A 72,089-nucleotide genomic window follows, 5' to 3' on the forward strand; every position below is an offset into this window, starting at 1 on the left:
ATGCTTAAGTGTCCGGGACTGGGCTCCGCCCGGCTGGTATTTTAGAGTTTAGGTTCTAGCCAAGACCCGGGACTAAAGGTCCTCCTATATAAAACGACACTTCGAAGTTTCCAACCCCTCTTATATAGTTTGTTAGTTTATTAGTTAATCAAATGTCCGTTTTTTGCAGAACTATGGATCCACATATCAGGAACCTCGAAGAGGAAGAACTTCTCGAAGATATAATCAAAGACGGCCCCGACGTTGAACCAGCTAAATCTCCGACGTCATATCTAAACGACTCCGGATATGGAATGGAGGTCGAGCGACACGAAGATGAAGCCGATGGGGCGAGCGACACGTTGACCCGTCCCCGGGCGTCTCCCTTTGCCCTAGCTGCGTGACGGCGGCTGTCGAGGGGAGAGGACATGGAGATTGATCCGGGGTTTGATGCAACTGGAGCTCCTTGCAATCCCGATCATGACAAGTTGGAGCCACCGCGTGGGGAATCAACTAAGGTACGCCTCTCCCTGCCCCAGCAATGCAAAATCCCCATCCCGTTCCTGCATTCTGAAAATTAGTGTTGTGCACGTAAACTGAAAATTCAGAAATGATAGACATTTCTTAGTTGGTGTGCGTACGTCAAGTCAGTGTAGAGCAGCCGTATGTTGGTGTGGATGTGGAGCTGATGCAGCAGTAGCACAAGTAGGTAAAGTGGATTGATCCAGCCAGCCAGCCAGCAAGAGTTTTGGCTGCTTGTCTGATACAGTGACACGGTAGGAGATTTTGCTTGCTTGTTGCCGAGTCGAGTCCCCAAAGCCAAGGAATCATTCACACACCAAGACGCCAACGCTGGCCGCGTGAGCTAGCTCTAGGAGTATGCTTTGCTTTCTCGTGGCAGCCGTGTCTGGTGTTGCACGTGTGCTTCTCCTTGCCTATCTGCTGACCTGCACACCCCACCCGCTTAACTTGGCTTATAAACTGAAGACCCTATGACCAAACTTGCTACTCTAGGTAGGTTTTCTTGACAATCTAAACCACTAGGATTGAGAGCTTGATTAGAGATCATTGAACAACGACTGAATTACCTGAATGTGTGAACACGCATAACAAAACTGAAAAAACGTTTGAGAAACAGAACTGCAGATAAATGAGCTGGGATTTTGAATGAAAATAGAGCACTAAACAAACATATGCCCAAATCCGGACTAGGAAGGCAAAACTGAAAGACTGGACAATCACAAATATTGCAGAATGAGTGATTTTAAAATTTAATGACAAAATACAGAAATCTGAAACAAAAAAACAGAGGACACATATACTGACCATCAAAGAACAAAGAGCGCTAACTAGTTGGCCTGGAGGAAAAAAACACCTTCCTAAAACTGACAACAAGATTCCAAAACATGAATACAGGGTGTTGATATACAAAATCTGGAATACAAAGCCTCAGTGATTCAAAATGTTTTAACCCAAACTTCTGTTTTCTGAAAGGAAGAAACTGTAGACCAACCGAATGGTTCGGCACGACACTATGTTTATTTTAGGAGATAAGGTTTTGCTATTCATATGGTTTGGCATTAAAAAGAACAAACTTCAGGAAATGGGGATGCTTTCTCTAATTTTTTTAACTGATCAACACACATACCTAAACTAGACTAATGATGGATCAAAGATTGACCTACTGAAACTAAAACAGAGAGAAATAAAAAAAACTGAAGCTAACTACAACATGACTGAACATAGGCAGATAAAAATACAAGACTGATAACTGACACTAAAATTAAAGCTACAACGATAGAAAAAATTACATGAAGACTGAATGCCCGACGAGTGAGACTGAGCAGAACTGAATATCAACACCCTGTATTCGAAAACTAACTGAAAACTAAAAATAATACAACACATAACTGAACCAAAAATGACATATAGTGACATATACAGAAATGTAAATAATGTATGATGGACTGAAATAGTAAATAATGAGGCTGAACAAAAAAAAATCTGATGAAAAGGTACTGCTGAAAAGTGACTCAACAACACTAAAAAATGAATCCTGAAAATAAAATGGTGACAAACAAAACACTGAAAAACTGAAATAAATGACACCTAAACTGAAAAAAAGGCAAAACTTAAAATAATGACATCTAACACATTAAAGTACTGACGAAAACAATTAAATGATAAATAATAAGGCTGAATACTCAAGCGCTAAAGACTTATTGACGAGACGGAGAAAACACTGATGAGTAGCGACAAATATACTGAAAACTTAAAATAATAAAACACATAACTGAACCAAAAGTGACATATACTGAAATGTAAATACTATATGATGGACTGGAATAATAAAATCAGTTGAAACTAAATTTTTTTGATAAATAATGAGGCTGAATACTCAAGTGCTAAAGACTAAATGACGAGACGGAGAAAACACTGATGAGTAGTGACAAATATACTAAAAACTTAAAATAATAAAACACATAACTGAGCCAAAAGTGACATATACTGAATAAATAATGAGGCTGAACAAAATGCACTGATGAAAAGAAACTGATGAAAAGTGACTGAACAACACTAAAATATGAATGCTGACAATAAAATGATGACAAACGAAACACTGAAAAACTGAAATAACTGAATAATGAAGGAAAGTAATGAAATAATGAGATACAAATAACACTGATGATAACTACAATACTGATAACTGAATAAACTATGGACATGAAAACTTACTTGCATTATTCTTATTTTCAGGGACATGGTTCTGGGGATAATTACATCCCACATAACTGCCTTGGAAGCCAAGAAAGGTTATTCATGCAGGTAACTGATAAAGAATTACTCCTTTTTATGTATTGATTCTTGATAAAAACTTACTGATGACAGAAGAAAAAATTTTGGTGCATAAAAAATACAGCCAAACTTCTTTTACGTTGCGCTGCTGCGTGTATATCTTGATATGACCAACAGACAACATCTGTTGGATCACACGGTAAGCTGGTTGTGAAAAAAAGGAAAATAGTTTTGATTACAGGAAAGGAGAAAAAAGGAGGAACCAAAATGAAAATTTATATACAAACGGGTAATTGCTATTAACTATGTTCAAAATATATGCAGGACCATGAGCTATGTGTTACTTCAGGTGAACACACAAAATCAAATGTTGATGCTGATTATGAGAATGGAAGACAACAATGCATCAACCAGCGCTGCAGGATATCAGGTACGTCAAATGAATAAACAAACGTTGATAACAAAAGGGGAAAGACACTCACCCCAACCCTTGCTTGTCTAGCCCTGCATACGTACACGTAGGTAGTAACTATCTTAAGCAATTCATTACTCTAAGTAAATTACCAGTGAAAACCGAGCTCAGTGAAACAAAACAATGGCAGGCTCCGTAGATATGGTGGATGAGACTACAAGTACACAACCCATAAGCACTATGTATGTCACACATCATATCACTTGGCGACAAAGTGCCTACCAACCTGATATTGCCCTAGATATTTTTCACATGCGGGAACCGGGTGTAAAGTGTCACGTGCAATGGTTGGCATTGCCTTGAAACTGACACTTAGATTCCTTCCGATAACACTCCCACTCCTTCCAACACCCACGAAGAGGGCATTGCCCCCGAATCTTGTTAGAGGAACACATCTTCCTTGGATAAGTTCCACTATATTGTAGACTATCATGCGCTTGAAGAACACATAATTGCCACATTATACTAAATCGAAATGCTCGTTGATCATGCATGTCAGACATATGGAAATCACCTTGGGTGCCAGAAACGAAGATGAACATGTGGCTTGGGTTTGAACATGTAAAGTTTTCCTACTGATGATATGGTGCTCTTATTTGGGGAGAATTATCCAGGCCGATAATCTACATTGATTGTCCTTGCTGGTGGCAAAGAGCACACATGAGATATCTAGAAGCACGACCGTGATCATGGCGACCCCTTAAGCGTTAACGGTCAAGGAGCCGGTCACCCCGCTCGGCAATAAGTAAGCAGATCCGTTGTAAGAATTCAAGTGGGACCTTGAGCTGCAATGGCGGTTCCAGTTGAGACATCGGCGATTAATGCAGTTAGCCGAGAAGCACATATCTGCAAGGAGGAGGACCCATTGGGTAAGCGGAAGCAGAGCTCGCCAACTGCGTGTGAGTAGTCTAGAAGGTGAATCAAGGGTTCGTGTGCGTGGGTGGACTAAGAGGTTTGTAAAATTGCAAATTGAAATTAGACATCTGTTAATACAGATTTCTGATTTGTACATTGCTAATATTTAATCCGCCTATACATGTACGTAAAAGAAAAATCAGTCTGTGAACACAAGTGATCTGCACTACAAAGTATTATAGTATATTGTGAAATATTCGAAAATTCATATGTTAAATGCTCAGACTTTGTACTGTTCTTCATTGTGATATTAGTGACAGCTCGTATTTTTAAATTCTACGAGGATTTCCTGTTTCTGTAAATGGTTGAGTTATATCATTTTGTATTAGATGGATATGAGTATTAGTACCGTGAAACAAGCACAACTGGCTAATGGTTGATTCAACTGAATTAAAACTCAATTCAGTTTTCCAGTTGCAGATACTTTTCAATGATTATATGACCAAAAAAATATCTGTGGGTTAGGGTCAGTTCAGCAGCTCCTGGAAGCCTGGAAGAACACCTTGTCCTTCAAGAGTGACTCTCTGGAGAAAGCTATTAGGAGTTTTGCAGACAATCCGATTGATAATGTCACGTTGTAGCAAAAAAATTGATGTGATGTATTTTTCTGAGTAACGTATTTTTCATTGACCTGGTCGTTTCTGTATAATATTGGACGCCTGAAATGTTCTGGATTTTAATTGAGCGAGCTTTTTTCAGCATTTCAATTGAGCGAGTTAATCATGAGTAGGTTATTTTGAGAAAATGAATAGGTTCGTTTCCCGACAGAGCAAACAGCCTGGAATGTTAGCGGACGTCTAGATCTACGAGGAAAAGTACCTTTGCATATATAGGAAAACTAGACGTATAATTGTCAAATGATGTAATAATAATCAAGTGTCTTCACATGTAAAGAAAGCAAATCTATGCAAAACAAGTAGCATCACACTTGGTTTTCTAGTCCTGCATACGGGTACATATGTAGTAATTAACTTCAACAGCTAGGAGCGAGAACCTAGCTCATCAGCTAATAAAACAATGGCAGGCTCCGTACATGTGGTCGATGAGACTGCAAGTACAGCACCCATAAACACTATATATGTCACATACCATATCTCTTAGCGACCAAGTGCCGCTACCAATGTGATATTGTCCAAGATATTTTCCATGTATGGGATCCTGGCATACAATCATGTCAGCTCCAATGGTTGGCATGGCCTTCAAACTGACACTCAGATTCCTTCCAATAACACTTCCACTCGTGCTAACACCAACCAAGAGAGCCTTGTCCCCGATGCTTGTTAGAGGAGTAACTCTTCCTTGGATAAGATCTGATATTCTGTAGACTGCCATGCGCTTGGTCAAGATGTATTCGCTGGAATCGATGAGTAGGATCTCCGAGTCGCATTCTACTAATTCAAAAAGGGCGTTGCGCGTACCCGTGGGAAATATGGCAATCACCTTCGGTGCTGGAAACAAAGACGAACTGGATCCATAAATATTCTCGGGCCGAGGTGGGTCGATCTGTAAAATACGTTGTTCGACGCTAGACCTAGGCTTGGGTTGAAACATGTAAATTTTTCCTTGTGAAGATATGTTGCTCTCCTTTGGGGAGAATCTCCAGGCTGATAATCTCCATTGCTTGTCCTTGGTGGTGGCAAACAGCACGCGTGCCGCATCTTGAAGCACGATGGTGATCATAGCGACCCCTTCGTCAGCGTTAACGGTCAAGGAGGCGGTCACCTTGCCCGGCAATAAGTAAGCATATCCGTTGTTGGAATACAAGTGGGATGTTGAACCAAACAAGTTCACCACCATGGGATAAGTGATTGGAGGGAACTTTGCGACGTCTCCCGTGAAGGGGTGAAGGAGGCTTATCTGGGCGTCTTGGTCGCAATGTTGACGCTGCATGAGGAGGAGGCCATCGACCGAGCAGAGGACGCAGTGGTCGTCGAGGAGAGGAACTTGTGGACGGACGAACACTCCGGTGTCGAGGTTGAGGAAACGTTTCCTGCCATCTTCAAGGTGGAGTCTGTGGCCGGCCGGCAGCATCATCCACCGACGCGGGTGAAAGCGTGAGTCGGTGATGGCGAGGCCGCGTGGGTTGATTGTGCTGGACCTGGAGTGCGCGCAGACTGCACGGAAGCGCATGTAGTCGAGCAGGTCTCCGGCCAGCACCCGCCAGCCGATGAGCTCAAGCAAATCTGCCGGCATGGACGCCAGCGGAAACATGTCGCCGGAGCAGGTGGCGGAGGCAGCAGTGATGGGCGCAGGAGGGCGCTCGCATTTCCCTGCCGGCGATGACATCAACCGATCGATCCCAGATCGCCGGTTAATCAGATCGAACGGAGATTTTTCTTGACCTAGCCTAACACATGGTGGCAAGACGTTTTTTAAGCAGATCGCTCGGTGGCGAACTATTCGGGATGGCGTTAAGATGCTAATGTATCGGCTCCGGTGTTGGGCCTAAACCATCGTATCCACTCCCCTTGGTGTTGGGCCTAAGCCATCGTATCCACTCCCCTTTGTGGGGCTAACAGCCAGCCCATCTTTCTCTAGTACGTGCGTGCGATTGCTGAATAAAAATAAATTAGTTTACCTATTTTGTTTTTTTTTTTGTTTTTAAAAAGGGCAACGTCTTTATCTTTACGTCATTTTTTTTCATACTAAAGCGGATATTGTTTATGTCCGAAAACCGGTCACGTCATTTTTGCAAAAAAAGTTCCTTCTGTTTGAAAGAATCAACCCGCAATCCATTGTTTAGTTGAAAAACTTTTGTTTTTACAAAATCCCCACTCCCCGCGGTCAGCGTCTTCTTACCTTATGCAGAGATCACATACGCCCACCGCTGGTAGCTCAGCTCGGGCACGAGGAGGCGGGGTCGAGGAGGGGGCGCGCGGTCGTGAAGAGGCGGGGTCGAGGATGTGCAGGATGAGCCGGCCGCCGGCCGCCGGCGAGGAGGCGAGCGAGCTCGGAGAGCTCCGGCTCAGCCTTGTCGCCGGTGACGCGAGGCCGAGGGGGCAGGGTCAAGAGGACGTTGGCGGCCGGCTTCCGGCGAGGAGGCGAGGGAGATCAGCCTTGTCGCCGACGACGCGAGGCCGAGAGGGTGGCGTGCGTGTGCGAGGAGCCGGGGCCGGGGAGGCGCAGGAGGATGTCGCGGGTGGCCGAGGGTGGCGCAGGTGGTTCCGAGGCGGTGGTGTCCTTCCTCTTAGCCAGACCCAGACGCCACGAGCAGGTCCTCGAGCTTTCCTCCAGCGCCGTAGCCGCCGTCCTATTCTCCTTCTCCTCCCCACCCGACCCGAACTCCGTGACACCGCCCCAACCTTTTACTATCGCGAGCTTCACCCTCTTTACCCCAGCCACCCTACATGCCACCACCGGCCGGCACGGATCCACGTCGCCCGATCGACAACCTGCTACCAGCAACGCGCACGCCGGATCGAGCTACCCTGGGTTCCCACCCTGTCGCCTTTGGTGGTCGTCGGATCTGTGCGCCAAAATCAGTTTGTGCGGTGCTCCTTTCGGTCTTTGAGTTGTATGCCCGATTATTTGAGGAAGTGATAGTCACTGGGAAGACGGATCGACAGACTAGACAGCAGACCAAGGCCATGGATTGTTTGATTCAACAACGAAGGTTCTATCATCCCCGTAACTTTTTGTTCCTCTCTTTATTCTGCAGAAACTGCTAATTGTTACTGTAGCTTTCATGCCTACCAGACAAAATCAAAGGCAGGTGCTTTGCTTCTCATCTGAAGTAAATGAAAGTGTTATAGTGAAAGGATTATCCTAACGTAAGAGCCTTATTTGTTTCATACTTCCTCTGTCTCAAAATAAGTGACTCAAAAATGACTCAATTTTATACTAACTTTAGTACAAAGTAGAATCACTTTTGAGTCACTTATTTTGAAACAGAGGGAGTACAAAATATGTATAGTTCGTTCAGGCAATGCTTAGATTGATGTTGTTAGTTTGATTTGAGTTTCTACACCATGCCAAGAGCTTTATTATTAAAAGGCGCAATCTCATTTTATAAGGAGCACTCCAAGTGTCAGTATTAAAGACAGATCATGCTATTTTCTGAAACGAGTAATGAGAAATTAATCTGTATGGTTCTCCAATTTGAGGGTACTAAATTTCGATATATCAGAGGTACTGTTATGTTAGCTGCAATTAGGTGACAGGAGCATGCCACGGTATAGGTACATGATCTATAAGCTTTTAGATGTTGCTCTTCTCTATTCTCGGACACATCTTCTAAAAACAAAGATTAGCCAACACCACTTTATCATATCTTATAATTGTCCACATCATTGCAGAAAAACTCAACCTTTTTTCCAATGCCTAAAGTTATGTGGGAAGATTTATCTATCTTCTTTCAATGTACTCATGGCACTTAAGTCCTGAGAAGTTCTCAGAAAACAACAATATATTTTTTCTTCACCAGATGCGGAAACTAAAAGGCGTGTACCACGGGAACATGAAGTATATAAAGCAAAGGAGGAGCTGTACTGTAACAGCCCAAGACCAAGACCTGTACTATTTTGAGATTTGTTCATGCTATGTGTGATGTTGGTTCCATTTCATTGTTGCATCATGCCATCATCTTGCATATATTGTGATAAATGTTTTTTTTCTTATTATGTTTGCAACTTCCCCTTCTTATTTGATCATTCCTTACATCTCATGCATCTTCCATCAAGCTTCACCCATGTCTCAATTCCAATTAGCAACTCCATTCTTTTCTCTATCCATTTAGTTTTGTTTTGAGTTGGATTTTTTACTTCTTCTTTTCTTGCCCAAAACCTTGCCCATAATTCATTTGAATTATGTTCAGCCACCCTCTCGATTTCACCCCCTTCCATAGTTCGTTAAAGGGAGTCAAATTTAAATATAATGAATTTAATTCATTTTGTTTTATTTTTTTTACTTCCTCTATAAATGTTCCTCTTGCGCAAATCATAATTATTATGTAGGGTGACCTCCAAAATCTCATTCCATTTGGAATTGTTTTGGTTGAATTTAATTCAAACTTGCCTAAATTTTCTTTCTCTAAAATTGCGAGAACTATTTTATTAAAGTGGGCATATTTCAAGGTTTACAGGTTTATTATTATTTCTCTTCAATCCCCTCCTTAAGACCCTTTTCTTTTCTTCCCAAATCCGTGTTTTTATTTAAACAAAGAGAAAAGGGAAAAGAAAAGAAGAGTAGTGACATGTAGTAGCAGCCCAGCCGAGCCCACCTAAGCTCTTACCTACTCCGCGTTCCCTGCTTCTTCTTCAACACGGCCTCGAACTCCTCCACCTCGCCTCCTCGCCCCGTCCCCAGCCTCCTCGTCGCATCCCCGCCTCCTCGTCTAGTCCCATGGGACCATGGTGAGCCTCTGATACTCCCCATCTTCGTTTCCCCCGTGTTCTTGCCATGTTAGCATCGTTTAGGACCGCCCCGGGCTCATCCGCCATGGATGTCCTCGAGTTCGAGCACGCGCACCGGCACATCTTGTTGGAAATATGCCCTAGAGGCAATGATAAATAGTTATTATTATATTTCCTGTTGAAAGATAATCGTTTATTATCGATGCTATAATTGTATTGAATAAAAACATAGATACATGTGTGGATACATAGACAAAATTATGTCCCTAGCAAGCCTCTAGTTGGCTAGCCAGTTGATCAATGATAGTCAAGGTTTTCTGGCTATGTGCAAGTGTTGTCACTTGATAACTGGATCACATCATTAGGAGAATCATGTGATGGACTAGACCCAAACTATGAATGCAACATATTGATCGTGTCGTTTTAATGCTATTGTTTTCTGCGTGTCAAGTATTTGTTCCTATGACCATGAGATCATGTAACTCACTGGCACCGAAGGAATACCTTGTGTGCATCAAACATCACAGCGTAACTGGGGGACTCTAAAGGTGTTCTACAGGTATCTCCGAAGGTGTCCGTTGAGTTAGTATGGATCAAGACTGGGATTTGTCACTCCGTGTGACGGAGAGGTATCTCGGGGCCCACTCGGTAATACAACATCACACACAAGCCTTGCAAGCAATGTGACTAAGTGTAAGTCACGGGATCTTGTAATACAGAACGAGTAAAGAGACTTGCCGGTAACGAGATTGAAATAGGTATGCGGATACTGACGATCGAATCTCGGGCAAGTAAACCGAAGGACAAAGGGAATGACATACGAGATTGTATGAATCCTTGACACTTAGGTTCAACCGATAAGATCTTCGGAGAATATGTAGGATCCAATATGGGCATCCAGGTCCCGCTATTGGATATTGACCGAGGAGTGCATCAGGGCATGTCTACATAGTTCTCGAACCCGCAGGGTCTGCACACTTAAGGTCGATGATGTTTTAGTATAGTTGAGTTATATGTGTGGTTACCGAATGTTGTTTGGAGTCCCGGATGAGATCACAGACGTCACGAGGGTTTCCGGAATGGTCCGGAAACGTAGATTTATATATAGGATGGTTTCATTTGGTTACCGGAAGTGACGAATGGGTTCCGGAAGTTCACCGGGAGGGAGGGGGGGCAACCCACCCGGGGGAAGCCCAATGGCCTTAGGGGTGGCGCACCAGCCCTTAGTGGGCTGGTGGGACAGCCCAAAAGTGCCATGGCGGCAAGAGAAGAAAACAAAAAAAGGGACGTGGGAATGAAGAGAAGGACTCCACTTTCCAATCCTAATTGGAGTAGGATTCCTCCTCTCCTCCCTGGCCGGCGCACCCTTGAGGGCTTGGCCCTCAAGGCAAGCATCCTCCCCCTCCCTCCTATATATAGTGGTGATTTAGGGTTGATTTGAGACAACTTTTGCCACGTGCAACTCAGATCTAGACACCGTAGTTCTTCCTCTAGATCGTATTTCTGCGGAGCTCGGGCGGAGCCCTGTTGGAGTAGATTGTCACCACCATCGGAGCGCCGTCACGCTGCCGGAGAACTTATCTACTTCTCCTTCTTGCGTGCTGGATCAAGAAGGCCGAGATCATCGTCGAGCTGTACGTGTGCTGAACGCGGATGTGCCGTCCGTTCGGCATTAGATCCGAACGGATCGTGGGACGGATCGCGGGACGGTTCGTGGGACGGTTCGTGGGGCAGATCGAGGAACGTGAGGACGTTCCACTACATCAACCGCGTTTCTTAACGCTTCCTGCTGTGCGATCTACAAGGATACATAGATCCAAGTCTCCTCTCATAGATGGACATCACCATCATAGGTCTTCGTGTGCGTAGAATATTTTTTGTTTCCCATGCACCGTTCCCCAACACATCTTGCCGCCGCCCCCGCTGCACCCTTGCACACCTCTCAAAACACTGACTCTATCCGCACACTACGCAGTCGCGGAACACGCAGGCGTTGCTTCGTCCCCCTCGTGCACCCTCGTGCCTCGTGCCGGGCACCAAGCTGAAGCCACCAGCCCTGAGCTCGCTACGAACCCGAAAACCGCACCCATTTCAAACCCGCACGCCTGTTGGGGAACGTCGCATGGGAAACAAAAAATTTCCTACGCGCACGAAGACCTATCATGGTGATGTCCATCTACGAGAGGGGATGTGTGATCTACGTACCCTTGTAGACCGTACAGCAAAAGCGTTAGTGAACACGGTTGATGTAGTGGGACGTCCTCACGTCCCTCGATCCGCCCTGCAAACCGTCCCGCGATCAGTCCCACGATCTAGTGCCGAACGGACGGCACCTCCGCGTTCAGCACACGTACAACTCGACGATGATCTCGGCCTTCTTGATCCAGCAAGAGAGACGGAGAGGTAGAAGAGTTCTCCGGTAGCGTGACGGCACTCCGGAGGTTGGTGATGATCTTGTCTCAGCAGGGCTTCGCCCGAGCTCCGTAGAAACGCGATCTAGAGGAAAAACCGTGGAGGTATGTGGTCGGGCTGCCGTGGTAAAGTCGTCTCAAATCAGCCCTAAAACCTCCGTATATATAGGGGGAAGAGGGGGAGCCTTGCCTTGGGGCTCAAGGAGCCCCAAGGGGGTCGGCCGAGCCAAGGGGGGAAGGTCTCCCCCCCCCCAAACCGAGTCCAACTTGGTTTGGTGGGTGGAGTCCTTCTTTCCTTTCCCACCTCCTCCTTTTTTTTTCTTTTCTATTTGATTTTCTTCCTATGGCGCATAGGGCCTTCTTGGGCTGTCCCACCAGCCCACTAAGGGCTGGTGTGCCACCCCCAAGGCCTATGGGCTTCCCCGGGGTGGGTTGCCCCCCCCCCCCTGGTGAACTCCCGGAACCCATTCGTCATTCCCGGTACATTCCCGGTAACTCCGAAAACCTTCCGGTAATCAAATGAGGTCATCCTATATATCAATCTTCGTTTCCGGACCATTCCGGAAAACCTCGTAACGTCTGTGATCTCATCCGGGACTCCGAACAACATTCGGTAACCAACCATATAACTCAAATATGCATAAAACAACGTCGAACCTTAAGTGTGCAGACCCTGCGGGTTCGAGAACTATGTTGACATGACTCGAGAGACTCCTCGGTCAATATCCAATAGCGGGACCTGGATGCCCATATTGGATCCTACATATTCCACGAAGATCTTATCGTTTGAACCTCAGTGCCAAGGATTCATATAATCCTGTATGTCATTCCCTTTGTCCTTCGGTATGTTACTTGCCCGAGATTCGATCGTCAGTATCCGCATACCTATTTTAATCTCGTTTACCGGCAAGTCTCTTTACTCGTTCCGTAATACAAGATCCCGCAACTTACACTAAGTCACATTGCTTGCAAGGCTTGTGTGTGATGTTGTATTACCGAGTGGGCCCCGAGATACCTCTCAGTCACACGGAGGGACAAATCCCAGTCTTGATCCCTACTAACTCAACGAACACCTTCGGAGATACCTGTAGAGCATCTTTATAGTCACCGAGTTACGTTGCGACGTTTGATACACACAAAGTATTCCTCCGATGTTAGTGAGTTATATGATCTCATGGTCATAGGAACAAATACTTGACACGTAGAAAAACAGTAGCAACAAAATGACACGATCAACATGCTACGTCTATTAGTTTGGGTCTAGTCCATCACGTGATTCTCCTAATCACGTGATCCAGTTATCAAGCAACAACACCTTGTTCATAATCAGAAGACACTGACTATCTTTGATCAACTGGCTAGCCAACTAGAGGCTTGCTAGGGACAGTGTTTTGTCTATGTATCCACACATGTAAATGAGTCTTCATTCAAGACAATTATAGCATGCATAATAAACGATTATCTTGATACAGGAATTATAATAATAACTATATTTATTATTGCCTCTAGGGCATAATTCCAACAACGCCTGCCGCCGTATTTTAGTTGCTTCTGTTGCCATTTCACTCGCCTACCCTGCCGACAAGCATTGTCGGTCTTCCACAGCCAAAGCTCCTCCCCGTTCGTTCCCTATTTAAGTAGGTCAGCCCCCCTCATTTTGACGAACTCGAAGCTTGCCCGACTGGTCAACCAAGTGCTCCAACAGCCAGAGCTCTTTTGTTCGAGTCCCCGCTGGAGTCATGTCGCCCGAATTGTTGCGTCTCTGTTTCATTATTTTTCTGGGTTCGAGTCCACTACAATCCTATTATCTTCTCCATATTTTGTGCATGACATGCACTCGCTCTCAATTCGTTGGCACCGGTATTTCATCAATTTATCGGGACCGGAATGTTGTCATGGCATCATTTCCGTTTTGCCGCCATGGTTCCCTTTCATTCGCCATGACGACACATGCTTCATATCCTTCTAGCTAGTGTTTTCATAAAATTGCATGCATGTTGCATTCATGGCATATTACCTGGTGTTGCACGTATCTTTTAATTGTAGCTCCATTCAAATGTTTCATGTGTTAACCGACTAGAATGACATGTAGAATCATATGCTCCACCTCTTGTCATGTTTAAACAACATTTAATATTACGTGTACCTAAATAGGAGTAAACTAAATAATTCGTATGTCGAGTTTCGTTAATATCCAACTCGTTGCATATCAAGCTTCACTTGATGTGTAGTGTTTGATTGTTGTGAATTGTCATGCCATGCCTTGCATAATTGAAATGGACATACATCACATTAGGTCGTGCATCATATCATGCATGCACCATGGTGAATATCGTGTGTTTATTCTTGTTTCCAGTTTGCTTCTTCTCGTTAGAGTTCCGCAAGCGTGTCGGAATATGAGGATCCGTTCGACTACGTCGGTTCGTCTGCTTCACGGATTCGTTCTTCTTCCAAGCGGGATCTCAGGCAAGATGACCATTTTCCTAGATACCATTACTATCAATGTCATATGCTAGTTGTCTCATTTCTTTCGTTATGTCTCGTTGCCTACCACCTATTAAATGTCCCTCTCAATATTGCCATGAAACCTTCAACCTTTCTACAACCTAGCAAATCACTGATCGGCTATGTTACCGCTTGCTTAACCATGTGTTAGCGTTGCTAGTTGCAGTCGTAGTTGCTTCCATGTGATAACATGGGTTCCTTGTTATATCACCATATTAATGCTATTTGAATTAATGCACCTATATACTTGATAAATACTGGAAGGCTCGGGTTTCTAGCCTGGTGTTTTGTTTCATCTTTGTCACCCTAGTTTCGGCTACCGGTGTTATATTCCATAATTGAGCGCTCCTAACACGATCGGCGTTGTTATCGGGACCCCCTTGATAATTCTTTTAGATTAAGACTGGTCTGGCAAGGCCCAACTTTGGTACTACATTTGCCTGATAACCTAATAAATTGCATATGGACTTTCCGGACCCCGTGGATAATTAATCAACAACCCGGGCCAGTGCTCCGCATGAGTGTTGGTCCAAAACAGAGCCAATTGCGGGGTCACCCGGGGAAACTCGGGGGATGTCTATCCGGCCACCGTACGTAGTGCTTATCCGATCGTGTCCTGAGAACGAGATACGTGGCTCCTATCGGGTTCGTCGACACGTCGGGAGGCCTTGCTGGATTAGTTTTACCTTTTACGAAATATCTTGTGCATCGAGATTCCTGTGATGCTTTGTGTTATCTCAGAGTTGAGGTTTTCCACTAAGGAATCCGAGGAGATCACGAGTTTCGTGATCAAGGTTTTCTATGCGGCTTATGGTAATTTGTGATGGAATAGTTGGAGCATCCCTGTAGGGTTAAATCTTTCGGAAAGACGTGGCTGCGGTTATGTGGTAAACTTGAAAACTTTGTTTGACAACCGGTTCTAGATAATTCGAAGTAAGCCTAATTAAAACATGCCAACTATGTGCGTAACCATGACTGTCTCTTCTCGTGAGTTCTGTATCCGGAAGAGGACACGATGGGGTTATGTTTGTCGTAAGTAGGTGTTCAAGATCATTCATTTGATCATCATTAATTCACGTCCGTTATGCGTAGATCATCCCCCTCTTTTATTTTTGTACTCGTAAGTTAACCACCTCAAATAAAAGCTTAGTCGCTTGCTGCAGCCTCACCACTTAAGCATACCTCACCTATTAAGTTTTGTTAGTCTTGATACCTTTGGAAATGAGATTGCTGAGTCCCTCTGGCTCACAGATTACTACGACATCAGTTGCAGGTATAGGTAAAGCGATACTCTGACGTGAGCGCGATGATTATTATATTTGGAGTTTCTTCTTTTCTTCTTCATCGATCTAGGATGGGTTCTAGACCGACAGCCTCGGATAGCAAGGATGGACGTCGTTCTTTTATCGTTTGTTTTCATCCATAGTCGGACCTTGCTCTTCTTCATGATGATTGATTATGTTGTTGTACTGATGTGGACTTGATGTAACTTGTGGCGAGTGTAAGCCAATTCCATATATTCATCTCTACAGTACATGTACATGTACATGTAACGATATCTATTCTTGCAAAATGATGAGATGCGCTTCTATCTCTATTGAGGCCCTCGTGTCAAAATAAGGATAGGATCACATCTTGAGCGTTACATGTACCATGTCCCAAATTCAGTAAAAATGTTGTACTTCGTTCTGTTTCATGGGGTATTTACTGAGATCGTGTTCGAAGTTCATGCAAGGATGGAGATGATGGAACCTGAGTTTAGCACAAAAGGAAGTTCATAGATGGATCTCCTATTCGAAATGAGGTTTATTTTAATATTCTGATGAAAGCCTCTATTGTTTTAGTGGTCTCCCTGTTGTTAAAGTAGAATAATCAAGTGGTGATTGTCTTTTACTACTTCACATGGCTCTAGGCTCGCTAAACATGTTTAAATGATCAATGATGTTGTGGTTTTCTTCAAGTTGACGTACAAAAACTTACGGTTTTAGGTAGTACATTTGTATTGCAGTGGATCTCTACATGTAATTTTTTTGATATGCTCTTGCTGTTCATGCGCTTGCTCGACTGGCAACGGTGACACCATGTTATGCATGCGTTGACCACAACATGCTCTCCTTCCATTCCATCTGGGATGGCAACGTGCACGACAAAAAAAAACATAGCGCAACAGAAGACAGATTGAATGCAAAGGAGCTCTGTGTCAAAGGTTGGCTCAGTGAAGGAGCTCGAAGGGCATATGCAACAAAGGCAGAGAGAGAAGCATGTGGAAGAGATATTGATGGCGTACTAGGAGGAGCAGATGGTGATGGATGGAAAAAAGTGGACGCCCGACACGCATGTGAGAACTATGTGTTGTTGTTCATGAAGCAGCACAGGGGGAGTGAGAGGCAAAGGATATGCTCGAGGTAAGGGTGTCACATGGATGGTGTTGTTGGGTCGGGAGAGCAGCGGCGTTAACATTGGGAGAGAGAGTTGATTTGGTGCATGTGGGTAGGAGTATATTATCGAATTAGGTGTGTGTGATATTTTTCTTCCCGTTGCAATGCACATGCATTGTTCACTAGTATTAATAGCATGAAGATGCAAATTACATCCCGTCCAACAAGATATCTCAAAGACATCTAGGATGCACACATAATGAAAAAAAGGATAAAAAAGAAAGGTCTCGTCACAGTGATCAACTCCTCTCAAAAGCAACACATTATATATATCATAAACTCACATCTATGAACTATTCTACATTCAAAAATGAAATATAAAAAAGTGTTAATTGTATTTTCTTATGTTTGACAATTGCTTGGGCTTATTATTAGGGACGATGAGGCGTAAAATCTGCAAGGTCAGACAAAATTCAAGTATGGACAGTCTTGGAACTGCAGTGCCGTTCGGGGTATTTTTGAGAAAGGGGTTTAAAAAAACAGTGGTAATAGTCTTTAAATTGATTTTGTATTAAATTCTGATCATTTGTTTAACTATTTTACTAACTTTATTGTTGATTATTAACTGCTGCATAGTATGTTCCATGCAACATAAGGGAGAACTTCAACAATTGATATGGTAACGTGTTGTATTTTCAGGATGATGAGGAGCGCGAATTCGAATTGGATCTTCGCAAAGGAAGAATAAATCCATCGTATATGGTGATGGATGGGAGCATTACATTGCAGTGAATAATCTTAAAGGAGGACAACTCGTAGCTTTTACCTTAATAGGGGAGGTGAATAGGTTAAGGACATTATATGTCCAAAGCGATGATGATGACGATGACCAAGATGACATCGTCAGCCAAGATGACCAAGATGACCAAGATGACATCGATAGCCAAGATGAAGATGAGGAGATCCAAGATGAAGATGAGGACAACCAAGATGAAGAGGAGGACATCGAAGATGAAGATGATGGTCCTATCCTTTCTGCAATTTTATCTCAAGGGATGAAGAAGCTTACTCGGGATGATATATAGAGCTAGTGTGAAACAAATGTTACCATCCTCTTCGGCATTCTTGGGGAAGCCCTTTGTGCACCGTCTAACAAAAAAAACATGGTCAAAAAAGTTATGGTGAGATGTTTTATATTATTTCATCTCTTTTTGGTCATAACCAAGTATGGTGAGATGTCTAACATTCTGTGCTCTCTATTTTTTCTTAATGATGGGGTCTTCAGAAGTTACCTTTGAAGATGTTTTCCGGAGTGGACAGCCCCGCCGTCGGCACTGTTGGAGTAATCCATGGACCAAGAGGTCCTGCCACGAACGTCCAAGATAAGACAGAAGATGTCGGGCGCATATTATTCCACAAGGCAGGCTGGCAGGAGTGTAAGGTTCTTTCATTGCTATATTTATCATGACACTGTTGTGTAATGGTTCTTTCATTGCTATATGTAGTAGCTAGCATCGAATTGAATGAAAATCGTAAAATAAAAATAGTAAACACAAAAATAAAAGGGGGAAACACAATATGGAAACCCCTAAGCCCTTCCTTTAAAAAAAATCAGAGCCTCGCAGCTGCTGACGCGTGGCTGCCTTTTAGTCCCGGACGCTGTTACCAACCGGGACTAAAGGTCCTCCTGCCAGGCGTCCCACAACGGCCACGTGGAGCTCCTTTAGTCCCGCGTCGTAAGCCAACCGGGACTAAAAAGTGATCGGCATTAGTCCCGATCGTTTTGTTTCGGTTGCAGAACGAGGACTAAAGGCCATCTGGAAACGGGACTGATGCCCTGTTTTCTACTAGTGTATTGCTACAAGTGTTGATGTCTTGGTGACGGTAGGTCTTGCAAGTAATTGAAACACATGTTGAGTAGAGGATAATCAGAGATATAAAGTTCTACCTCAGATCTTGGGGTATGTGAAAGTGAACTCGGTGGTTTCGGGTAATTTTAAGAGCATATATCTCATCTACCAGGTATCCTTTTTTGAGTAATGATAAGGGGATACATCTGATCTATCGGGAATTAATCATTTTTTTCTCATTATTTACCTTGTTCTGTAAATGTCTAAATAGGTAATGATTATTGATACCTGATGACATGAGGGAGAGGGGGACAATCACGTTTAGCTACTGCAATAAGGTTGTGCATACAAATGTGCTACTCATATTCCACTGTTAGACGAGGTAGCCGTGAGAAGCAGGTTCAAAATTCAGCTTCATTTGATATACATTTAGATCATCTTTCTGCAACACTATCTCGATATAAAACAACATCTTTTAGTAATAATATATAGTTTTTCTTTGGTTTGTTTATTCTATTATACCATAGATATCGTGAGAAACTGTTAATCGCTTATCTGTTCACTCAAAATCGAGTGCCTAATGGTTTGATTAGTTTATGTATGTGAAAATTTCTTTTAATAATTATAGTTGCAATTCCCTGTGAGGGCATGTATTCTTTTATACTTTTATAGTGAGTTTACAATAGATTGAATAAACCATTTATATTTCCTTTCCTCACCGTCGTCCTCTTATGTGGTAAGGGGAGCCAGAAAGGTGAGGGAGGCGACCACAACGGCAGTGGCCTTGGGGTGCCGAAAAAGAGTGCACTGGGGGATGGAAAGGGGCTCATATACGACGGCTGGGAGAGGTAACCTAGGATTTCGTGGTGCCCTACTCTATAGCTCATGCTCGGATGATTGTACTATCTGTTTTGACTGATCAATTGAGTTTAATTCTGTATGAGCTGGGTAGCAACTTGAGCTCAAAAGGTTCTCTACTCTATCCAAATATTCTGCTAGATTTGATTAGAACTTGTGTTGATTAAAACATGCAACGAGAGGATCTAGGCCAAACAATGGCATTCTTTCCGTAGAGTGTAGACAAATTATGCAGCTACGCCTAAACACCCAATAGAACCATCTGTCACAGTACCAAGAAATATTTCATAATTTATCATGAGAGCAATCTTAATAATTTGTGAACAGTCCTTACGTATGAATGCTTGGGGCTGATGTTCTATGGTTGATTTGGGGATGTGTAAGAGCAGGGAAACAGCCACTACATGATACTCTCTTCATTGGGATGAGATTAGCTTTTGAAGAAAAATGATAAAATAAGAATCGTGATTTATGTTGCTATCATGACATGCTTTTTTGCTATTCTTTGCTGCCACTATTTGATGTATTAATTATGTGTTGTGTGAACCATCTGGTTGGGTCGAGCTCAAGTGATTCAGATAGGATAGAATGGATGTCGAGCTCAGGTGATTGAGATAGGATAGAATAGGCGTCGGAAATGGCCCATGACATTCTAGATGAATTCTAGCCGTTGCTAGCAAGGCCTTCGGTAATTTCATTCAAAAGTTATCCAACATCAGTTTTCTCTATTATACATTGACTAACTCTATCCTAAACAGATGCAGTGTGAGAAAAAAACAATTTAATTGGACCTGAACAAATGTTTTTGTGTTTGGATCAGGGGAAGATCAGAATGGTGTTTATGTTCCAGCAAAGAAAGGGGCACACTGCCATCTAACCGCACGTACTTGATTCCCGTTGCGTTTTTCCTCGTTGTAATAATAAAAAGTAGTGCAATCTTTTCCTATACTTTTGCATGTATAGAAAAACTAGACGTATGATTGTCAAATGATGTAATAATAATCAAGTGTCTTCACATGTAAAGAAAGCAAATCTACGCAAAACAAGTAGCATCACACTTGGTTTTCCAGTCCTGCATACCGATACAAATGTAGTAATCGACTTCAACAGTTCGTCACTCTAAGTAAATTAGGAACGAGAACCTAGCTCATCAGCCAATAAAGCAATGGCAGACTCCGTACATGTGGTCGATGAGACTGCAAGTACAGCACCCATAAGCACTATATATGTCACATATCTTATCTCTTAGCGACCAAGTGCCGCTAGCAATGTGATATTGTCCAAGATATTTTCCACGTATGGGATCCTGGCATACAATCATGTCAGCTGCAATGGTTGGCATGGCCTTCAAACTGACACTTAGATTCCTTCCAGGAACACTTCCACTCGTCCTAACACCAACCAAGAAAGCCTTGTCCCCGATGGTTGTTAGAGGAGTAACTCTTCCTCGGATAAGATGTGATATTCTGTAGACTTGCATGCGCTTGGTGAAGATGTATTCGCTTGAATCGATGAGTAGGATCTCTGAGTCGGATTCTATTAGTTCGAAAACGGTGTTGAGTGTGCCCGTGGGACATATGGCAATCACCTTCGGTGCCGGAAACAAAGACGAACTGGATCCATAAATATTCTCGGGACGAGGTAGGTCGATCTGTAAAATACGTTGTTCGACGCTAGACCTAGGCTTGGGTTGTAACATGTAAATTTTTCCTTGTGAAGATATGTTGCTCTCGTTTGGGGAGAAGCTCCAGGCTGATAATCTCCATTGCTTGTCCTTGGTGGTGGCAAACAGCACGCGTGCCGCATCTTGAAGCACAACCGTCATCATGGCGACCCCTTGGTCAGCGTTAACGGTCAAGGAGGCGGTCACCCTGCCCTGCCACAAGTAAGCATATCCGTTGTTGGAATACAAGTCGGATGTTGATCCAAACAAGCTCATCACCACGGAATAAGAGATTGGAGGGAACTTTGCAACGTCTCCCGTGAAGGGATGAAGGAGGCTTATAGGGGCGTCTTGGTCGCCATGTTGCCGCTGCATGAGGAGGAGGCCATCGACCGAGCAGAGGACGCCGTGGCGGGAGAGGAGAGGGACTCGTGGACGGACGAACACTCCGGTGTCGAGGTTGAGGAAACGTTTCCTGCCATCTTCAAGGTGGAGTCTGTGGCCGGCCGGCAGCATCATCCACCGACGCGGGTGAAAGCGCGAGTCGGTGATGCCGTGGCCGCGGGGTTGGATAGTGCTGGACCTGGAGTGCGTGCTGACTGCACGGAAGCGGATGTAGTCGAGCAGGTCTCCGGCCAGCACCCGCCAGCCGATGAGCTCAAGCAAATCCGCCGGCATGGACGCCAGGGGAGACATGTTGCCGGAGCAGGTGGCGGCGGCAGACGTGATGGGCTCTGGAGGGCGCTCGCAGTTCCCTGCCGGCGACGACATCAATCGATCGATCCCAGATCGCCGGTTAATCAGATCGAACGGAGAATTTTCTTGACCTAGCACGGTGGCAAGACGTTTTTTAAGGAGATCGCTCGGTGGCGAAACTATTCGGGATGTATCGGCTCCGGTGTTGGGCCTAAGCCATCGTATCCACTCCCCTTTGTGGGGCTAACATCCAGCCCATCTTTCTGTAGGACGTGCGTGCGATTGCTGAATAAAAATAAATTATTTATCCTATTTTGTATTCTTTTGGTTTTGAAAAAAGAAATATATATTAATATAATGAAGATACAAATTACACCACGTCTCACTTAAACCATCATCATAGACAAAATAAAATAAAATAAAAAAGGCTTCGTCACAGTGATCAACTCCTCTCAGAAGCAACACTTAAACCATCATCATAGACAACACCAAGAAAACATTAAAAGGTCTCCAAAAGCGACACCTTCGATAACGAAACAGTATACAAACGTCATTATTGTCCGGTCCAAGATCTTAGGGTTTCATCTAGAAGAAAGTCTAAACTCTTAAAACAATACCTTTAGCAATACAATTGCCACGCACAACCAATGAAAATCAGACCTTAGATTTTTCAGCCTGCAAGTCATGACGCGACACCCGAGGAACACAACCAAAAAATATATATCCTCCAGCACTACTAGGAAAAACCCTAACAGTAGCGCGAGTTAGAAGCATATTAGTAGCGCGGGCGGCCGCACTACTGCTACGACGCTACATCTAATTTTTAGGAGTAGTGTCGGCTACCCAGCGCTACAGCTAACTGGATTAGCAGTAGCACGCTATCGCAACAAGGGCTACTACTATCCTGCAATAGCACTATCGAACTCTTAGAAGTCGTGCCACTACTAAACGGACGTATTTCTTCTTTTATATTTGTATTGTATTTACACACTGTTATACTAATTAATTACTATACTAATTATTAATTGTGCAAAAAATAACATTTAGATTAAAATGGATGGATGCAAGTGATCAATTTGGGTTAGAGGGAAACTATGATGTTGCGAATGGCGACATCATATTTTCCTCTAATTCAACTTGATCACTGGTATCAATCCACTTTAATCTAATATCTGTCATATAACTTATCTTCATCTTAATCATCTAACAAATCATCATCCTCTTAATCATCTAAGAACTCATCATCCTTTCAATCATCTAACAATCAATCATCATCTTAATCATCTAACAATTTATCATCATCTTGATCATCTAATCATTAGTTAATAATCACTAGTAGAAAACAGGGCTTTCGTCCTGAGCCCGATTGAGCAATATTTTCGATTGCTTTACGAACCAGAACTAATTCGAACATTTAGGAGTGGATGGGTTGGTGTGGGACCTTTAATCCCGGTTGGTGTCACCAATTGGGATTAAAGGGGTTGCGGCAGGAGCGACTGTAGGGGAACGTCGTATGGGAAACATTTTTTTCCCATGCAGCTTGCAAGAATCGTTATAATAAATACATAATGAATTATGTTTTCCAGTATATTATTCAGAGGATTAAAAAGGGATTAAGTCTATGTTCTCAGTTTATAAGCTATGATGGAAGGCTGCTATTTGTCAATGATGTTTTATCATCAGACACAACCTTTGTTATGAGTTGTTCACTTCTGTACAAGGTACCAAAATGCTACCTGCAAATGTTTAGGAAAAAAGATTAAAATTTTGACATGTGCAAAGAAAAAAAACAAGTCAAACACCAAATGTCACCCCAATTTCCTCTTTTTCACAGACGAAAAACCGCCGCTCCGTTTCACCTGAAAATTTTCAAGCATGCTTGCCACACTAGCACAGACATTTACAAAACAAATCAGATCTTTTTAAAACATTTAGCATATTGATTTGATTTACTATTGATCCGAGAACAAAGGCTCCCATGAGCCAAAACACGTGCCCTGTAGTCATTGATCTACTAGACAAGTATAGAAGGCATTGTTTTCGGAGATAGAAAGATCTCAAGAAAAAAATCCTACTCCTCTGGCTGCTACTGATCTCTAGACCCAAAGACAAAGAGGGAACGGGCATTCTCAATCTACAAACTTAGAATACATATATCCTATTCAAAATGATGCATAAGTTTATTAACTACATGGATTTACCTGGGTTAATCATGTTTTGATTTTATTACCCCAATTGTTTGATCACCCTACAACCATCGAAGTGCTCATTCTGGTGGAGAGACTGTTTGAAGTTAATGCCAATCTACAGGGAAATTGCTACCTATGCCAAGGGATGGAAATTCAATTGTTTTCTGGAATGATACTTGGGACAATGTGCCAAAAGCTCATTTTTGCCTCATTTCCCCTCATTTCTTTCGATCTAACGGGTATTTTTAATTTGTACACCAAAAGGACTGTCACAAAGTACCATCATTAGCACTAGTGGAAAACGGGCCTTTGGCCGGGACCCTTTAGTCCCGGCCTGACTAAAGGCCCGGCCACGTCGCCCCAATTCTCAATGCCTCCCTCGAGGCTTTAGTCCCGGCCCGTAAGGAGCCTTTAGTCCCGGTTCGTGCCTCAAACCGGGACTAAAGGGCCACGCGGTGGGCAGCCCGCATGTGCGCGACCTTTAGTCCCGGTTTGTGTCTCAAACCGGGACTAAAGTCCTGTGCCTATATATAGCACAGCCCCCCTCTCCCCTCTTCCTTGCATTTTTCTTGGATGGAGGATTGTGGGTGGGTGCTAGCTCTCCACTTTTTTTGATGCACTAGAGGTGTTTGTTGAAATGTGTGTTAGAGCGATGCCGCTTTAGTTCTACTTATTCTAAAAGGTTAGCAACTATATGAGATGCAACTACGATATGAGATGCCTGAGCCACGCTTAAACCTCTTCCTCTTTATTTCTACTTATTCTAAAAGGTTAGCAACTATATTTCCTCGTTTAGACCGTGCGGTACTAATTTTTAGGATCGTGATTGTATTTGATAAACTTTCGTATAACACAGATGAGCCATCCATGGATGTACGATGATCGACGCACAGCCGCTTACAGAGAAGGCGTGCATTCTTTTCGAGACGCAGACGATGCGAACAAGCATGGTGGTGGCTATATGTTTTGTCCATGTGTTGAACGTCGGAATGAGAAGGATTACACTTCCTCAAGAGTCATTCAAAGCCACCTGCTTCGGTCCGGTTTTATGTCGGGCTATAATGTTTGGACCAAGCACGGAGAAAGAGGGGTTATGATGGCAGACGACGATGATGACAACTATCGATCTATGTTCCCTGAGTATGCTGATACCACAATGGAAGACAGTGAAGAAGAAGATCAGGATGAAGAACGGGAACCAGATGGGCCCGCTGATGATCTTGGTCGGGTCATTTCTGATGCACAGCGAGGTTGCAACACAAAAAAGGAGAGGTTGCAGTTCGAGCAGATGTTACAGGACCACAACAAATTGTTGTACCCAACTTGTGAAGATGGCCAGAAGAAGCTGGGCAGCACACTGGAATTGCTGAAGTGGAAGGTAGAGACCGGTGTGACTGACTTGTCATTCGAAAAGTTGCTGGTACTGATGAAGAAGATGCTTCCAAGAAAGAACGAATTGCCCGCCAGCACGTACGAAGCAAAGAAGCTTGTCTGCCCTCTAGGATTAGACGTGCAGAAGATACATGCATGCCCTAATGACTGCATCCTCTACCGCGGTGAGAAGTACGAGAATATGGATAAATGCCCGGTATGCACTGCATTGCGGTATAAGATCAGACAAGATGACCCTGGTGATATTGAGGGCGAGCCACCCAGGAAGAGGGTTCCTGCCAAGGTGATGTGGTATGCTCCTATAATACCATGGTGGAAACGTCTGTTCAGAAATAAAGATCATGTGAAGTTGTTGCGATGGCACATGGAAGATCGTATGAAAGACGATAAGTTGAGGCACACCGCTGATGGTCGGCAGTGGAGAAAAATCGAGAGAGAGTTCCCGAGATTTGCAGCTGACGCAAGGAACTTATGGTTAGGTCTGAGTACAGATGGCATGAATCCTTTTGGGGAGCAGAGTTGCAGTCACAGCACCTGGCCCGTTAATCTATGTATCTACAACCTTCCTCCTTGGTTGTGCATGAAGCGGAAGTTCATTATGATGCCAGTGCTTATCCAAGGTCCAAAGCAACCCGGCAACGATATTGATGTGTACCTAAGGCCATTAGTTGATGAACTTTTACAGCTGTGGGCCGAACCAGGTGTACGTGTGTGCTACGAGCACAAACAAGAGGAATTTGACCTTTGAGCGTTGCTTTTCGTAACCATCTATGATTGGCCTGCTCTTAGTAACATTTCAGGACAGTCAAACAAGGGATACAATGCATGCACACACTGTTTGGATCAGACAGAAAGTATATATCTGGACAAATGTAGGAAGAATGTGTATCCGTACAATCGTCGTTTTCTTCCACCCAAGCATCCCTTAAAGAAAAAAGGCAAGCATTTCAATGGCAAGGCAGAACCCCGGGGGAAGCCTGTCATCCGTACTGGTGCTGAAGTATTTGATATGGTCAAAGATTTAAAAGTAATCTTTGGAAAGGGTCCTGGCAGCCTACCTGTTCCTAACGGCCCTGATAAGCGCGTACCCATGTGGAAGAAGAAATCTATATTTTAGGAGCTACCCTACTGGGAAGTCCATGAGGTCCGCTCGGCAATCGACGTGATGCACCTGACGAAGAATCTCTGCGTGAATATTCTAGGCTTCCTGGGCTTGTATGGGAAGTCAAAAGATACACCGGAAGCACGGGAGGACCAGGAACGTCATAAAGGAAGAGATGGCATGCATCCAGGGCAGTTTCAAGGGCGTGCCAGCTATGCTCTTACTAAGGAAGAGAAGGAAATCTTCTTTGAAGTCCTTTTCAGTATCAAGGTCCCGACTGGCTTCTCGTCGAATATAAAGGGAATCATAAATATGAAAGGCAAAAAATTCCAAAACCTAAAGTCTCATGACTGCCACGTGCTTATGACGCAATTGCTTCCGGTTGCATTGAGGGGAATTCTACCGGAAAATGTTCGCCTGGCAATTGTGAAGGTATGTGCATTCCTCAATGCAATTTCTCAGAAGGTAATCGATCGAGAAAGTATATTAGGGTTACAGATTGATGTGGTCCAATGTATGGTCAGCTTTGAGTTGTTGTTCCCGCCATCCTTCTTGAATATAATGACACACCTCCTAGTTCACCTAGTAGAAGAGATTAGAACACACAATATGTTCCCCTTCGAGAGGTTCATGGGAGTCTTAAAGAAATATGTTCGTAACCGTGCTAGGCCAGAAGGAAGCATCTCCAAGGGCTATGGAACAGAGGAGGTCATTGAGTTTTGTGTGGACTTTCTTCCTGACCTTAAGCTGATTGGTGTTCCTGAATCTCGGTATGAGGGTAGGCTGACAGGAAAAGGCACACTAGGAAGGAAAGCAAAAGTATGTATGGACGGGCATTCTTTCTCTCAAGCACACTACACAGTTCTAAACAATTCCACCGTGGTGGCTCCGTATATCGTGAGACACAAGAATATTCTACGCTCCGAAAACCCGGGGAAGGCTGACTCTTGGATTAAAGGGGAACACAAGAAGACTTTCGGCAGTTGGTTGCAGACACATCTCATGAATGACGAAACCGTTGGAGATGAGCTGTACTGTTTGGCTAGGCCACCATCTTCAACTATATGTACTTTCCAAGGGTATGAGATAAATGGGAATACATTTTACACGGTTGCCCAAGATAAAAAGAGCACCAACCAAAATAGTGGTGTCCGCTTTGATGCAACAGACGAGAATGGGCACTGTTTGGAAACATATTACGGGTACATAGAGGAGATATGGGAACTTGACTATGGACCTACTTTTAAGATCCCTTTGTTTCGGTGCAAATGTGTGAAGCTGACAGGAGGCGGGGTAGTTGTAGACCAAAAGTACAACATGACAACAGTGGATCTCAACAATCTTGCGTACATGGACGAACCATTTGTCCTAGCCAATGATGTTGCTCAGGTTTTCTATGTGAAGGACATGTCTACAAAAACGAGAAAAAGAAATCAGCAAAAGAAGATATCGTCCGATGAGCCAAAACGCCACATAGTTCTTTTAGGGAAAAGAAACATCGTGGGAGTAGATAACAAGACAGACATGTCAGAAGATTATAATAAGTTTCATGAAATTCCGCCCTTCAAAGTGAAAATTGACCCAAGCATCCTACTGAATGATGAAGATTCTCCATGGCTACGACCCAGAAGAAAACAGAAATAATAGATAGGAATATTGGTGCAATAATGTAATAATGTATTAAACCTTTTATGTAATGCATGCATGGAATGTACTAAATTTCAAACACTTTTCATTTTCATAGTATCCATGTAAGAGATGAGTTCTCGTTCGAAACGTTGATACTTCGAGAGAGATTGTCCGTTTTGTACACGAAGTGCATCCAGTTTTTGTCATAGCCCTCTCAACTTTTTAACACATGCTATGTGGGTGAAATGATGATAGCATGCCAACTCTCAACATTTTCAAAGTTCATTTGTAGTGCTTTTCAATTTCAGGGTCAACTAGCTCAAAAAAAAAAATAAGTAAATGCACGAAATATACCAAATGAAGTCATAAATTTTTGAAATTTTGTGATGTGCCTTTGAATGGTGCATTTTGAACACAAAAAAAGTATGGAGTTCAAATAAGTTCAAAAAAATGAAATCCCTTTGTAAGAGATGAGTTCTCGTTCGAAACCCTGATACTTCGAGAGAGATTGTTCGTTTTGTACACGAAGTGTATCCAGTTTTTGTCGTATCCCTCTCAACTTTTTAACACATGCTATGTGGGTGAAATGATGATAGCATGCCAACTTTCAACATTTTCAGAGTTCATTTGTAGTGCTTTTCAATTTCAGGGTCAACTAGCTCAAAAAAAATAAGTAAATGCACGAAATATACCAAATGAAGTCAGAAATTGTTGAAATTTTGTGATTTGCCTTTGAATGGTGCATTTTGAACACACAAAAAGTATGGAGTTCAAATAAGTTCAAAAAAATGAAATCCCTTTGTAAGAGATGAGTTCTCGTTCGAAACCCTGATACTTCGAGAGAGATTGTTCGTTTTGTACACGAAGTGTATCCAGTTTTTGTCGTAGCCCTCTGAACTTTTTAACACATGCTATGTGGGTGAAATGATGATAGCATGCCAACTTTCAACATTTCCAGAGTTCATTTGTAGTGCTTTTCAATTTCAGGGTCAACTAGCTCAAAGAAATAAGTAAATGCACGAAATATACCAAATGAAGTCAGAAATTATTGAAATTTTGCGATGTGCCTTTGAATGGTGCATTTTGAACACATAAAAAGTATGGAGTTCAAATAAGTTCAAAAAAATGAAATCCCTTTGTAAGAGATGAGTTCTCGTTCGAAACCCTGATACTTCGAGAGAGATTGTCCGTTTTGTACACGAAGTGCATCCAGTTTTTGTCGTATCCCTCTCAACTTTTTAACACATGCTATGTGGGTGAAATGATGATAGCATGCCAACTCTCAACATTTTCAGAGTTCATTTGTAGTGCTTTTCAATTTCAGGGTCAACTAGCTCAAAGAAATAAGTAAATGCACGAAATATACCAAATGAAGTCAGAAATTATTGAAATTTTGCGATGTGCCTTTGAATGGTGCATTTTGAACACATAAAAAGTATGGAGTTCAAATAAGTTCAAAAAAATGAAATCCCTTTGTAAGAGATGAGTTCTCGTTCGAAACCCTGATACTTCGAGAGAGATTGTCCGTTTTGTACACGAAGTGCATCCAGTTTTTGTCGTATCCCTCTCAACTTTTTAACACATGCTATGTGGGTGAAATGATGATAGCATGCCAACTCTCAACATTTTCAGAGTTCATTTGTAGTGCTTTTCAATTTCAGGGTCAACTAGCTCAAAAAACCATTGCAGAACATATGACCAAATTAATACAAGTTCATCATCACATTAAAGCCAAAGAACAGTAGTGATCAAATGTTATTATTGTAAAAAATAAATACATAAAGTTCTCTCATAAAACAACATACAACTATGTAAAACATTTAAATGCAACAACAAACGCGATCAAAATCGCAACTAAGGTAACAATTGACCCAACACCATAATGATACCAAGCCTCTTTATCAATGGCATATTTTCTAATATTCCTAATCTTCAACCGCATTTCATCCATCTTCAAGCGCATTTCATCCATCTTCAACCGCATCGCATCGATCTTCATCTTGCGATCATCGATGACATCGGCGACATGCAACTCCAGTTCCATATTCTTATCCTCAATTATTTTTAATTTTTTCTTCAAGTATTTGTTTTATTTTTCAACCAAATTTAACTTCTCGACGAGAATTTTTATGTGGGTTGGAATTTCCGGTTCACATACCTCCTAGATTAAAAATATATATGTCACGTTGGTCGTCATAATTGTCATAAACACTAAATAAAACAAATAGTTATAAAAGATAATATATACCACATCCGAATCATAGACAGGACGAGGGCCGACGGAGGCGGATACCAAAACCATCGCACTATATAATAACAAAAAATAATGAAAGTGAATAATTTATACAAGTATGTATCTAAATCATACAAGTAAGATTTTTTTTCTTTTAAAAAGAAGGTAAGGACGAGATCGGCACGGGGCGATCGCCAATGGTGAGGACGGGCACGGGACGACACCCTACGCATGTGCAGACTCTAAGAAGTTAATTTGAGCATTTGAAATGAGCTACACTAGCAGTGACAAATGAAAGGATGAAGTAACTAACCTTTTAAAACACTTGTGCAGTTGGTGCATGGCCAAACCTAGACAAATATTAAGGAAAATGGAGCTTTGAGGTCAAGCTTGGAGAGGAGAAAGCTTAAGTAGAGTGGCTCGGGCATTTCATCGAACACGTCATGTGCATGAACTAGCGTGGCAAGAGCATGGCATGGTCACACTTCAACAACCAAAAAACAAGGGATATGGTGGGCAGGGGCGAGGGTTTATATAGGCAACACTTTAGTCCCGGTTCTTTCCACGCCCCGGGACTAAAGGCCCCTGCTTCCCGCCTTCTGGTCTGCCGAAAAAGGGCCTTTAGTCCCGGGTTGTGGCTCCACTCGGGACTAAATACACCCTTTAGTCCCGGTTCTTGCCACGCACCGGTACTAAAGGCCCCTGCTTCCCGCCTTTTGGTCTGCCGAAAAAGGGCCTTTAGTCCCGGATCGTGGCTCCACCCGGGACTAAAGGGGTCTTTAGTCCCGGATCGAGCCCCGAACCGGGACTAAAGATCCACCTGTATAAGCGGGAGTTAGAAAATTTCGAACCCAAATCGTCCATTTCTCTTCTTCTTCCTCTCGTTCTCCTGCCCGGCGCGGCACAGCTAGCGGAGAACTCGACGACGCCGTCAGGCTGCCCGCCGTCCTGCTCGCCGCCGCCTGCCGTCCTCCTCGCCGTCGCCGTTGTCCTGCTCGCCGCCGCTGTCCTCCTCGCAGCGCACCGCCCACCTCGCCGCGCGCCGCCGTCCTCCTCACCGCGCGCCGTCGACACCTCCGGCCGGTAAGCCCCACGCCCCCTCATCCCCAACACTCCGGCCAACACAAGCAAAGAAGAAAAAGGAGAAGAAAAGAAGAAAAAGGAGAAGAAAGGAAGAAAAAGGAGAAGAAAAGAAGAAAAAGGAGAAGAAAGGAAGAAAAAGGAGAAGAAAGTAAGAAAAAGGAGAAGAAAGGAAGAAAAAGGGAAGGAGAGAAGAAAATAAGAAAAAGGAGAAGAAAAGAAGAAAAATGAGAAGAAAAGAAGAAAAAGGGAAGAAAGGAAGAAAAAGGAGAAGAAAGGAAGAAAAAGGAGAAGAAAAGAAGAAAAAGATTTTTTTGTCATATAATTCCTATTGTTATTAGGTTTGTGCTAGATTATTAGGGTTAGTAATATGTAGAATTAGGAAAAAGGAAAATAAGAAGAGGAGGAGAAGAAAAGAAGAAAAAGGAGAATAAGAAGAGGAGGAGAGGAGAAGAAGAGGAAAAATATAAGAAGAGGAGAGGAGAAGTAGTAGAAGAAGAGGAGAAGTAGAAGTAGAAGAAGAGGAGAAATAGAAGAAGATGAAAAATTAGTGTAGGGTTACAAGAAGAATAAATATTTTTTTTGTCATTTAATTTTGCTATTGTATAGTGTATATGCTTAAGTGTTAATGGTGTTTCTTAGATTATTGCTTAATTTTGCTATTGTATATGCTTAAGTGTTAATAGTTTAATTTTGCTATTGTATATGCTTAAGTGTTAATAGTTTATTTTTAGCAAGAAAATTAATAGAACTAGTTTAATTTTGCTATTGTATATGCTTAAGTGTCCGGGACTGGGCTCCGCCCGGCTGGTATTTTAGAGTTTAGGTTCTAGCCAAGACCCGGGACTAAAGGTCCTCCTATATAAAACGACACTTCGAAGTTTCCAACCCCTCTTATATAGTTTGTTAGTTTATTAGTTAATCAAATGTCCGTTTTTTGCAGAACTATGGATCCACATATCAGGAACCTCGAAGAGGAAGAACTTCTCGAAGATATAATCAAAGACGGCCCCGACGTTGAACCAGCTAAATCTCCGACGTCATATCTAAACGACTCCGGATATGGAATGGAGGTCGAGCGACACGAAGATGAAGCCGATGGGGCAGGAGATAGGTCCAATGACGGAGAAGGTGATAGCTCCATTGATGGAGAAGCCGGTGGAGAAGCCGGTGAAGAAATAATAAAGTCCGGCGAGGTATACATATGAAGTTCGACAATCACTTGTAATATGTGAAAAATATTGGAGATAGCTCTATATTGTATACATATACATTCATTTGACGAATGTTTCTCCCTCTTAGGCCTCCACATCGAGCAAATCTACGAAACGAGGCCCGACTAGAAAGTTGGATGCACGGATGCATTACACCTTTGAGGTGATAATGCCTACGGGCGAACCCAAGCTTCCTAAGAATGTTGCTGACACATTCAAGAAGCAATGCGGAGTTCTCGTTAGGGATCACGTCCCGATCAGTGTTCGGGAGTGGATCAAGCGCAAAGGGGCAGCCGATAGTGACTATGTCGCCGAAAGGTACAAAGATAATCTTTGGAATGATCTCATGTCACATTTCAACCTGCCAGAATGTGAGAATGAAGACGCCGCAGACAAACCGAGGGCCAAAGTCAAGCAGTGGACTCTAAAGAAGATGGCCGAACTGTTCCGTAGCTGGAAGAAGAAGCTATGGAAAAACTATCTAAAGACAAAGAAAGTGTCAGTATTCGAGGGGTATCTAGCCAAGCAGGCGAATCACTGGAAGGAATTTCAAGAGTACAAGGAGTCAGAAGATGCCCAGGCATTATCAGAAAAGAACAAGATAAATGCTGACAAGAAGAAATATTACCACAAGCTGGGGCCAGGGGGCTATGAGACTGCCATCCCAAAGTGGGATAAGAAAGAGCAAGATCTGATAGATAAAGGCATCGTACCTGAACCACTCCGTGATGAGTGGAAATTGAGAGCAAGAAATTGGTTCTTTGCGCATGGTGGGTCGTACGACGAAACAACAGGGGACCTCATCTGCAATGACGATCTTAGGATACCCAGGGAGAATTGGAAAAGGATAGTGAAAGAAATTAAGGAGGGACAAAGAAAGTTCACTGCAGATAGAGATAAAGATTTGCTCACACTGGTCCTCGGCAATGACGAACATGGAGGACGAACACGAGACTTCGGTCCTTCTTACCCGTGGTGGCTTGGGTTTGTGAGAGACCAAGACACTTACGGAAGCCGAGAGAGAGCAAAGAAGCGGCAGCAGGATGAGGAGAATGACAAGTTCAACCAGTTGCTTGCCAGGATTAACGAGCAACAGAAGCAGATTGATGAGCTTAGAGGAGTACCGCGCCAGGACGATCCTGCACTTGATATTACCGGCGCCCCATCTAAGCGGAAAAGAAGCGTGGCTGAATCTGAGGCCCCGCCCGACGATGAACGAAGAATGATAGAGGGCGGTCCCGGCTACCCCGTGGATGGAATCAAGGAGTCAACATCATGTGAACTCCATCAGAAATTCAAGAACATATCCATGAAGGTGGCCGTCGGACAAGCTTTACCTTTTGGCCCTGATGCACGCTGGCATGGCCGTGAGATTCCAGCTGGCTTTGCTAAAGTCGGGGTGGCTGAAATCATGACGGGGTTTAATGATATGGAGCTGGACATAGCTGGACCCGAAGATGAGAGGACACTCGGAGAAGTACTCGGTGGAGTCATCCTATGGGACAAGAACTACATCAAGCTTCCAGGCTCGGCCCCAAGGACAACACCTCCTTCGAGTCGTCACAGGTCACCTACACCTCCATTACCTCCAAGCCCTCACATGACGTCGGCCAGCACAACACGAGTCCATCTCGATCACCGCCGCCGGACTTGGGTCGTCCGTCTCCGCCGCCGCCCGCTCCAGATACAAAGCGGGAGCGTGCCACCAAGAACGCTCCGCCGACGATTCCTAAGCCACAGAGCACCCCAAAGCGCAAACGGTTTGTGACAGCCCGATGCCGACGTTCCAGAAGATTCCCCCTTCTTTCCGTTTTTGTCGTGTGTCTATTTTATTTTGTCGCATCATCATCGCATCATTCGCATCATCTGCATTGCATCGGCATCTCCGTTGCCGCCAGTTTTCAAACTTGCATCCGTTGTTAGTTGTCGGTTCACGTCGCTGTCCGTTCCGAGTCCGACCGCACACGCACGCGCCCGCGGCATCGTCGAAACTCTGTTTTAAAAGTGTGCGTAAAACTTTCTCTGATCGAGGTGAAACTTGACATGCGGTCGTAATTAGTTATAGCTAAGCCGCCTGTCTAATTTCGTCGCGATCGGAGTTTGTTTCATACTCGAACAGTTAAACCTATAGCGGCACTATAGCCGGTCAAACGTGATGCGTTTCGGTATTTTAAACTCTGTCACCGGGTTGCCTGTTTTGCCGTGTCATCTCCGCCTAGCGCCTCTGCACAGTGCACCGTCCCTATGCGCGGCCTAGTCCGAAAACCTCCCAGAACCTGAATCATATAGTCGTCACCGTTGGGTCCGGATCCACCCCGTTTTACCGCAGACAGTCATCGGTTTGTCCATTGGACTCCCTAGCCTATTCATTCTCGACTGTACGATTTATATCAGAGTGTCTAGATCAGCCCTACCCAAACCACCTACCTATTTAATCTTATCAAACCCTAGAACCTAGGACCCCTGTCCCATCCATCAAATCCTCCCGTGTCCAGCGCCGCCGCCACCCATTCTCTCGAGTTGCCCCGATCCAAAATTCTCCTGTGCCCCGACCGCGTCCCTCGTCGTGCGCACCGGCCAATGAAGCTCGCTCGTGCCCCGAGCGCCTTGTGCAGCCGCGTCGTTCAACAGCACCAGGAACGACAGGCATGGCGGCCAACAGGAACGAAGCTCGCCGGGAGCGCGCCGTTGACCGGCCTCCCAGCACAGCCCCGCCGCACGCGCCAAGCCCGCTGCAACAGGATCCCGTTGCCCTCTCCTTGCTGTGCTTCTCTCCTCCCTCTGTTTTTTTCCTCTCTTCTCTTTCTCTCACCTCCCTCTGCTTGCCATGACAGGAACGAGCAACCCTACCCAGCGCCTCGAATCAGAGCTCCCTCCCTTGGGGAATGGGTTCCCTGCCTCCAGATGTGGTGGATCCCCTTCTTCCCGGCCGCGCCACCCGACGGCATCGCCTCCGCCTTCGAGTTCGTCACCGGTGAGGAGGACAGGTCCATGGCGAAAGCCTTTTTATTCGGCTCAGATCCGTTCTGGTACTTTCATAATACCTAGCCATTCCACTGTGATGACACTCAGATAGCCTGCTAGCTGAACTGGTTACTGTGGTGTGCTCCAAACCGAGAGGGCCTAGGATCGAATCCCATTCCAGCCTCATTTTATTTATGACTTTGTTTTCAGTTTCGTCAGTTAGCGTCTAGTAAGATTTAAGTAAAGTAAGGATCCTTTTGTTATCATAGAGCTATAGTAGCCCGGCTGGTTAGCTCATCGATTTGCAACCAAGAGGTGTTGGGATCAAACCCCAGGCAACCCAATTTGTTTTGCTATTTTGTTCTCATGTGGTTGCGTTGCCTGCATAGGTGGCATAAGTAGGTTATTTCTTTTGTTAGGGTAGTGAATTGAGCCTAGCTCAGTGGTGATTGTCCTGTTGTGTTCCAAGTAGGAAGTGGGTTCGAGTCCCCCTTCTTCCATGTTATTTTTTTTCCCTGTGCATATTGTTATTAGCGTAGTTTGATCCTGCGTAGTTTTTCCTTTGCTTTTTCTGGTGTTTTTCTGCACGCATATATAGCAGTGTTATATATGGTTTTAGGGTAGGAGAACCCAAGGATTCAAATGGGGACACTAGTTCCCTTCTGAACAGTTCCGTAGAAGTGTCACTTTGTGATGAGGTGGCACTTGATTATCTTTGTAGGTTCGAGTAAGTGCATAGTTAGGGTTTGAGCATCCATGCATCATTTTGGTTAGTGCTTCCTGTTGTGCGTGTCTCTTGAACGTAGCTCCGTTTTATGGTCCACGTGTTAACCGACTAGGATGACATTTAGAATCACCGCTTCACCCCTTGCCATGTTAACAACATTTAATATTGCCGTGTAACTAATCGGGATAGAATTAAATAAATAAACGTGGAGTTTCGTCAATATGCAACTCGTTGCATATCGAGCTTCACTTAATGTGTAGTGTTGGATTGTTGTGATTGTCATGCCTTGCATTAGTCCGTTCATGCATCATATGAGCCTTGCATCGTGTGGTGAATCCGTGTGTTGATTTGTGTTTCTGGTTTGCTTCGTCTCGATAGAGTTCCGCAACGTGCCGGATTGTGAGGACCCGTTCGACTACGTCGGTTCGTCTGCTTCACGGAGGCATTCTTCTTCCAAGCGGGATCTTAGGCAAGATGACCATTTCCCCAGATACCATTACTACCATTGTCATGCTAGTTACCGTTTCTATCGTTATGTCTCGTTGCCTACCACATGTTAAATATCAGCCTCTCAGCAATGCCATGATAACCTTCAACCTGTTCGACCTAGCAAACCACTGATTGGCTATGTTACCGCTTGCTTAACCCTGTTGATAGCGTTGCTAGTTGCAGGTGCAGATGCTTCCATGCGAAAGCGTGGGTTCCTTGTTATAACACCATATTAAATGCTATTTTAATTTAATGCACCTATATACTTGGTAAAAGGTGGAAGGCTCGGCCTTTCTAGCCTGGTGTTTTGTTCCACATTTGCCCCCCTTAGTTTCGGCTACCGGTGTTATGTTCCATAAATGAGCGCTCCTAACACGATCGGGGTTGTTATGGGGGCCCCTTTGATAATTCGTTGTAGATTAAAGCTGGTCTGGCAAGGCCCAACTTTGGTACTACATTTGCCTAATAACCTAATAATAATGCATAGGGACCCGCCGGCACCCGCAGACTATTTTAATCAACCCCCGGGCCAGTGCTCCTCATGAGTGTTGGTCCAAAACAGAGCAGCTTATTAACGCTACCCGGGGCAACTCGGCGTTTGGCGTGGTAACCATCGCTCATCCGTCGTGTCCTGAGAACGAGGTACGCGACTCCTATCGGGATCGTCGACACGTCGGGCGGCCTTGCTGGATTAGTTTTACCTTTGACGAGATATCTTGTGCATCGGGATTCCGGTGATGCTTTGGGTAATCTCAGAGTTGAGGTTTTTCACTAGGGAATCCGACGAGATCGCGAGCTTCGTGATTGAGGATTTCTATGCGCCTTGTGGTAATTTGTGATGGACTAGTTGGAGCACCCCTGCAGGGTTAAATCTTTCGAAAATCCCTGCCCGCGGTTATGTGGCAACGTGGAAACTTTGTTTAACACTGGTTCTAGATAACTTGAAGTTGACTTAATTAAAATATGATAACTGTGTGCGTAACCGTGACTGTCTCTTTCGTGAGTTCCTTCACCGATCGAGGACACGGTAGGGTTATGTCCGACGTAGGTAGGTCTTCAGGATCATTCATTTGATCATCAGTAGTCACGTCTGTTATGCGTAGATCATCCCCCTCTTTATTCTTGTACTCGTAAGTTTAGCCACAGAATATATGCTTAGCCGCTGCTGCAACCTCACCACTTAACCATGCCTCACCCATTAAGCTTTTCTAGTCTTGATACCTTTGGAAATGAGATTGCTAAGTCCCCTGTGGCTCACAGATTACTACAACACCAGTTGCAGGTACAGGTAAAGGTTACTTGACGTGAGCGCGTTGATTGTACATTTGGAGTTGCTTCTTCTTCTTCTTCTTCATCGATCTAGGATGGGTTCCAGGTCGGCAGCCTGGGATAGCAAGGATGGACGTCGTTCTTCTTTTGTCGTTTGTTTTCGTCCGTAGTCGGACCCTGCTCTTACTCTTGATGTTTATGTAATGTACTGATGTGACTCTGATGTAGCTTGTGGCGAGTGTAAGCCAATTCTATTATATCTCTCTTCTTTTCAGTACATGTACTTGTAACGATATCCATTCTCGCGACACGACGAGATGTGCTTCTATCCCTGACGAGGCCCTCGTGCCAAATTGAGGATAGGGTCGCATCTTGGGCGTGACACGGTCGCCCCTCCCAAAGGTACGTCATGCTAATCTTCCTATCAGACCTTATGATCGTACCCCCGAGGAAAACGCCAGGATAGCAAAGGAACATCATGATGCGCAGATGAAAAAGAAGGAACCCGAGCCCCGCCCGGAATACACCGAGAAGCAAATAGCATTTGCAAAATACTTCAGACCCTTCCATCACAGTATGACTTACACCATAAGCCTGATGACTATACACGCACATTGCAGAAGGAAGTGAAAAAGAGCAGATCACGTGCAAGCCCTCCACATGACGTCGGCCAGCACAACACGAGTCCATCTCGATCACCGCCGCCGGACATGGGTCGTCCGTCTCCGTCGCCGCCCGCTCCGGATACTAAGCGGGAGCGTGCCACCAAGAACGCTCCGCCGACGATTCCTAAGCCACAGAGCACCCCAAAGCGCAAACGGTCGCCCCTCCCAAAGGTACGTCATGCTAATCTTCCTATCAGACCTTATGATCGTACCCCCGAGGAAAATGCCAGGATAGCAAAGGAACATCATGATGCGCAGGTGAAAAAGAAGGAACCCGAGCCCCGCCCGGAATACACCGAGAAGCAAATAGCATTTGCAAAATACTTCACGACCCTTCCATCAGAGTATGACTTACACCATAAGCCTGATGACTATACACGCACATTGCAGAAGGAAGTGAAAAAGAGCAGATCACGTGCAAGTGCAAGTGGGAGCAAATCAAGTTCAACTACAAGCAAGAAAAAAATCACACGTTCCTCAGCTTGGACAACAGGCCAAACAGTCGATCCCACCCCTCAAGGTGTTAACCGAGAATGTTCCCCCTCCGGTGCAGGGGCTAGCTTTTGAAAGAGCAAAGGAGTTGACGGCTGCATGTGGTGTCTCGGTTGAAGATTTGCTGGCTTCCCAAGACGACAGGATACCCAAGGCTGTGGTAGCCCCTAAGCCACAGTTTGTCATGGGTGAGCCTTTGGTCAGCAAAGATGATCTCCCAACAAATATGCGTTACTTGCATCAATGGTACTTAAGTGAATCAAAGAATGGGAGAACGATGATCGTGGTGAGTGTCCCACAGGAGTACTACGGCCGCCCCGAACAAATCCATATCGACTTTGATGAACTCTTCCAGATGTACAATGGCGACGCCCTCGACAAATCGCTTATGAGTTGCTATTGTCTGTAAGTTTTTCAATTAGTTGTCTACATATAACTTGTTTAGTTATTTCAATTCATTGTCTTTATATAACTTGTACTCTATTATGCATAATGAAGATTCTGGATTGGAAAAGTAAGAGCATCCTAATATTGGGTTTATTAACCCAGATAAAATACATATAGCGACGCTAACTAATTATCCCAAGGAGACGGAGGAAAACCTTCTAAGGTTTCTAACAGATCAAAATTTCTATGACCACATACTGTTTCCATACAACTTCAGGTGAGGGTCTTTACTCTGTTGTGTCCATTCACTTATAAGTGTAATTGATAAGTTACTGACACACACACACACACACACACATATATATATATATACATGTGCAGCTTCCATTGGATTCTGTTGGACATTCAAATTGATAAGGGAAGAGTTGATGCCTTCGACCCATTATCGAGACCCTTGAAACAGTTCCAAAGCCTGCAGGACATGCTCCAAGGGTAATTTCAATCATTCTTGTGCTCTATCGGTCTCTTTCGATGATTTTCTGATATATCAATTAATGAAAAACTTAGCAAATCATTATCCTTGTCGGGCAGGGTTTGGAAGCGGTTCAAGTGCGTGACTTCCGGTATCGAGCATGAGAAGCTGACCTTTAGAGCGGCTCAGGTAAGTACTAGTATGATATACTTCTATTTTCAATACATTTATGATGCTAGATTATTATTTTGATTATATATATTCTATTCTCGTAAAGTGCGACCAGCAACCACGGGGAAGGCATCTATGCGGATACTATGTTTGCGAGACCATTCGCACGTTTACCTCTGAGCACAAGGATCACAGATTCGACGTAAGCAATGAACATTCACACCTCTATTTTTACCCGTCATTCTTTGTTATCATGATTGATATTCATATTCATTTTCTCTTTTTATATAGCACACGGCCATGAGGACGAAGGTCCTACCAGAGCAACGCGCGATTGCTGTTGCAGAGGAGCTTGCGACCTTTCTGAGGACGGAAGCTATAGATGACAAAGGACGATTTAGTGTAGCTAGGGGCCATTACTGATGTTCGTCCATGTAATCGAATAGACGGGCTCTAGTCCCGATAATTCAGATCTCTATATAATTGTATATATATGCTCGCTTGTAAGATAAGTTAACCTTATATATATGCATAATTATTTCTATTTAAATTATATGAAAACTAATTCCCGAACACCAAACGAGGCATCACGTTAATCTCCCGAACACCTAAACCCTAAAAACCTAAAACCCAAAAATAATTTCATTAAGAAAAAACCCGAAAATAAGCAAAATCTGAAACTCTTTAGTCCCGGCCCGTGTAACGAACCGGGACTAAAGGTCCTGCCCCTTGGGCGCTACGAGGCGCCCACGTGGAGCACCTTTAGACCCGGCTTGTAACAGGGCCGGGACTATAGGTTAGGCCTTTAGTCCCGCCCCTTTAGTCTCGGTTGGTGAACCGGGGCTAAAGCCCCTTACGCGCCGGGGCTAAAGGCCCCGTCCCCACTAGTGTAGAAAGTAGGGTGTGCCCTGCTCTTGAGGGTAAAAATGGAATCACACAGGATAGTTAACATGCTAATCTTTTATCTCACCTACAATTTGTCATTTACCAAAATCATGAATTATAAGGGATGATCCGATCATGTGATGAACATGCAGCGACGGGCAGGTTTGGCGGAGCCTGGCGTCACCATAGTCAGAACCACTAGTGGGGACAGGGCCTATAGTCCCGGCCCGTAAGGGGCTTTAGTCCAGGTTCATCAACCGGGACCAAAGAGGCGGGACTAAAGGCCTAACCTTTAGTCCCGACCCTGTTCCAAGCCGGGACCAAAGGTGCTTCATGTGGGCGCCTCGGAGCGCCCTCACGGGCAGGCCCTTTAGTCCCGGGTCTTAACACGGACCGGGACGAAAGGATCCGTCTATTTATTTTGTTTGTTTGACCCAAAAAGGTACCTTATTTATTTATTTTTCAAATATTATTTTTGAATATTCTTTGATTTGTTTTTATGTTTTATTTCAATTTTTAAATCTTTGATTTATTTGACAATTTAATCTCTAATCACCCATCCTAATTGCTCTACGGTAGATTACTCATTTCAAATCATCTAACTTCTTGGCCGGTCACCCATCCTTTCACTGCTTCAGCCCGAGCATGCTTAACTTCCTCGTTCTATCTCCCCTAGTTGCCAAGTCTGCACTTGTTGTTCTCCTGACAATAGTAAGCTATCAATCCTAAACAACCTAGGGTTTGATGTCATGTCACATGATTTAATTTTTTGAATTCATATAATTATTAAAATAAACAAAATAAGTAATAATAATAGTGAATTTCAATGAAAACAACCTAAAGATTTTAAATAAAATTATTTTTTCTTATTTTTGTGGAAAAAACTTCTTTTTGCCATAACTTTTTTTACATTTGGAATTTTGAGCATCTGAGAAAACTTCACGGGGCAAGCCCCGGTGAAATCGATTCCCAATTTTCTCTAGTTTTTTTGATATATTAAACTTTTTTTTTGACGTCGTATGCAAAAGTTATGGCCGTTTTACATTTTCCCCTTTTTTGAAAAAACGGTCAAAATTCATATCTCAAAATTAATATACCAACTAGGCACTAAAACCTAACTACATCTCAAAGGATTTTATTTTTTGAAGATTTTAGCATTTTTTGTTTATTTTCTACAAAACTAAAAAAGACGGTCCAGGGAGGGTAGAGTTTAAAAATTTCAGAATCCCCCTTTAGCCAAGAGTCCAATCATACCCGTCGACTACATTTGCTAGCACCGTCCCCGCCAGAATCACAACTAAGGTTAACCAAGCCAGAGTTAACCCTTTCTAACTTTATTTGCTATGTTGAGCTAAATGACCCTGAAATTGAAAATAACTATAATGAACTCTGAAAATGTTGAAACTTGGCATGGTATCATCATTTCATCCACATAGCTTGTGCTAAAAAGTTGAGAGGGTTACGACAAAAACTGGATGCACTTCGTGTACAAACTGGACCATCTCCTTCAAACTATCACGGTTTCGGACGAAAACCCATCTCCTAGAAAGATATTTTATTTTTTTACTTATTTCAACTTCAGACATTTTATGCATTTTGTGCATTCAATATAAACCATTCAAAACCACATCCTAAATTTCGACCCTTTACAACTTCATTTGCTATTTTTCATGCATTTAATGATTTTTTGACCTAAATGACCTTGAAATTGAAAAGCCCGACAAATGAACTCTGAAAAGGTTGAAACTTGGCATCGTATCATCATTTCTCCCACATAGCATGTGCTAAAAAGTTGAGAGGGTTACGTCAAAAACTGGATGCACTTCGTGTACAAAATGAACAATCTCTTTCGAAGTATCAGGGTTTCAAACGAAAACTCATCTATTGCAAAGGGATTTAATTTTTTTGAACTTATTTGGACTCCATTCTTTTTGTGTGTTTAAAATACACCATTTAAAGCCACATCATAAATTTTCAATATTTTCTGACTTCATCTGGTATTTTTCATGCATTTACTTACTTTTTTGAGCTAATTGACCCTGAAATTGAAAAGCACTACAAATGAACTCTGAAAAGGTTGAAAGTTGGCATGGTATCATAGTTTCACCCACATAGCATGTGCTAAAAAGTTGAGAGAGTTACAATAAAAACTGGATGCACTTCGTGTACAAACTGGATCATCCTTCGAAGTATCAAGGTTTCAAACGAAAACCCATCTGCTACAAAGGCATTCTATTAAAATGATTTTAATTCCAGACTTTTGATGCATTAAATATGCACCATACTATAACATGTTAAAATCTACAGAATGTACTAACTAAAAATAATAAAAAACAACAATTAAATGACTAAAACAACTATATAAGCAAAACAATATTGTTTTAATTAAAATCCAAATTTAAATTATTCTAAAAATAACCAAATAAATCTTACTGTGATAACAATCTAACAGATGACTAGGAGAAAAAAGAATTAAATTAAAAACTATTTGTAAACTCAAGTTATTCACAATTTGGGTTTGAAGCAAATTTAAACAAATTCAAATTTAAACCATTCAAATTTAAAAACTAATTGCACAAACAGAAACTAGACAAAATTTTGAATCTAATGCAAAAAAGAATCACTAAAAAAAATAAATATCCTAAAAGATATAAGCAATTTAAAACAGAAACTACAAACAGAAATAAAATTTAAAAACAGGAAAAAATAAAAATACAAAACCCCTTTAGTCCCGGTTCGTGTCTCGAGCCGGGACTAAAGGTCTACCCTTTAGTCCCGGTTCAAGACACGAACCAGGACTAAAGCTTCCAAACCCTTTACTCCCGGTTCGATGCACGAACCGGGACTAAAGGTCCCTTTTGAACCGGGACTAATGACCGACCGGCGCCCTTGCCGTTCGAACCGGGACTAATGCTAACATTAGTCCCGGTTCGTAATGAAACCGGGACTAATGTGTAAATTGAGCTGGGACGGAAGTCCCTTTTTCTACTAGTGAACGGTGATAACCCTGCTTATCAGGGCTAGGCTTCGCAACCAAAGAGGATACAAAGGCCGGCCGATCTGTGACAAAAACCTCTCGAGCAAACTCCATGTACGTATTGGACTGATCTTTGATTGACATTCCATAGATTGTTATGTGTCATTCGTTTGATCAATCAAAAAGAAATTTGCTCGATCATTTCGATAACATTGACTAATAAAGCTGGCAGAGCTCTTAGCCATCTTCTCCTGTATTCAGTATATAGACCCCCTTTGATGTCTATGCATAAACTAAACAAATTCTTCTTCACAGATTTATACTAATAAAATTGGATGCTACATGTAAATTTCAACAACCAATATTCCGGAGATGCGTATGACTGTTTTGTATGGGCCATCAACATGCTGCTGGACATATGGGGGTGTGCAAGAACGGAGGACTACCAGCAATATACCAGCAAATTCTAGTTACACGCCAACGACAGTTGCTGAGAAGAGATGCGGTATAGTTGAAGAACGACAAGGTTTTCCAGTGTCCTTGAGTCCTTTTTTAAATTTATTTTTTTGCAAGAAGAAAGGGGAATATAACTGACGCTGCAACTCTCGGCGCCTGGGATGCGACAATGTGAGTAGTATCCATGCCATGGAGGACTACTACAGGAGAGGTGGTGAATGTCGTCAGCGGCGGTACGTGCGCGCAATCAGGAATGAGAAGGTTTCCTATATATTATTACCATAGATTAGCAGAGTATATTAAGGAAATATCATTAGTCATAAATTAGATATGGAAAATACTAAACTACCCTATCAGATGAACGTATAGATTTACTCGGTACTCCCATCAAGGTTTGGTGAGTACCACGGTACCGTAAAAAGCCAGTTGGTTTTGCTAAAACACATCTAGATGTGTAATAAGTATTGCACATCTAAGTTCTATATCATTGATCTTACATAAAGAATCTTATGAGTATTTTCTTTCCTTTTTTCTTTTCTTTTTTTTGCTTGATTTAATTATTTAGATGTGCAATAATGATGTCATGTCTAGATGTGTCCTAGACACATCCAAAGCCTATTCTACTCCTGTGGTATGTGTGGCATGCGGCTCCTTGAGACTAAGGAACATTTATGTTTTCATTGTCCATTTGGTAGGCTTTGTTGTACCTAGCTCTGTCCAAGCCGGACACCTACTCATTCTGGCATTCAGGCATAAATATATCAATTAAAGACCATGCTAGGAGTTGCTTTGAATCTGGAAGTAATCATACTGGCCGCACGGCCTATTTGGCTTACTAGGAATGACTTCATTTTTTACAACACCATTCCCAGCCTTAACGAAAGTAGGCAGTGGTTTTAGGAGGAGATTCAATGGCTCCTCATATAGCAACAAGGAAAGAATACACAAGCTTTGAAGATTGGGCCAACACTTGCAGATAGAGGGCGACTTGCTTCTATTGTTGCTGTTATTGTTGTTGTTGTTGTTGTTGTTGCATTTTAGTTTGTTTTGTGTGTATATCCTTTTAGTTTGTTCCTTCTTGTAAAACTTTCTATGTACCATTTGCTTGAAAATCACTACAAATACGCCACAGATTCCTGCTATTTCCATCCCAGAAATAAAAGAAGATACATTCATCAAATACGAGCTGAAGCAAAGGGATTTTTGTCCAAAAGGACCCCCTGTCGAGTGGGATTGTCAAAAGAGACCACATGCGAGTGCAAACGTCCAAAAAGACCCCCACCCCGGGCGGCGGCAGGCGCGCCAGGCGGCACGTGGCACCTGCCGCCACCGCAGGAGGCGGCCGGGGGGCCTGCCGCCACAGCCCCTGGCGGCCGGGGCCTGCCGCCACCGCCCCTGGCGGCCGGCGCGGGATCCCGTTCCCGCCCACTCCTGTCCGTAACGGACAAGGCCGGGTGGGCCCTGCCGCCTCGGGAGCAGGCGGCCAGGTGCCCTTTTTTCCGCACGCCGGCACTGTCGATGATTGATTGCGCTGATTCCGAGGCTCCTTTCCCGCTCGAATTTTTCCCGCGCGGCCGGGCAGAACTGTGGGAATTTTTCCCGCTATCCACCGACGAAACAGTGCGAAATTTACTCCTTTGCTCCGGTTCGGACCGTGCAATCCTTTTGAACAAAAATATTGTGCAAGTTGCACGGATGGCTAAGTGCATGGAAGGCATATACTACGGATATTTTGTTGGGCCGTGGTTATCCCCCATCCCTCAAACCAAACCAAGATATCCACGCTGGTGAAGGCGGACGGTTTTTTCCGTGGTTTCACGGGGCTGTCATCTTCGGGTCAGCATTGTTCACCGCGGCGATTTTAGAGTGACTCTTTGTGTCCTGGTCGACACTGTTCGTTACGGTGGTTTCGTGGGGCTTTTATCTCTAGGTCGACATTGTTTACAATAGCGTTTCTTATATTTATTTATAGAGAAAGTATGTTTTAGCTCTCGATCAAATATTTTGAGAGTGAATGTTTGATTGCTATCGCAGCAGTGACACGCGATAACGACGGACGAGCAGTGCAATAGTTTCCCGCCTAATTTTCCCGCCTAAGTTTCCCGCTGCAGTTTCTCGTTTTCGCGCCCTTTTTTCCCGCGTAGACATCCGACAGAGCCTATAAAAGGAGGCAGGGAGTGAAACTCTCTTCACCATCAGACAGACTTGAAAGCACCTGCACCTCCATAGTCAGTATGAGTTTGCCTTGTTCGGATCAGAGCATTAGGCCTAGGAAAATGCAGAGTGCAAGCTTGCCTCGGGGGGTGGAAGCAGTTCGATGTTGGTGCGGAGATGTCTGCAAGGTGAAGGAGGTGACGGATTTTTCAGATTGGTTGGGCATGAAGTTTTTCATGTGCGCCAATTATGAATCTGATCCACCCGAATCTATTTCTGCGTACGTCAGGCCTCCGGTATGCTCAAGTCATCCAGATTATTGTTATTTGATTTTATTGTTTACTTGAATCTGATCCATCCTTTAGTCTCCTCCTCCTCTCTGCATGTACTATCGTTGGATTGACACGGAAATGCCGGACTGGGCGGTGACCGAGATTCGTGAAAGAGGTCGCTGTGCATGGGCTAGCTTGGACTTGGAAGAGCGTCGTGAGAAGGCTGAAGCAGAGGAGAAAGCAGAGCAGAAGAAAGAGTGGGAAGATTACTGTGTGGAGCAGAGGGCTTTTCTTGATGAGATGAAAAGGAAAAATCAAGAAGAGAAACTTCGGCTGGAGGAGGTTTACAGACAGCGGGAACAGGCCCGTGAAGCTGAGAGGGAGAGAAAGAGAGAAAGGGCTCGTGCCGCCAAGGCAGCAGAAGAAGCTGGTGATGGAAAAGGAAAATATCCACGTTGGACTCAGTAGATTTATTTTATTGTATGTTAAGTTGTCTTAGTTGTATCTTATTTCTGCAAGATGTATCTTAATTTCGGCAAATTGTATCTTAGTTTCCGCAATGGGTATCTTAATTTCAGCTACGTGTATGTTCATTTTATCCCGCCATTTATTTCCCGCCTCGCTTTCCCGCCATTTTATCCCGCGTATAGCTTTGCCGCCAGTTTGTTCCCGCCCTTGCTTTCCCGCCCTTGCTTTCCCGCCTCGTTTTCCCGCCATTAGTTATTCGTCTCGCTCTGCTGCACCTATAAAACCCCCTCCAGACCAAGGTCGGTAAGGAGTGTGCTGAAAATGTCTCATTATCCTTTCGATCGTAGTTTTCATAGTGGTATGTCCGAGTGTCTTCTGCGCTTAGCTAGCAATTTCAAGATAGATAATAGAATAGTTTCATGGGACGAACTCATCAGTAGTGACACGCTACTGAATGAGGTTGCCCACGCATTAGCTAGGAAGGGGTGGCCTGCAAGGACATATGAGGAGATTCGAAAAGAACTTCTGCGGTTGAATGAAAGATGGAAGAAGAAAGGCCAACACATACGCGGTGGAGGTGGAGTAAAACATCCCTTCTTGTGGATTGACGATAGTGAGGACGAAGACGATATCTTCATGCCGAGTACCAAGAGCGCGTCATCGACGAAGGCCAAGAGCGCATCATCATCGAAGGCCAAGAGTAGCGCTTCGTCAAAGGGCGAGAGCTCTGCATCGTCGAAGGATGACGACGACTTTATGTAGTTTTTTTTATGAACTCTACATCTTAATGTATCTTATTTTATGTATGTTATTTTATGTATGTTATTTTATGAATCTTATTTTATGTATCTTATTTTATGGAAGCAACTTCAAATATATCGTGAACTTTTATTTCATGAAACTACATAGATGTCTTGTACGTACATCTGAAAGTTTGAAACTGACATAGAGAGATGCAATTGTTCGCACACATACATAGACGAATCACCCTATGCGACGACGACCAGCTGGCCTTGCCCGACGACCGGAGGGTGACAATCGATCAGGGGGTCTGTGTTCACGAAGACCACGACCGTACTGTCCCTCGTGTTCATGTGTCTGCGACTGATGCATAGGTGGTGGAGTCTGAAATCCATATTGAGATGATGATTCTAAATTGTAGGTGAATGGTTGTGACTCAGAATTGATGTAAGATGGACCAATAACGTCCTGCCCGAAAAAATCATTTATCATTCCTGGGAGTGTGCATTGAGTATCATGGGTTTCTGTGAGTATTTCTTTCTGTACGCCACGCTGGGTATGTTCATCTCCCCATGATGGATCATTAATTTCCTGGTCCACGAAAAAATGTTTTTAAAATAAATTGTGTGTAGCAAAAAGATGTGTAAATAAAAGTTATGTAATTGCTTATTATAATTGTACATACCTGTCCGCTGTTGTAGCTTTGTGCTCCCTCGCATGTCTCAGCCCAACGATTCTCCTCGGGCATCCTAATCCCTCGTGTGGGCAGATATGGCTGAGATCCTTGAATGTGTGCGTCATATGCTGTATATGCATCCTGCTCCATGAAATGAGTCTGTTCGGGTGTCGATCCTACATCTGGAGCATTTACCTGTGATGTCTGCCCATGTATTGGTAGAGAAGAGTCATGTCGTGGAAGTGTCGGCATAGTATTACGACCCTCTGCCCACCGCATGGACGACGACGGCGCCCCACTCGGTCTAGCTGACCTCGGTTCCGGAATGTTGTACGCTGCAGTGACAACGTCGTTCTCTGTACCGCATCTCGTAATCCTTGTGCTCACGAATTCGCTAATTTTTTTAAACCACGACCTGCGTTTAGGATCACTTCCCTCGGCTCGCATTCCTTCACTCGCCATCGCTTGTACTTGGGTGCAAATATCAATCTGAAAAAAATCGTTGTTCGTTGGTTAAATTGTTCATGAAATGATGGACCTGAATAGCAAGATGTTGATTATTACCGCGGAGTCACGATAGTAAGCTGATGATGTGTCCATCCGTCTCTGCAACTGTTCCATATGCGTTGGATGTGTTGGCATCGTAGGTGGTTCGCTCGTCAGTCTAGTACGCGTGCTCATGCGATACCAATTATAGTACGCTTCTGTCGTAGTTGCATCGTACGTTCTGCATAAATAAATTAACATTACTAAATTGACATCACATTCTCTATTTTATAAGCACATAATTAAATTAACATTAGTAAAATTACCGTTGCTGAGGCACTATATTTTGTAGAGCTTCATTATTCCACTGATTTATCCATTCAATGTTTTCTGCATTCCAGTCCACACCAGATCTGCCCATATTGCTCATCCTGTAATTATAGATAACAAAAAAAATTCAAGAATAGTTGATGGAATATCTATTTAGCTAGGTCACATCTTACTTACTTATGAGTTTCTTCGTCGATACATCTTGGAACCGGTGGTGGAATATCTTGATATAGACCGAACTGTCTCATGACACGGTCAGGATTATACGGTTCCACAAACCATAGATAGAGTAAATTGCAGCGAGTCATCCAAAAGGCACTATCTCTCACGCATTCCACTGGCATGTGTTGCGAACCAAATACCATATCAATGTGCGCCTCAGTCCACGGGTTCCATGTTATTAGTGAGTCGTTAAGAAGCTCAAACTGATCATGGTATATGGGGTAACAATTTTTTGCAATTTTAGTAGACCATTTTTTTCGACCCAGCATCCACCGAGTGGACATAGTTACAACACCCTCACCATAGTTGTACGGGGTTGCGGGTTCTACTATCTGCGGTCGTCCTACAGGTAAGTATTCCCAGGACCACAACTGTAGAAACTCGTAGGAGACACAAAGTAATGGAGCTTTAGATGTGAATGCCGTTTTTTGAGTGGCATCACACAACCCTCGGTATGTGTGAGAAAGCAAAGCAGTACCAAAGCTATATGGTGGATTTTGGGGTAAAGGTTCGTCAACTATCTTTGCGGCAAAATAGATGAGACCAGGCAAAACTACATCCCCGTGAGAATTAGGAAACATCACACCGAAGAGCCACAACAAATATGCAAACAAGTGTCTCTTCGTTGTCTCAGGATCAGCATGGGTAGATAAAATTTCGAAGTTAATACGAAGCCAGCTGTGTGGGACACCTCGAGGCGGACCAGAACGATCTGATATGGGCATTTCTAGCCTCAGACGGGCAGAGACATGTGCTGGCCAATTAGGAGAAACTCGTGGATGTACCACTGGCACACCTCTAATTGGTAAAGCTGTGATCATTGACACATCTTTTAGAGTAGGTGCAAGCTCTCCACATCGAAAGTGAAATGTGTGGGTCTCCGGTCTCCATCTATCAACGAGGGATGTCAAAAGGGATGGGTCGGCAGTAAAACTACCTCGACGAGCTGCGATGTTCGCAAAATGTAGGAGTCCATAAGCCTCAAGATGTTCAAGGAACCGATTCTCTATTGACCAGGGCGTCTTTACAGTTCGAAGCCGGAAGGTCTGAGGAGGATTTTCATGATTTGGATTTATGAAAAGCTGGCAACGGTGGTGGTTGTCGTGATAACCATTCAAAAGCTGGGGCATTTCAGCCATAACCTGCAATCACGATGAAAAAAATTAAATATTCCGAATATTACATCACGATTAAATTAAAATACATGTTCCGAATATTACATCACGATTAAATTAAAATACATGTTCCGAATATTACATCACGATTAAATTAAAATTCATGTTCCGAATATTACATCACGATTAAATTAAAATACATATTCCGAATATTACATCACGCAGTGTTGTTGTTACGATACGGACAGTCCCTACGCGGGTGACCAGCACACCTACATACGCGGCATCGCCTTGGTTCTCCCAACTGGCTGTGGTCCATGTCATTGCGATGACGCCTAGACTGACGCCGTCCCTTGCTGGTTCGCATCAATGCAGGATCTGGAACCCATGTGGTGCCTTCTGGCCATAATTGCTTGTAGTTCGTATCAATGCCCCATGCCCAAAACTCACCGTTCCAAGTGTTGTACAAATTGTGCATGTTGAAGTATGGTGATACGTACGACTCGACACTAATTTGTTGATCTGCAGCTGCCCGCAATACGTGACTACAAGGATATCCCAGAAGCTTGGGCTTGTTGCAAGTGCACTCACATGAGGTTGCGCCAAGCGTCACAGCTTGTTTTTTTGCTCCCCTGTGGTGACCATTCACAAACTTTGCTCGCACACTAACTTCCCATTTATTCCTAAGTGCATCTACCTGCCTGCACCCATGTCTTTGCGACTTCTTTGCTTTGTCATCAAGATGTCTTTGCATCTTCTTAGACCAGGTCTTGTTCAAATCAACTAGCGCCTTGGCAACGGTGACTCTATCTGCAAAGTATGACACAGTCCGGTTCCAAGTTTCATCAATTAGTGCTGTGATAGGTAGTGCCCTCACCCCTTTAAGAACACCATTGTACACCTCGGACATGTTGCTTGTCATTATACCGTATCTAGCGCCAGTGTCATGAGACTGCGCCCACTTGTACAAATTGGGACAATTCTCATTAATCCACTGGCTCAAATTTATTGCTCTTCGACGACCCCTCCGGTCTTCTCTCGCCTGGAGGGATGCGCGCTCGATCTGACCATTGATACCTGCCCAGATAGCACTCATTTTTGCTGTAGTTTTCTGCATGCACATCCTCTTGAATAGCTTGAACCAATCTTTGTTTTTGAATTTCGAATAAAAATTAGCTGCCAAATGCCTCATGCACCACCTTGTCTCCAGATCGGGCCACCCCCAATCTGGATCTTGTGAAGCCTTAATTATCTCAAGCGCGCTTAATAGTCCGGTGTTGCGATCAGAGATGATGCAAACCCCTTCCCGGTCTTTGATGACACCCATCTTCAGGCAACACAGGAACCATAGCCAACTATGTTTGTTTTCTCTCTCCACTAGTGCATAGGCAATAGGAAGAAGTTGATTGTTTGCATCAGCTGCCATCGCCACTAAGAGTGTGCCCTTGTACTTTCCTGTGAGAAATGTACCATCAATTGATACAACCGGACGACAATGCTTGAATGCTTGTATAGTCTGGGCGAATGCCCCGAATAAGCGATCCAGGATTTGCTCGTCCGGGTTCAATGGATTTGGACGTTCTTTCCGGAAAACTTGAGTCCCCCTATTAGCAACTGAAATCTGATGCAGCATTCTAGGGGCAAAAGAGTACGCCTCCTCATAGGTTCCATACAACCTCTGAAATATCTTTTCCTTTGCATGACGAGCCTTGCTATAGCTGACAGGGAAACCAATCAGATCAGATGCAGTTGCACACAAAGCCCTAATACTAATATTAAGACTTTGCTGCACAATGGTTTGCATCACCTGTGACACATATTCTGCAGTCACGTTGCGGTGCTCTGAAAGAGTGCCGGTTTGCTCACAACCATGTTGCTCTATTTTTGTGACATGCCATGGCTGACATACCCCAGGCTTCTGGCGAGCAATAACTCTTCCGCGGCAACCCGCTTCGCGATGGATGCATATGAGCTTCAACTCCTTTTTATCAGACTGCTTCACTCTATGTTGCCTGTGTATAGCAATTGCATAGCTATGTATTGCTTGTTTAGCAGATTTCTTATCTGGGAAAATCTGTCCAACGGCCAGACTCCCCGCGTCTAGGCCAGCAACAGAGTGAAATTCATCGGTGATGCTCATAACCTGTAAAAACTCTGGGTTGATTGCTGCAGCGACCGCATTCTCAGGAGGAACAACTTCATCATCATCTGATTCCGAAGACGCAGAAGAATGACCATCATCGTCATCATCTAGCGCCTCCGGCAATCCCTCGACATGTTCGCTCATGTCAACGACCGCAGACCAATATCCCGTGTCATACACTTGATGGCCACCTGTTGGTTCCGTTGGGCCGGCGTCGGGGGCTACAGTTATGGCCATATGTTCGCCACCGCTTGGTTCCGATGGGCCGGCGTCGGGGGCTACAGTTGCGGCCAACTCGGCCTCACCGGCACCGCTACTGCACTCGGCGACATCACTGACAGAAATGAACTCCACATAAACCATGGGTTGTCCATACATGGAGTTATTGGGATTGCTTGCAAAACCCATGTACGACGCCCATGCTCTTTCACCGGTAACCCGTCGCAAAACCCAACGATTTCCTCCCTCAACCACGAAAGCCTCCACGGTCATTTTTTTTCCATTCATCGCTGAACCAAACACCGATCGGATGCACCTTCTAACTGCCGCATACTCTACATTAACCATGTCTTTCACTACAACCGTAGTCATCCCGCACCTAGACACATCCACACCAGAAGGACTCTCACGTAAGATGTGCCCATAAAACACTAACAAATTTTCCATTGTACCTAACGAGCAGCCATATTTACATCGTTAGTCCATTAAAAATCATATTTTTAGATTTACATTGTAATAACAACATCCATTACTTATCTTTTTTACATATAACAATTTAACAACATCCATTACATCTACGCATAATAATTTATATTGTATCATTTATCGTCACACTACATCTATAAAATAAATAGAAGATGAATTACAATATGTCATTCATACCTCTGGTTGGCAAATTACATACTGCATATATATATATATGCGGCAAAATACATACTGCATATATATATATATATATATATATCACGAATCATATTTCTACGGGGTTGGCAAATTATCAAATAAACAAATATATTACACACGCGTCTTCATGTAATAATACTAATGAAGCTAACATATTATTACATGTTTTTTTACAAAAATGCTAGTTACATATGCATTTCTTCGGCTCCTTTCTAAATACCAGTTGCATGCAAACACGAACAAATCATCGGTAATATATGAACATAGTCGACCTATTATCACATGAACACAAATATGAACAAAGTCTCATACCTTGATCTTCAACTTAGTAGTTCATATCGCATGACAAAATAGTTCTACAAAAGTGATAATACGCTCCCTAAAACAAAATAAAACACATACTTAGAAACTAATCAAACAAAATAAAAACATCATGCATGCAAACACGACCAACAGAAATGGAAAGCTCTTACCTTGATCTATCTTTTCTTCAACTACAACGTCTTCAAAATAGTTCCACAAAAGTGATAATACGCTCTCTAAGACAAAAGAAAACACATACTTAGTAACTAATCAAACAAAATAAATACATCATGCATGCAAACACAACCAACAGATATGCAAAGCTCTTACCTTGATCTATCTTTTCTTCAACTACAACGTCTTCAAAATCTCACTTTAATCCGTCCTAAATCGCCGCATAAACATTCATACGGAGTGAGAAAGAGAAGAGAGTGAGAAAGAGAAGAGAGTGGGAAAGAAGAGTGACACGGGAGGCAACGACAGGAGAAGAGAGTGAGAGAGGAGGCAGCGACGCGGTTCGCTTATAAAGGAGTAAATTTCGCACTGTTTCGTCGGTGGATAGCGGGAAAAATTCCCATAGTTCTGCCCGGCCGCGCGGGAAAAATTCGAGCAGGAAAGGAGTCTCGGAATCAGCGCAATCAATCATCAACAGTGCCGGCGTGCGGAAAAAAGGGCACCTGGCCGCCTGCTCCCGAGGCGGCAGGGCCCACCCGGCCTTGTCCGTTACGGACAGGAGTGGGCGGGAACGGGATCCCGCGCCGGCCGCCAGGGGCGGTGGCGGCAGGCCCCGGCCGCCAGGGGCTGTGGCGGCAGGCCCCCCGGCCGCCTCCTGCGGTGGCGGCAGGTGCCACGTGCCGCCTGGCGCGCCTGCCGCCGCCCGGGGTGGGGGTCTTTTTAGCCATTTGCACTCGCAGGTGGTCTTTTTTGACAATCCCACTCGACAGGGGGTCCTTTTGGACAAAAATCCGAAGCAAAGGATACCCCTGCATGCATCATAACTTCTATGACGTTCATGTTTTTTTTTTTTTTTGAGAAATCATCACTTATACAGAGACTTGGAACCTCCACGGCTTGATCAAAATGGGGCACCTGTTGGTGAGAGTTCTAGATTTTCAAATTGACAAAGGCTTGCCCCCGGACTGAAAAATGCATGAAAGCATATGGTTTAGGGTCACATAATATCTCATGATAGTATTTTTTAGGTTTTACCAGTAGGGGTATTTTTCACATGTATTTAATTAATAGACATAATAACAAAAAAATACGACTTGCTTTCTTTCTAGCAAAAATATAAAAAGTGACCTACTGCGACGACGGCGTCATAGGTGGCAAGGGCCATGACGTCAGTGCACGAGACGGTGGGCCCACAGGCTTCGTGCACCTTGGCACGGATGTCCTCCATAAGGAACGCCACTTTCCGCCTCATATCTAGAGAGAGGTTTGGCGGCATTCTCATCACACTCCATCGAGTTCCCAGCAGAAGAATCGACACATCGCATCCATGTACACATACATACCTATATGTGTATGAGAGAGCTCAGTTTTGTGTAAAATAATTTGTCATGAGAGAGCTCAGTTTTGTGTAAAATAATTTGTCATCTACTCCCTCCGTTTTTAAATATGAACTACATACGAAGCAAAATGAATGAATCTATAATCTAAAATATGTCTATATATATCCGTATATAGTCTATAATATAATCTTTAAAAGGTCTTATATTTAGTAACGGAGGGAGTAGCTCACATTACAAGCATGTTTACAAGTGTGATGCACAAATTGGTCAGCACAAGTGCGGCAAGAGTTGAATCATGTATATGGCCAAGACATGTGGCTTGCCACAAGTAACAGTGAACTAAACCCATGAAGTTAGACATGAGATATTGTAAGCCTACGTATCAAACATGTTTCACATACTTAATTCCCTTGGGAAGCTCCACTAAAAAAAATACCTGGGGGAAGCAGTCGTGGAAAAACATACGGAGGAAGTCAGCGGCGATGGTGATATCTCCCTGCAGGGCTTCTACCATGGCGGTGCGCACGATGCCCCGCAGATCGGGGCATGACACGTCGTGGTAGTCTGCAGTGAGACCGTCGGCTATGGTCAATACTGGATTTGTAATATGGTACTGGCTGTCGGTGGTCATGGAGATAAACTGATCTCGCCGCATGGGCGACCAAACTGCTGGGAAGAGCAGTCCGGCAATAACGAGTCCCACCATGGCCACCATTGCTCTACTGCAAGCCATAGATTGCTAGCGCGGAGGCACATTGGCATGAAAGAAAAATGTACGAACGCAATCGTTGAGGGTGTGTAAGACGCGTTCAGTCCGACCGTTCTGTTACGAAATATAGGGGCAAGTGAGACGAAATATCATGCCATGAACAGCGAGGTTGTCGAACTCATTCCCATTGTCTGTTTGGAACGCAAGGAATGGACGCCCAAATTGCATAGAGACATAGGAGTAAAAGGCAGCAAGGGTGGTGATGGCATCGGACTTGCGCCGCAACGGGAAGGTCCACACATAGTGCGAAAAAGCATCAAGGATGACGAGATAGTAAGAAAAGTCCGTATTACTTGCAACAGAAGATGTTCACACATGACTATGAATTAACTTAAACGGATATGAGGCAACATGAGAAGAAGGACGAAAAGGGAGACGAGTATGTTCGCCAAAGCGACAAGCGTGACAAGAGTGATTCTCGTTCTTATTACATGTGAAAGAAAAGCTGAGAAGAATATGACGAAGGGTGGCTGGGTTGGGATGACCCAAGCGAGCATGCCAAAGGTCCATGCCGGTGGCGAGTGCAACAGGGGCGGCGGAGGTGGAGGAGGCAGTGGAGCCTACCGGGTTGAGGTCTTCAGGACTGTGACATCGGTGAAGCACCATCCGGGTACGGGCGTCCTTGACAGAAAAACCAAACTTGTCGAATTCAACAGTAACTGGATTTTCACATGTAAAGTAGCGAGCAGAAACAAGATTTTTGATAAGGTCAGGTGAAACTAAGATATTGGATAAAGAAAGTGGGGTCGAGGAGGAGGGAAAAGAAGCATGTCCTATATGAGTAATGGGGAGAGAGGAACTGTCATCGACGGTGATGCGAGTAGAAGTGCTGACAGTGTAGGAGGTGTGGAGAGTACCGGATGAGCAGCCATGTGGGCCGTAGCGCCGGTATCCATGTACCAGTGACCACCGCCATTGTAGTTTGTCGGTGTAGGGGCGGAGTGCAGCGCCGCGAGCAGAGACGGCTCCCAGGGGACCGGGGGTAAGCCCGTCTGACTGCGCCGGCTGCTCGAGTGAGAGAGGGTCGTACGACGCTACGTACGGTTGGGGCGCGGCGTAGAAGGCCTGATGCGACGGGGACGACAGCCAAGGAGACCGGGATCAGGAGCACGGGAAACATGCATGAAATAAGTGTGCACGACGCCGGTCCATAGATTCTACCCAGCGTACCATGGAGCCGGCTGCTGCAGTGGAGGGCGAGCGGTTCCACCCGGAGCGCCGTTCGGCTGCTTTTGCTGACGCCCACCGCGCCGACCGCCGCGACGGCGGCTGCTTCCAGATGGGGCCGACTGCGGCGGCTAAAAAGGAGCCGACTGCAGGAAGGCCGACTGCTGGGGAGCCGTCCGCGGGGGAGCCGGTCCACCGAGAGTGGCGGTGGTGAGATCCGTGTGGGTGGACCGGATCGGCGACATCTTTAGGTGGCATTCCTCAAGTTTGAGGTACGCAACTACCTTGGCGAAGGTAGGCTCCAAGATAAGAGTTAGGTTGGAGGCGGCGTTCCCAAAATCGTCGTTGAGGCCGGCTGTGAGAGCGCTGATGAGCAACTCGTCGCTGACCGTCTCGCCAAGATCACGGAGCTCATCGGCAAGCTTTTTGAGACGCATGCAAAAATCATCAATGGATGAATCAAACTGCTGGCACCCATAAAAATCGCCGTGAAGAAGGACCTTGCGCTGGAATTTGTTGTCGGTGAAGAGGCCGTTGAGCTTGGTCCAGACGGTGTAGGCGTTGTCCTCATGACACACCACAGTGTGAAAAAGATATTTGGAGATGGTGAGGTAAAACCAGCGGATGATGGTGGCATCGAGGATCATCCACTCGTCATCGTTCACCATGATAGCCGAGTCCACTGTGCCATCGATGTGTCCGTGGAGCAGGTACTCACGGAACACCAATGAGAATTACCTCTTTCAGGTGGAATAGGAGCCGGTGAACTGGTCAAGAACCACCGGGATGCGGTTGAAGATATTGAGATCGCGAATGAGGGTGACATCCGGGCCGGCAAAGGGATTGTTGTCGGAGGAGATCGAGGAGCGCGGAGAGGCCATATCAGCGCCTGGGGGAGGAAGAGGTGTGGTGGCGGGAGCGGTGTAGTGGGGAGGCGGAGACACGAAGCGACGGCGGCGGGTGTGGCGTCAGGGAGAGGCGGCGGCGGCGGCTGCGCACGAGATGGTGCGGCGGCGGCTAGGTCAGGAGTGTGGAAGAAACTGATACCATGTAGAGAATTAGGTTTAGGCTATGCAATACTCGATATTGATTGGGTGCACTAGGCACGTATATATAGGTACAAGATGGGCCTGTACCTCAACTATACAAAAAACTAGGAGGTAGATGCAATGACACAATATACATGCACAAATATATATTCAACATTCTACATAAAATTGCGTAACTTTGGATCTAGCATTTAGCATTAATCTAGCATGTAGTATTAATCTGTCATGTGAAACTATAGTGGATCAAGTCAAGCTAGGTGTACGCTATGTTTAGGAATCTAAGGTTTACTTGATCACATCCTTTCGTGGAACCGTTCTCTTCTCGCTTTTTTGTTCAAAGGTGCCTTTTTCCCTATCACAGTAAGGTTGGATAGGATCAAACTGTAATTTCTGATGAAAAGCTTGATGTCATCTTCCACGAAAAAAAAACTGTAGCAAATTAGGGAATTCTTAGGCAGTCAAATTTTGCAATGAAGAGCTACAATAGTGTTAGACTGCGTAGTCTCCGATGCCGGCGCACGAGCTCTACTCGCGCCTTCTTCTCACCGAACAGCGCGTGGAGGCGCGCCGCACTCGTGGCCGAGGTATTCCCTCGGCGAACGCCGCCTACAAGGTGGGACGTGGCGCTCTTAGCCCTGGTGCCCACTCGGCCCCCTCGGGCAAGGGCCCCACCGCGCCGCCTCTCTCGACCCCCCTCCTGCATCGTCCTCTGGGGGGGGGGGGGGTCGTCCTACCCGGGAGTGCCAGCTCTGCGGACGTGCGGGTCACTATGCCTCTAAGTGTCACCGCCACTTCCAGAAGAGTTTCCTCGGCCTCTACAACGACGGCAAGGACTCGCGCAACAACGAGCGTCAGGCGCAGTTGGCTGATAAGCGTGGGATCCGGGCGGTCCGGGGGGGGGGGCACCACGGCTCCTCTCTTCTCGAGAATCCATACATCCCTTATCAGTGTATGGAGAGCACCTCGGGAGCAGCAGGGACACACGCAGTCCTACCCCGTCGACCCCCACTGGTACATGGACAGTGGGGCTACGGATCACCTCACGAGCGAGCTCAGCAAGCTCCACTCTCGTGAGGCCTACCACGGCACCGACAAGGTTCACACCGCCAATGGAGTAGGTATGTGCATCTCTCATATTGGTCAAGCATCTCTTCTCACTAGCCATACAAATAGGAGTCTTCAGCTTCGTAATGTCCTTAGAGTTCCTGCTGTGACGCGTAATCTCCTTTCAGTTCCTAATCTTAATGCTGATAACAATGTTTTCTGTGAATTTCACCCTTTTGATCTTTTTGTTAAGGATCGGGCCACGAGGGCGTTCTTCTTAGCGGACGGCTATGCCAGGGTCTCTATCGCCTGGAGCATCCTCGCGTCTCTCAGGTTTTTAGTGGCGTTCGCGTCTCGTCGTCACACTGGCATGCTCGCCTTGGTCATCCTGCCACTCCTATCGTCCATCATATTTTGCGTTGTCATGAGCTTCCTACCATGTCTAGTAATAAAGATGTAGCAGTGTGTGATGCTTGTCAGCAAGGGAAAAGTCATCAACTTCCTTTTTCAGAGTCTAGTCGTGAGGTCAAACATCCTCTTGAACTTGTCTTTTCAGATGTATGGGGTCCTGCCCAGACTTCTACCAATGGTCATAATTATTATGTCAGTTTCATTGATGCTTACAGTCGCTTTACTTGGCTTTATCTTATTAAGCGTAGATCTGATGCGTTCCATATAGTTGTTCAATTTCAAAAGCATGTTGAACGCCTTCTCAAGCATAAGATTATTCATGTGCAGTCGGATTGGGGTGGCGAATATCGCAACCTTGATTCCTTTTTCAGTTCGCTTGGGATTGCGCATCGTTTAGCATGCCCACATACACATCAGCAGAATGGCTCTGTCGAACGTAAGTATCGTCATATTGTTGAGACTGGTCTTACACTTTTGGCCCATGCATCTGTTCCTTTTCGGTTTTGGAGTGATGCTTTTACCACCGCATGTTTCCTCATCAACCGTACTCCCACTCGTGTTTTAGACATGAAGACTCCCATTGAACTCCTTCTTAATGAATAACCTGATTATACTTTTCTTAAGGTGTTTGGGTGTGCTTGCTGGCCACATTTACGTCCCTACAATAAACGTAAGCTGGAGTTTCGATCCAAGAAGTGTGTCTTTCTTGGCTATAGTTCCCTTCATAAAGGATACAAATGTCTTCATGTTCCCACAATTCGTGTCTATATATCTCGGGATGTTGTGTTTGATGAACATGTGTTTCCCTTTGCCAATTTACCTCTGTCCACCAATGAGTCGCCATCTATGCATACGTCCTCTCTTGCCTCTGATCAATTTGATGATGTTGCATATGCTCCTATTTTGTTACCTAACCATGGTGTAGGTGTTGGTAGAGGTGCTCGCCTTGAGCTCCTGGACGAGCCTGCAGCTGAACCGGCTGCTACTGGGCGTGACGCCCGCGGTCTCCTGGAGACGCCGGTCCGATCGGCCTCTCTGCCGCCGGTCCGACCGGCCGACTCGCCCGCGCCCTTGCTGTCGCCGACGGCCTCTCGGCCCGCGTCACCCCAGGCGAGCCCTTGCTCCGCCTCGCCTGTGCGGCCGTCGACGCCCGCGTAACCCATGGCGGGCACCAGCCCTGCTTCGCCGGCTGGGTCACCGCCGTCCAGCCCCCCGCCGACTGGGTCTCCTTCGCCAACGCCCAGCACTTCGCCGGCTGGGTCTCCTTTGCCGACGCCCAGCCCCTCGCCGGCTGGGCCTTCTTCGCCACCGCCCAGTCCCTCAACGGCTGGGCCCTTGCCGGCTCCTGTGGTCTCCCGTCCACACACGCGCAGTCGCAGTGGTGTTGTGTGCCCTCTTAAGCGCACTGACGGTACTGTTGCCTGGTATGCCTCTTGCATGACTGCTGCCCTTGCGGATCCGTCCTCGGAACCGCGTACGTATCAGGCTACTATGAGTATTCCTCATTGGAGAGAGGCCATGGAGCAGGAGTACCACGCTCTTCTTCGCAATGAGACGTGGACTCTTGTTCCTCCACCACCTCGGGTCAACGTCATTGATTCTAAATGGGTCTTCAAGGTGAAAAAGCATTGTGATGGGTCTATTGAGCGCTACAAAGCGCGTCTTGTTGCCAGGGGATTCCGGCAGCGCTATGGTCTTGATTATGAGGACACTTTCAGCCCTGTGGTCAAGCCTACTACTATTAGGCTTCTTCTGTCCCTTGCAGTTACTCGAGGCTGGTCTCTCCGTCAGCTTGATGTGCAGAATGCCTTCCTTCATGGCTTATTGGAGGAGGAGGTTTATATGCGACAGCCTCCTGGTTTTTCTGATCCTGATCGTCCTGATTATCTATGTCGTCTTACCAAAGCACTCTATGGTCTGAAGCAAGCTCCTCGTGCCTGGCATGCCCGCCTTGCAATAGCTCTTCGTGCTCATGGTTTTGCACCGTCTACTGTTGATTCATCATTATTTCTTTTTCAGAAGCCTGAGGTCAACATGTACTTGCTGGTTTATGTAGATGATATTATTCTGCTCAGTTCTTCACAGTTTGCTGCTGACGCCCTTGTTCGTTCTCTTGGTCCTGATTTTTCTGTCAAAGATCTTGGGAGACTTCACTACTTTCTGGGTGTGGAAGTGGCTCCTCGGGCTGATGGTCTTGTTATGACACAGAAGAAGTACTCATTGGACTTGTTGCAACGAGCTGGGATGCTTAAGTGCAAGACGACCACTACGCCTATGTCTACTACTGACAAGATCACTGCTGTTGATGGTGAGCTCCTCTCCTCTGCTGATGCTACTATGTACAGGAGTATTGTTGGTGGCCTTCAGTATCTGACGATCACGAGGCCAGATATATCATTCGCGGTCAACAGAGTTTGTCAGTATCTTCATGCGCCCCGTGACACTCATTGGTCTGCTGTTAAGCGCATCTTACGCTATGTGCGACTCACAGTGTCTCACGGGCTTCATCTTCGGCCAAACCCTACTAGGGTGCTCTCGGCGTATTATGATGCGGACTGGGCTGGCAGTCCGGATGACAGGCGATCCACGGGGGGCTATGCTGTGTTCTTTGGCTCCAACTTGATCACCTGGAGTGTTCGGAAACAGGCTACTGTGTCACGTAGCAGTACTGAAGCTGAATATAAGGCTGTGGCCAATGCCACTGCAGAGCTCATATGGGTACAGTCTTTGCTTCAGGAATTGGGGATTTCCCAACCGCAGCCTCCTATACTTTGGTGTGATAACATCGGTGCTACATACCTCTCGACGAATCCGGTATTCCATGCTCGAACAAAACACATCGAAGTTGACTATCACTTTGTGAGGGAACGTGTTTCTCAGAAGCTATTACAGATCAATTCAAGTTCATCTCTTCAAAAGATCAACTTGCAGACATCTTCACCAAGCCATTGCCTCTACCACAGTTTGAGCCCTGTAGGCGCAATCTTACTCTTCTAGATTCTTTAGGAAGTAGTTAAGATTGAGGGAGGGTGTTAGACTGTATAGTTATCTGTACCTATACGTGTATATTGTAACGTACCCTTGGTACACCATCTATAAATATATGTGATAGGCCATCTCTAGAGGGTTGAGCCAGTTCCCCAAAACCCTTTGTTTTACAAATAGAAAGAAGAAATTGCCAAGGTAGAATCAAGCCGTCAGTTAGAAGAAGAACAACACCTCGGGTCACGACATGGTGGTGGCGTTGTTCGCCATTGGAAGCAAGCAGATGGGTCCGTCGGCGGATAGAGTGCACCTGAAATGAGTAGCTAGTGGCGAAGCCGGCGGGGTTGGGGAAACCAATGTTGAGGTGGAAACAGCGGGGCGGAGCCCGGACGGCGCTATGGTACTATGGTCGGGGAGCCACCAACGGACACGGCGTCGAGTGTGACCTGCGGTGGAGGGCCACGGGTGGCCGGTAGTGGATGGCCGCGGTTGTGTTGGCACTTGGGGTAGGGGTAGGCGCGCCGGCGGTGTAGGCGGTGGCAGCGCGCGGCGGTCGTGTTCATCGAGTTCGATGTTCAGGTATACACACAAGCAGCAACCGTTGCATCCGGCCACTAACGATTGAACCGGATGAGATCATTCGCGTGGCTAGTAGTATTCTCGGACGGACGTACGGGCCTCTGTAGCCAGGTGGGTGAGAAAGGCGAGCTGGAGGACGAAATGCTGTTCACACATCGGCGTTGGCGCTTGACTGGTGGTAGTCGCGGCCGTATTAATTCGTGCCCTCTCCAGGTGCCGATGCCAGATATTAGAGTATCCCGCGCTCTCACAGATTGTAGCCAGCACCAAGTATGGATCCATTGAGTAGCACAATGAATAGTAAGCGAGAAATTTGCAACTCATTTTTAAGCCGCTAACAAAATTCGCAATAGACTAACATAAAGCACACACTCAAACCCAGATCCAATCCTTAAATTGTCTACGAATCTCTAATTCCTGAACATATTCAAGACACTCCAGAACACCATCCACGAACAGCATCAAGCAGACGTGCATGGGCATATAAGTAAGAGAGTAACAAATGGTTGATAGTTTCATCGGCATCTTTGGAACCTCTAGTTTGTAACATTTATTTTCAAAGATCAATAAAAATACGCAGCAGAGTCTTTCTGCTTCCAAAAAATAAATCTTGTTGTTATTCCAATTGCAATTAGCCAAAAATAAGTCTTTGGAACCTCTAGTTTATAACTCTAATAATCCAACAACTAATTAGATAGTACAATACTAAATTTTAAATTGTGTACACCCAAAAACCAATATTCCTGCTACCCCACTGCAAGTTAACCCTCATTATTGATGCCAGTAGTTGGTAGTTTGAGATTCTAAAAAATGGATGTCATACCTTCACATTCGTACAAGATAACAAAATTGGCGATGTACAACCATACGCCATCTGGGCTTTATTATTAGATAGAGACTTTACTAAAAAATTGCATTAAGTTTGCGACACTTATTTCGTAGGGAAGAGGTACTCCCTCCATTCCTAAACATAAGTCCGTTTAGAGATTTCAATTGGGTCATACGGAGAAAAAAGAGTGAATCTACATTCTAAAATATGTCTATACACATCTGTATGTAGTCTTTTAGTGAAACCTCTAAAAAACGTTTATATTTAGGAATGAGGGAATAGTGGCGATCAAAGTCAATAATTTATTATTGGAAATGAAAATAATGGAAGAGATAATAAAGGAAAATACATGTGAAGGACATTGCATGGATCAACATACGCAGGAAAACACAACATTGACTTTGGCAACGCATGCATGCACAATCAGTTTAACGGCGGCTTCCTTCACGGCGACGGTGGCATAGCCGGCGACGGTGGCATAGCCGGCGACGGGGGCAGCGGGGACGGGGGCACCGGCGCCAGTGGGGAAGGGCATTGGAATTGCACGACGCAGTCTCGGACGAAGCAACCGTTGGTGCACGCTGCGATGGCGGCGGCCCTGCACGCCTGGCATATGTCGGTTTCCGGACCAGGCAGGCACCTGGGTCGGCATAAGCACTGGAATTGACACGCATTGTCGAGGTCGATGCCCCCTTGGCCGAAGACGCAGCCCCTAATGCACTTGCCGTTGCAGTCCTCGCACATCAGCTTGGCCACGTCGACGGGGCATCCTTTCGCCACAACGCAGCTGGCGGCGTAGCAGGCGGCGCTGAGGGCGGCGTTGGCAGAAGATGCGACGCACTCCCTGTTGCACTGGGCGCATTCGAACGTGGTCTGCGCCTGCGCCGCGTTCATGCTCAGGTTGAGAAGCACGACGCAAGCGGCTGCGGCGACAAGGAAGCGGGCTGCTGAGCCGGAAGCAGCCATTATAAACCTGCAGGTGGAGATGGCTAGAGGAAGAAGATAGATGAGAAGAAGAGCAAGTGTGCCTATACCATGAAATAGCTAGCTTTTATAGGGAGCAAAATCCTTGCAATTAGCTTTCCTTTGAATACAATACTAGTATATATACATGCGCAGACGTTAAACGCGTACCTACTATACGTGCTGAGCCGTGGGGTATTAATTACTTGGTACTTCGATCGATGCAATCATGGCGCGGATGTCAACTGATTTATGCGCGAGCAACATGCGCAAGCTAGGGCAGGTGTTGATGACTTTATAGTGTGTATATTCTAGTACTGTACTACTATCATACTCCTAATCAACTACTTATCCAAGCTGCACTAATTATGTATTCCGCATGTTTAGTTGGACCTGCATGCACATTTCGGTTCACGACTGTACATATTTGAAAGGGGGTGCTAGGCGTCGGTCGGCCGGTCCGTCGAAATTTTAGCAAACCCAGCACCATCCGTCGAATGGAGCAAAATCTCGAGGCCAGTTCCAGGAGAAGCAACTGCAGGTTCCAGCAAAAAAGTCTCAAGGCCACTGGCGTCGCCGCCCAGCACCATCCGTTGGATGAAGAAAAATCAATGGCCGGGTCCGGCAAAAAACAAGTATAAGTGTTGGTTCCAGCAAAAAATCCAATGCAGCAAAACAATCCCTGACCCGGTTCTAGCTCGACTCCGTGGTTCCAACTTTTCCACAGATGGTTGCAGTAAATCTTGAACACGGTTGCAGCTGTTCCATCGGCTGGTTCCAGCAAGTCTTATGCACGACGCCTGCTCGGCTTGGAGCTTGAACCATGGCGTCCCGCACGAGGGCATCGTCGTGGGCGAAATCATTCCTCCCGTTAGAGCATCTCGAGCCCCCCCCCCCCTCCCCCAAACCCCCACCTTCTTCCTCGAGGACGTTTTTATGCAAAAAAAATCGCATCTTGGAGGCCAGCCGGTGTCATTTTCGACGTAGGGGTGCTCCGGCTCCCAACCGTCCTCCAAGTTCGTCCCCCAGCCGTCGAGTTTGAACTCAGATTCGGCCCAAATTGGTAACACTTTCAACAAATGGACAATTTTTATCACATAGTTATTAATCACATAAATCAATACAAATCAGATAGTTCAACGGAAGAAGCTCATAATTCAAACACAAATTAAAGCACATCGAACTAGGTGCTCCATCATATCATGCTACAGTTATGCACCTATGGGTCTCGGATCTCTTGACGCGTGTTGAGGAGGGAAGCCCATGGTGCCAGTACCTCGTGATCAATAGTTGCAAGAGGACCCTGCCTGAAATATGGTTCAGTGTCAAACGCTCGCTCCTCCTACTCGCTCTCAATGATCATGTTGTGTAAGATGACACATCAATTTATCACCTCCCACATCTCAGATTTCGAGCAGGTCAGAGCAGGGTACCAGAAAACAGCAAATCAAGATCGGAGCACACCAAATAACTGCTCGACATCCTTCCTGCAAGTCTCCTCACACTTAGCAAAGTAGGACTTTTTGCCTCCTAACATAGGGTTCGAGATAGTCTTCACAAATGTTTATCATCTTGGATAGATGTCATCTGCTAGGTAGTATCCTTTGTTATAGTGGCGCTCATTGACTTTGAAGTTCACCGGCAGAGCATGACCTTCAACAAGCTTGGCAAAGACATTCGAGCACTGCAGGACGTTGATGTCGTTGTGAGTTCTTGGCATACCAAAGAAGGATTACCAAATCCAGTGGTCCGATGTAACCACTGCCTCAAGTACCACACCGCCAGCTCCTTTTGCGCCTTTATACATCACCTGCTAAGCAAATGGACAGTTTTTCCATGCCCAATTCTTGCAGTTGATGCTTCCAAGCATCTTAGGAAATCCTCTTTCTTCATTTTGTGATAGGATCCGAGCAGTGTCTTTAGCATTGGGTGATCACAAGTATTCTGGTCCAAACACATCCACCACTGCCCTATAGAACTTGTACAAATACTCAATGATGGTGGACTCGGCCATGCATCCATAGTTTTCCTGTATATCACTTGGAGCTGCGTATGCAAGATCCCTCATAGCTATCGTGCACTTCTGGAGTGAGGAGAATCAAACTGTGCTAGTGCAATCCTTCTGCAAATGAAATAGTTGTTGAACTCCTGGATGTCATTCTCAATCTTGAGGAAGAGCTTCCGGCTCATCCGATAACAGCGCCTAAATACTTTCTCACCGTGCAGTGGAGCGTCGGCGAAGTAGTCGGCGTAGAGCAAGAAATAGCCCTCTATCCGATGCCTCTGCTTGCTCTTGCGGTGACCCGGCGCCAGCCACCTTGCCGCGGCTTTGATTTCTTTTCGAATAGGTTGGCGAGAGAGGCAAGGATCATGGGGTGCTCTTCGTCGTCGGTGTCGGCCTCGGCTTCCTCCTCCGTCAGAACCGCGAATGCCTCCTTGTCTTCGGAGACAATCACCGAAACCCTAGTGGACGTGGTGAGCGAATAGCGTTCGGTATCCTCGCATGCGTGGTCGGAGCCCTTGAAAGCTCAGCCAGTAGCGGGGATGGAGACCGTCGCGGCAAAACCCTCTTTTCGGTGTGGGATGGCCTTTCTAGTGGCGGGGCAGCGGTTATGAGCACGGAGTGACGCCGATATCTGCATATCGGCAAAAGGGGAAGTGGCGTTCAGCCGCGCGTTGGTCGAATCAGGGATGGAAAAGGCATTTCTCGCCTCATAGTGGTGGTGGCCACGTGCCACTTTCCCTTTAGCCGGAGCCCGATGGTGTGTGCGCCGGAGAGGGCCATGAGGTCGAGCCTACTAGCGAAGAGGGCTAGGAGCTGATTGACGTTTCGAGTGGGACGCGGGATCTCGCCGTAGACCTCTTGCCACCGATTGGGCAAGAAGCTGTCCAGCCAGCCGGGCAGCAGATCCTAGGACTGCCCACTGGACTGCAAAAAAATATAACACATATTACTTCCTCCATTCCAATATACTTGAAGTTTTAAACTCATCTAAATCAAACACATCTAATTTTGAGTAAGTCTATAAGTCTTGAAAACGGTACTACACTAGTAGAAAATGGGCCTTTCGGTCGAAGCCCAAAACCTTATTAGCCCCGGTTCGAGCTGCCAGGCCCTAGCGGGGCAATAGCCCCGGTTCGGTTCGATGCATTAGCCCTGGTCCGCACCAAAAACCGGGACTAAAGATCCAGCGACTGACACGTGGTGTTCCACGGTGGTGGCAACCGTTCGTATCCCCCTTTAGTCCCGGTTGGTGGCTCAACCCGGGACTAAAGGTCTGACACGTAGCCTGCCGTAGTGGTGGCAACCGTTGGTATCCCTCTTTACTCCCGGTTGGTGGCTCAACCCGGGACTAAAGGCCCAAACGGTTTGCATCCCGCTTCCCAAAACCACAACCGAAGCAGAGTCTCTGTCGCGTCGCCATTTCTCTGTTCTTCTTCCTCTCTCACTCTCGCTCTGTTCTTCCCCTCTCTTCTTCCCTTCTCTTCTTCCACCATGAAAACTCGCTTTGGAGAGGTGCTCGCACATGGCAAGACCAAGCTCGATGTCCTGTACTCGAACGAGAGCAGGGAGGTGCCGCATTTTCTTAGACAGTTGAAGGAACGATGGCTTGACGCCGCAGTGGATCATGAGAAGTTCTTGGGGCTTGATCTGGAGTACACGGCCGATCAACGCGGTGTTGCCATCATAAAACTATGTTTCAAACACCATGTCTTGATCTTCCAATGGGCGAGGTAAGTTTTGAGGCTTTCTTTTATCCAAGGTAATGACATTGCAAGTTTATTTGTTTCAATCATAGTTGGTTCCCTTCAAATAGTTGTAGTGAAACAATTTTGATTAGTTGAAGGGGAAGACAATCTAATTGGAATAGTGTTCCATAATATGAAAAATCTTATTAGAATCAACTAGTGTTTAATATGTGCCATTGGAATCATAGTTGGTTCGCTTCAAATAGTTGTAGTGAAACAATTTTGATTAGTTGAAGGGAACACAATCTGATTGGAATAGTGTTCCACAATCTGAAAAATCTGATTGGTTCAATATGTTCCATTGAAATCATAGTTGTAGTGATACAATTTTATGCGGCGTTCTTTGATCCAAGGTTATGAAAATTGCATATAGCTAGTGATCTCTCTAGGTTCCATTGGATAGCAATATGATATGTCATAGTCATGAAAATTGCATATAGCCAGTGATCTCTCTAGGTTTCATTGGATAGCAATATGCAATATGTCTAGATTATTGAATATTTGCAAAACCGTGGGAGAATATATATATATATATATATATATCATAGTTAATTTACGGTTTCTTGATCAATTCATAGGATATGAAAATTGCATAGGATAGCAATATGTTCCATTTGAATCCTAAAGATAATTTTCTCTTTAGTTGTAGTGAAACATGTTTCCTTATTGCAGCAGTATGTAACATTTGTTCCATTTTAGTTTGTTTCTGTTGCAGTAGTGACAAGCATTGTCCAGAACTCATGGACTTCCTTCGTAGTGGCATCACATTTGCTTCCATTGACATAACGAACGACAAGCTGAATATGAAGTACAGCTTCGGTATTGAGATATCAACTGGTTGCCTCATTGATCTCCAAACGGTATTCAGGCTTCTACATGTCAGGACTTCGATGGCTCATATGGCAGTTGTCTTGATCGACGAGGAGTATGGTAATATGAAGACCAATTTTCCAAAGTCTCAACACAAACTTTGGGAGAAGGCCCCACTTGATCGTATCAACATTGAGTATGCAACAAAAGATGCATATGTTTCATACGAGTTGTACCCCAAGATTCGGGTTGTCAACTATGGTCAGCGTTACCTCGAGGAAGGTGGACATTCTGATTCAGACGATTCAGACGAGTAGTGTTCTTAACGTCGAACACTTGTATATATATCTATGGTAGCTAATATTATGTACTGTTTGGACTAGTATCATGTACTGTTTGGACCAATTTATATATGTCTAGTTTCTGTTTGTGACATTATAGTTTCCAAATTTGAATGGTTTAGCCCTTTCTAACTTCATTTGCTACTTTTGAATGGTTTAGCCCTTTCTAACTTTATGGTATCATGCATTTCGACCAAATATATATACAAAAAGTCTTCAGTTCAAATAAGTTTAAAAAATAAAATCCCTTTTGTAACAGATCTGTTTTTGATTAAAACAGTCATTTAAAAATGAAAGACCATTAGTCCCACGTGGCGTGCAGCGGAACCATGTGGCGTGCCGCGGAACCACTTTTGTTGTGGGGGTCGCTTTTCCTTCTTCTCCTTGTGCTAGATATTTTTTCTGCATTAGGGACAGAAGGAATAGCGACCATCATCGACGGTCGAAAAATCAGGTGAGGGAGTGTCCACCATACATGAGAGAAGAAGAATGCCGACTGTTGTTGTGGGGGTCACTTCTCCTTCTTCTCTTTGTGCTAGATATTTGTTATGCACTAGGGGAAGAAGGAGTAGCGACCATCATCGACGGTCAAAAAATCAGGTGAGAGAGTGTCACTAGTGGGGACGGGGCCTTTAGCCCCGGCCCGTAAGGGGCTTTAGTCCCGGTTCACCAACCGGGACTAAAGGGGCGGGACTAAAGGCCTAACCTTTAGTCCCGTCCCTGTTACAAGCCGGGACTAAAGGTGCTCCACGTGGGCGCCTTGTAGCGCCCCAAGGGAAGGCCCTTTAGTCCCGGTTCGTTACACGGACCGGGACTAAAGAGTTTCAGATTTTGCTTATTCTTGGGTTTTTTTTGAATGAAATTATTTTTGGGTTTTAGGGTTTTAGGGTTTAGGTGTTCGGGAGATTAATGTGATGCCTCGTTTGGTGTTCGGGAATTAGTTTTCATATAATTTAAATAAAAATAATTATGCATATATATATAAGGTTAACTTATCTTACAAGCGAGCATATATATACAATTATATGGAGATCTGAATTATCGGGACTAGAGCCCGTCTATTCGATTACATGGACGAACATCAGTAATGGCCCCTAGCTACACTAAATCGTCCTTTGTCATCTATAACTTCCGCCCTCAGAAAGGTCGCAAGCTCCTCTGCAACAGCAATCGCGCGTTGCTCTGGTAGGACCTTCGTCGTCATGGTCGTGTGCTATATAAGAAGAGGAGATGAATATGAATATGAATCATGATAACAAAGAATGACGGGCCAAAATAAAGGTGTGAATGTTCATTGCTTACGTCGAATCTGTGATCCTTGTGCTCAGAGGTAAACGTGCGAATGGTCTCGCAAATATAGTATCCGCATAGATGCGTTCCCCGTGGCTGCTGGTTGCA

General features: G+C 44.9%; 1 protein-coding gene across 1 annotated transcript; it reads right to left on the reverse strand.

The window, feature by feature from the left end:
- Positions 1-23,580: 23,580 nt before the first annotated feature.
- On the reverse strand, positions 23,581-50,483 carry LOC123428944. Its single transcript, XM_045113033.1, has 5 exons — positions 49,972-50,483; positions 49,791-49,895; positions 49,543-49,705; positions 48,988-49,467; positions 23,581-23,610 (listed from the first exon to the last, which is right to left on the reverse strand). Exons 1-5 carry the CDS (start codon positions 50,298-50,300, stop codon positions 23,581-23,583), a joined length of 1,107 nt encoding a protein of 368 aa, XP_044968968.1. The 5' UTR covers positions 50,301-50,483.
- Between the last annotated feature and the right edge of the window lie 21,606 nt (positions 50,484-72,089).

The sequence above is a fragment of the Hordeum vulgare genome, chromosome 2H (assembly GCF_904849725.1).
Source record: "Hordeum vulgare subsp. vulgare chromosome 2H, MorexV3_pseudomolecules_assembly, whole genome shotgun sequence".
Taxonomy (NCBI): Eukaryota; Viridiplantae; Streptophyta; class Magnoliopsida; order Poales; family Poaceae; genus Hordeum; species Hordeum vulgare.

Coding starts and splice junctions, on each gene's coding strand:
- LOC123428944 (XM_045113033.1), bottom strand. CDS start 50,300: ATGTCCACTCGGTGGATGCTGGGTCGAAAAAAATGGTCTACTAAAATT. Junction 49,896..49,971: donor ATCGACGAAGAAACTCATAA/GTAAGTAAGATG, acceptor CTATAATTACAG/GATGAGCAATATGGGCAGAT. Junction 49,706..49,790: donor AATATAGTGCCTCAGCAACG/GTAATTTTACTA, acceptor TTATTTATGCAG/AACGTACGATGCAACTACGA.